Source organism: Anabrus simplex, chromosome 7, assembly GCF_040414725.1.
Source record: "Anabrus simplex isolate iqAnaSimp1 chromosome 7, ASM4041472v1, whole genome shotgun sequence".
In the NCBI taxonomy this organism is placed as follows: Eukaryota; Metazoa; Arthropoda; class Insecta; order Orthoptera; family Tettigoniidae; genus Anabrus; species Anabrus simplex.
The window spans coordinates 102,741,593-102,813,681 of record NC_090271.1 but is presented as its reverse complement, the minus strand read 5'-3'; positions in this window follow the sequence as shown (position 1 = coordinate 102,813,681).

The window sequence follows — 72,089 nt, the reverse complement described above, 5'->3', positions numbered from 1 at the left end:
GGGGAGAAAGCAAGAGAGGCGTCAATCGGCCATTCTGCGAGATATTGGCGGAATATCATTGGAGGCTAAAACCGTCCTCAAATAGCTTAAGTAATAACACAATTATTCATCTTCTTATCTGTTTACCTAAGATTACCTGTCCCTAAATTTCTCCTGTTTCCGCTTTCTTGTATACATAACTCACACCAGCATAATTTATTGAGGAGCATTTGATTTTCCAATACACTTTTATTTACATATATGTCGTCATCCGGCTATCCTCAGTTATAATCCATTTTCTATTAATTTCAACATTCTAAACTGTATTATTTCCTTCCTTAATTACTCTGTATGTATGCGAGTACTAATCCTGAAAGCTGGATACTCTTTCTTTGAGTAAATATTCTAAGCTATACAAATGTATAACTTTTGGCCCCGGAAAATATCGAAATATTGATGCAATTTTAATGACGGTGCAAACCTTTGTTTCTGGGTAATTGGTGGCTAATCGATAAGTCGTAACACAAATCAGAAAGCACAATCGCCTTTCATTTTGGATAGATCTACAAGTTTGGTCCTATGACTTTTTGTCGTATTCCTATCTGTATTTCTTGATTTCAAGTTAAATTTTTACTTTTACACGTATACTGTATGTTATCATTTGGCACACTTATAGGAAAGATAGAATCATGACATTCGGCATGCACATTGACATGACCACTGGCCATGTGATAGCCAAATTTATGATTCTAGCTGTCACTTTGGTATCATAAAGTAGTATGTGAAAACTGTACAAAATTTCACTCCATTCAATGACCCTAACTCAATCTAAACCCATAAATATAGGAGATACGAGAAGATGGCATTGGAACAACCATGTATAACACTCAAAGAGGCATCTGATAGTGAAGTCCGTTTGTAGATATTTCGTAGAGTTTCAAATCAGTAACTCTCGAAATAAAGGTCTGCACTTTTAGAGTGTGTCTGTACATTGACTATTTTGGCGAAAATTCCGTACAGTTATCCGTTTCAGGTATGATAATGACCATCTGCATGTTTTTAGTTTTGGTGTCTGTCTGTTTGTCTGTTTGTCAATAACTTGGAAACTACTGCATATATTTCCACCAAACTTCATATTTAGAATCCACCTGTCGTTGGGTAGGTTTTCGGGCAAGAATTGTTTCTAAATCCCTGAACTGACTAGGGGTTTATACGAAACCGAAACCGTGATTTTGCATTCCCATAAAATACACACAACCAAATTTAATGTAAATTTACCTGCCTTAATGGAAATTAATTCCTAAACCTCTTTCCTCATATGCATCATTTCGATACGAGGATTGATAAGGGATATATTATTAACGGACCGTTTTTCGGTACAAGTCCCACCGGTCTTAACTCAAGAGCGTATGCAATTAAAGCGTATTTCTTATAAATTGAAAACTACTGAAGATATTTGAATCAAACTTTATATTTAGCATCCACCTGTCCGATGGTAGGTTTTAATGGTCAATAACATTTCATGTTCCCGGGATGGACTAGTGGTTTATAAGGAACCGAGATGGTGATTTTACACTTCAACAATATATATACAGTACAAGACCAACCTGACTGGAAATCGATCAAACTTGACGGAAATCAATTTCTAAAACTAAGTTTTTTCATGTGCATTTTTTCGACAGGAGGATCAATAAGGTAGATATCATGAACGGTCCGTTTTGCAGGTTAAGTCCAGCGAATATAGACTAAAAGGTGTTTTACGTGGAGCAGATTCCTTATCTATCTACATAAATAAAATTTTAACGACTGTGTGCCTGTAGATTGACTATTTTGGCGAAAGTTTCGTACAGCTACCAGTTTGAGGCGTACTAATGACCCTCTGCATATTTTTTGGTTTAGTTTCCTGAAAGTCCTAATTTATACCCTCCTCGCCGAAAATCCAGATTGCGGCATAATCTGCCAGTTGAAGAAGGAAACTGAAACATCGAAATATGGAGGCAATTGTAATGATGGTGCAGACATTCGGGAAGTCTTATTACATAACGGATGGCACAATCTCCGTTCAATTTGGAGTGATCTACAACCTTGGTCTAATGACTTTTTGTAGTATCTGTACCCCTTTTACGTTTGATTTTTCTCTGTTTGTCGATGTTAGGTAAATTTGGACTTTTCACATGCATAATTCATACTTTCAGTCACTTATAAGAAAGATAGGATCATCAAACCCTACACGAAAATTGGCCCACCCTGTAGCCATAAATGTGAGTCAGATACTATGTATGTAGCTGTCAGATAATTATCCGAAAAGCAATGCAATGTGGGATAACCTTACACATATTTTACCCTATTCAACGTTTCTGACTCAATATGATCCATGAATAGATGAGATATCATAGGACCAGCCATTTAGCCCGCTAAATGCGGCGCCTTATGATACAATCCTTTCTCGATATGACATACGTTTAGCAGCAGTTAATCTGTAAATGAAGATCTGCAATATTGTAAACAAGCATATACTTTCGTATGTCGATCTAATATATATTCACTGATGTCGATTTGTAGCGATCGAGAAAGGGTGTGTCTGATATTGCAATCACTATTCCCTACACTGGCAGTAGGAATGGGGTCCTTCTCCAACTCCTGTGTAACTGGCATTAGTAAGGAAGGCCTACCATTGTAATGAATAATTCACTTCTCGATTTGACTTTCAGAAGGCAAGGGAGCATACAGTTTTGTTTAGAACTCCCCTACCTGATTGTGTTTGGTTGTAGAAAAGCGTGCCCGCCATTATAAACCAATGTACCCATCTAAAATGTGACTGGCTTTAGGCATAGTGGCCTGCTTTAATGGAAACTCACCAACTTGGTGTGACCGGCAGTAAGCTAGCTGGAAGTAGGAAAAGGGGCTTGTCATTATAATGATAACTACACAACTCAATTTCGACTGGTAGTTGGGAATTTTCCTGCCATTATAATCAAAACTCCTCAACTGTAATGTGTCTTAAGTAGGAAGGGGGGCCTGGCATTGTAACGTAAACTACCCAAATCGATTTTGACCGCGCAGTAAGCAATGGAGCCTGCAGTTATAATGCAAACTTCCCAACTCGATTGAGAATGGCAGTAGGTAAGTGAGCCTGCCATTATAATCATAAATCCGTAACAAACACTTTACATTGGAAACAACGTATGGGGACCTCTCCATGCTGTTTCTTAGATAACGCTAAGAGGCGTGCAATCTTAAAACAATCTTATTTACTGCATGTACAGTATTTACTTCAATATCCGTATACAATGCAGAATACCGTAGCGAAGCACGGGTACATTTGCTAGTTATTAAATATTACTTGTCACTACGCGTTGTTGCTAAGGAGTTAACAGTGCTTGTATTCTGTGAATATTTTAGAAAGTGTCACTGGCTTGCTTGCGAAATGACAAGACTTCGTGCTGACGGTGTTCTTTATAAAAAGTAACCCGATAGCGAAATAATGATAGGACTGAGATTTACATACTCAATTATTAAATCTGTCGAAATGGAACGGATATCAGAAAAGAAGCATAACATGTCACAGATCCCAATCGTCCCTCAGAAAGATAAGGGGATTATTAGTTTTAAGTAATACACCCAAGTTAATAAGTGAAAAATACCAAGCACTCGCTACCAGCGGATGGCATGATGTCTTGAGGATGGCTGACAGCCTAGCAGCAGAACGAGTTATAGCAGGTAGTACCTATGTCAATAACCACTGTCGACATCGTCAGAGCGAGATCGAATTCATCCGTCATGTCTTAGGTCGCTCTGCACGTTCAATGTAACTCAAATTATTATTCCAGACATGACAGCATTCATTCGATCCGTGCCAAGAACTTGAAAAGTCTCAGCATGCTTGTCTATGAAGACGTTTGCACCATCTCCACTACTGGCAGAAATCGTCGAATAGGCATGTAAAAACAGAAAATACGGGTATATAATCCATCCAGCTGCCATACACGAGAATGGAGTGACAGAACCAGTAGATGTTGACGAAGATAAAAGAACTATACAGTCCATGTATCACCCATTAGCTTAACATCACCTTCAGACCCTTGACATTTTTAATTTATGGTACGAACCAGACGCTCAATTGCGTCTTTCTTTTGAGGACTTCTGCCTGAGATTCACAATCAGCAAGAGATGGCATCCATGTTGTTGCCCTTAGAGCATTTAAGGAGCCATCAGTATCTTGAGACATTGTTCACATTCGTTCTCGTGTCCACGCACTAATTGAGCCAAAAATGACAAATATTTTATTTAATATACTTACATTTAATTTTCTTTGTTCATCAGTACACTAGGCATACAATTGTGGAGTTATTGTAGTGTTCTGCAACCGCGTGGGCACCTGTAATTCTGCGTGAATTAATACGACTTATTAAAGGGAACTATCGAAATCTCTGAACATCAATGTCAAAAACTACAATTTTTAAATGTAGTCAGGATACGTTCCTGAAAGTCATAAATTTTAACCGTTTGATCAAAAACCTGGAGATCCATTGTTTCGTGTGAAAAGCAAATAATGTTTTCATTCTAAAACAGACGCAACATCTAATTATATCGCTTGCTACTATTTTAATTAATTACTATTTGGAATCATGGTTTGAGCGATTTAACGTCAATGTTCCAGATTATTACTCATGCTTGTGTGGATCCGTTCAAAATATGCACCATCTGCTTTTCGAATGTTTTAAATTTGGATAAGGAGCACATACTCTAGAGCAGGGCCTCTAAGGGTGCATGCGTGTTGTTGCCCTTAGAGCATTTAAGGAGCCATCAGTATATTGAGACATTGTTCACATTCGTTCTCGTGTCCACGCACTAATTGAGCCAAAAATGATTTGGAACAATAGCGCTGTCTCTCTCTTTCTCCACGCCTCTCTCGCTCGATCCACCTGTCTCCCTCTTCCTCACATTCTTCGTAGCGCTCCAAATCCGAGCCGAGTTGAACCGAGCTTATCCTAGTAACCCAGAGACGAAGCGTTGGTCCGAGCCTAGCCGAGTGGGACCGATGCACTGTGCACAGGAACTCTGCGCCTCAGTTTGCACGCGTGAGATTTTGGTCGACTGAGAGGCCTTGCTCTAGAGTATAGACTGTCACCTGAACTATTTTAGGAATTAATTGGTAAAACATTGCATCATATATTCAAAACCAATATAATTAGTCTTATGAGCTTACATTCACTCACCACATTTTTTTATTTCATTACAATGTTTTATCTATTGTATTTGAGGCATAACTATTAGCTATAACTCTAATATGCTGCGTAAAATAGAGTTGCTTTTCTCTTTTGATTTTTGAATCATAATAGTGAGTGTTGCGCCTATGAGCACTTCAATGGCAAAATATAATTCAACATTGAACACAGATTACAAGCAGCTTCGTACCTCTGGTGCTTGGTGTTCAGTTTAAGGAGCTTCTAGAAAGTGACACCACAATTAGCTGATGAATGACTAAATAAAACTGATAATTTCATACGCAAACACTTTACTGAACAGTTTGCGCTTCTACGGTGGTCAGCGCGTCAATTATAACGTGCAGTTGTTTTAGGAGATTAAATAATTTAACAAATGTTTTTATGAAAAACAAACACATGAAAACAGCAGAAGCACTTACGTAAGTAAATAATTAAAAATGGCGTTATGACTGATGGAGACGACAAAGAGATGGCATAATAACAGACTGTTCGCTAAGTTCTGTACGTTTCTGACTGGTATATCTTCAGTGAGCCTAGAAAAACTGCTATATGATGATATTTCAGCTTTGATGATGATGCTTGCTGTTTAAAGAGGCCAAACATCCATGTCATCGTCCCTTTCAGCTTAGAACTCTGACCAGAAAGGTTCTGTCATTTAGAATGCACTATTTCATTAACTATATCACAGCATTTCCGTTCTAAGTGATACATGTGCTGCGGGTCAGTGTTTCTCCCTTCAACATTGTCACATAGTGGTATTTCGAGGCGCAACGACATATATTTTATTGTTTTGAAAGCAGTCGTACGGAATGAAGGGACGTTGTTTTTATGCTGTAATTACTTGAAAAGTACATAGTCACAGAGAATTATTTAATTGTAAACGAGAAATCCAAAGCCAGCTTCCCCTCAAAGAGCGTACTTATTTACATTTCTTTTTTTTTTTTTTTGCTACGGGCTTTACGTCGCACCGACACAGATAAGTCTTATGGCGACGATGGGATAGGAAAGGCCTAGGAGTTGGAAGGAAGCAGCCGTGGCCTTAATTAAGGTACAGCCCCAGCATTTTCCTGGTGTGAAAATGGGAAACCACGGAAAACCATCTTCAGGGCTGCCGATAGTGGGATTCGAACCTACTATCTCCCGGATGCAAGCTCACAGCCGCGCGCCTTTACACGCACGGCCAACTCGCCCGGTTATTTACATTTTCAATGAAACCGAATTGGTGATGGTGTACAATAAGCAGATAGTCTGCTAACAAAGGGCTATTTCTTTTCGTTTTTTTTCTTTCTTCTTGCAAGCTGCTTTACGTCGTACCGACACAGATAGATCTTCTGGCGACGATGGGAGGGGCAAAGTCTAGGCGTGGGAAGGAAGCGTCCGTGGCCTTAATTAAGGCACAGCCCCAGCAATTGCCAGGTGTGAAAATGGGAAACCACAAAAAACCATCTTCAGGGCTGCCGACAGTGGGGTTCGAACTCACTACCTCCCGAATACTGGATACTGGCCACACTTAAGCAACTGCAGCTATCGATCTCGGTGCTATTTCTTTTATTGTGGACGACTTAATCATGATCATAATCATCATCATTGCCGTCGTCGTCGTCATCATATTCTAAAGGCTAAGCCTGTCGACGCAGCCATAGCCATAGATGTCTATCTTAAGACGGACTTTTCAACTCGGCGTGGGCCTTGCACCCTCCGAAGCAAGTTCTTGAAATAAGATACTCTGCGTCATCCTCTTCTTCCTTCAGTGATATTAAAATGCTGATGCCGCAGAATATAACCAATACATTTTATGTTCCGTTTTTTTGCAATTTCAGTTACCAGACTCCGTTTCCCTTCTATCTCTCCAAGGACTTCGGTATCGCTCTTCATTTCAGTCTAACTCATCTTCTGCATTCTACTCCAGATCCACATTTCAATTGCCTCTAGTCTTTTCTTTTCCTGTTCTCCTAATGTCCAGTTTTCGCAACCATACAGAACCATGGCCCGTGCAAAGGTTTTTTGCTTAGGTATTCCGAGTTTGAATATCTATATGTTTGCTGCCAGCAGATTCTCTTTATCTTGGAAGTCTCTCATTGCCATTGTTATTCTTTTTGTGACTTCTGATATGCTCCGATGATCGCCCCTTCCTGAATTAATCTTCATGCACTTAAAAGAAATTATTGTTAAATATGGAACTGTCCCGCGAACACAATGCAACAAATCTATTACTTAACAACTTCTTACTTTGTCTTTCAGAAATTTGAAACAATCAGTTCCGAATCCTTTTGTTGCGTCGATTGTCAAGCGAATGCTTTGCTGGCTTTTGATAACTATTTACCCGCACATTTGCTAGAGCACTCTTATGACAAACTGGGTACTTCATACACTTCAAATCTGCGACATTTCTTCAGAGAACCACCAATAGGACTCCTGATTCTCTGATTCCTATTGCTCGTAATGTGATGCTACTTCGTAGAAACAGGTAAGATGATTGAAACATAAAAGTATATGCATAGCATTGTACATACATCGTGTGTCCAATACAGATCTGCATTCCCCGTTTATGGTCGGTTTTATGAAGACAGTCGTGTAGTTAACTCCTGTTCCGCTTGTGAGCTTGACCTTTCCGAGCGCTTGTGAACGCACCACATTCGGTCCGACTAATTCACATTTGTAGTCACTGCGACATTCGTTGCGAACACGGAACGGGAGTCCAAAGACAGGGTGAAAGCAAAACCTGAGAGGAATTAATATGGATTTCTTAACAAAGAAAGGATGAAGAAAGAAGTATGAGAAACTTCTTGCTAGTAACAACTGCGAATGGTCAAGATGCAGGATATGTGCTTTGTAAATGACGTGCTTCCTTATTGACGTTTGCTAACTAAATAACGTATGAAAGGACACGTGTGTAGAGTGGCACCGAATACAGTGCGCCCATCAAACACAGTACCACATTATATCATACAAAACATTACAAGAAGCGCGTCAAAATGTGTGAAACAGATCTCCGTCCCTAATGGTTGTTTCGGGAAGAGGTTCCTAGATTTTTGTTAAAAATGAGTTAATGTTGGCACAGATTACCATGGATAAATAAATTTTGCCGATATTCTAACTGCAACAATGTATGTATTACGTAACTTTTACGTCACTTATGGAATGGAACTCATTTGAGACTATCTTAGCAAACAGGACTTAAGTGAGTTGGAGAAGGTAAAAGCGACCTACCTAAAATATTTCTATGTGTATCAAAATTCACGCCATCTCCTTTAGTACATGAAATGACAAGATGAAACTTCTTTACTGAAGATCTTCGGATTCAGAAGCATCTGCCTTACACTCCTCTTGGAGGAACTGAAGTGGAAGAAAGAAGAAATGTGGGAAGAATTCTACTCTACTGATGCGACTTTTTTTTTCGGGTGGCTATTCCTAGCCGAGTGCAGCTCTTGTAAGGCAGACCCTCCGATGAGGGTGGGCGGCATCTGCCATCTGTAAGTAACTGCGTGTTATTGTGGTTGGGGACAACACAAACATCCAGCCCCCGGGTCACGGGAATTAACCAATGAAGGTTAAAATCCCCGACCCGGTCTGGAATCGAACCCGGGACCCTCTGAACCGAAGGCCAGTACGCTGACCATGCAGCCAACGAGTCGGACTACTGATGCGATGAGAACGGCAAAGTGGACAGATAGCGGTTACGAATTGAGACAATCAGTGACCCGCTTTGCTATTCATGGGTTTCATCATACGCGTAAGACGTATCATTTCTTTGTACGGGGTGAGGAGTAAGGAGGGAGCACTCTCGATTCCGATAATACTGCCAACTGAACGGAAATGAAATCTGAATTGAATCGATAATATGATCGATCGATATGAATTTTCCAAACCTTTATTAACTTACGCCAACAACTGTGTCATACATACATTATATAACATTTTTCGATGCGAATCTTCTTCCCAGTATGAATTCTATACTTTGGCTTTGCTGTGTAAACAACAACAGTACTAGTACGTAAAGTGTATGCCAGATGTCGCACAGCGATGCACAAGCGATTTATAGTTTGTGTTTCAAAGGTTACCAATACGAATCTCGAAGATACCAGAAGTCGACCTATTCAGCACTAGGGTGTCCATGTATCGCTAAAAGATGCGCGTACGGTACCAGATCTGGAATGTGTGTGCTTGTGGTGTGGCAAGCGATGTGATACATATCATGTCATAAAAGACGTATGTCTTTGACTGAATTAAGTAAGGAATAATATTTTTGTATACAAGTTGTAACTACTTTTGACCACTCGCCGCATTAAACAATATTATTTATTTATGTATTAAATGATCACCTCTCTGACCCTTACATAGTGGAGAAATAACAGTACATAATTTCTAAGACTTGTCTACAAACGATGAAAATCCTCAGTTGATGTAAGTGAAAGAAATTTCAGTTCAGGTGATAACTTTCTTGGTGACAAAACGTGTTCGCTTAACCAAGATGGAGTATATGACGCTCTCTTGATTAATTCTGTATTAAAACAGACAATACAATACTGATGAAAATGCTTGCGACGATGTGAAAGACAGTACAAGTTAATGTCCCGTGTCTACTATCGTGACAAGTTGATCCCAAGTGCTTATTGTAAGGTTGTAGTAATAACATTACTTCATTGCCTATTTCGTTAAAATATTTGCGTGGTGTCCGACACTTTATGTGTAGTCAGCTTTCCTCGCTCATTTTAAACTTGTTCTCGTAATTTCCTTGATACTGTCAGAAAGCGCAACAGCCGCCTTACCTCAGTCTACATGCTGCTAGTCAATCTGCTCAAAGTCGACCCAGGTATGGTCGATCGTATGAGGTTCGAGTGAGCGTGAGCGAACGAACTGGGACGTTATCAGAACTCTGATATCCAGCACTTGTCGGGTATGAAGTGAGATAAATCTTCGTAGTGTGTTTGTACGCTGGAATGCCCTTGCCGACGGCAACCTCATCAGAGGAGTTATTGAGATTAAGTGAATGATGTGATTACCTGGCAGTAGGAGGGGAGAGGGTGAAACCCGGTGCCATCATATAGCCTACTCCTGTTTCTTCAGCTTATTCCATTTATTTCTGGGGTCGCTGGAGCCAACCAGGTTCATTTTGGTTTTAGCTGAGGGTTTAAGGTCGCATGCCGTTCCTAATACCACTGAGAGCGATTCGTAAGCTAACAACCAATCTACTGAAATAATCACGCCCCCAAAAAGCATTTGTATAGACATATTTTTGATGGTGTATGATAATATGAATTGTGAAATATGCATTCAACGAATGATGTTTCTCTCAAAGCCATTGAATGAGACGATCAATTTAGAAGATATTTGAAGCCAGTTATTATTATTATTATTATTATTATTATTATTATTATTATTATTATTATTATTATTATTATTATTATTCTTGTTTTCGAATAGGTCTACTATGGACCACGTTAAGCATCATTCATTTACGGTTCTTCCTCTTTCGATCGGCCCAGTACTTCTTCATCCTTTCGGAGTGGGCTTCTTTACGTTCTCGTGACCAGTTGTTGCCGGTCCGTTTTTTGCTACTTTGATCTTTGAATCCCTTAATTTTGTTGATGATTTTTCTGTATTCCTGTCTGTTGTACACTGCCTGCTGTGATATATTATTTTCCTCCATATCCTCCTTGACCCCTTTAAGCCAGCTAGTTTGTGTCTTCCTGTTCTCCATGTATTCCAGAATTCGCTTGGCTGTTCTCTCTGGTGGCATTCTTTTAATGTGTCCGTAGAAGCAGAGTCTTCTCTTCTTGAAGGATGTTGTGATTTTTTCGGTCCTTTTGTATAGTTCCTCATTTGGTCGCAGTCTAAATTCTTGACCCACTTTCCTGGGCCCTAGTATCTTCCTCAAGATCTTCCTTTCTGTCTTTTCAATGTTTTCTAGTAAGCCCTTCCTGTTCAGTGGAATACATTCGATCGCATATAGACTTTCTGGTTTGATGACAGTGTTGTAATGTCTGATTTTTACAGTGAATGAAACTGATTTTTTATTGTAGACATTTCGACATAACTGGTATGCTGCTTCCATCTTTCTTGCCCTTTCCTGTAATGCTATTCCTGGTAGTCCTGTTGGGGTTATCCATTCCCCTAGATATTTAAACTTCTGTACTCTTTTAATTGTTCCATATTTGGTGACAATATTTTGTGTCGGATCCTTTTTGTCCTGAATCATTAGTTCCGTCTTTTCGAAGGATATCTGAAGTCCCGTCTTTACAGCAGTCTCTTGAAGTGTTTCAATTTGTACCTTGGCTGTTTCAGTGTCTTCTGCCAGTATTGCCATATCATCTGCGAATGCTAGACAGTCAATTTTGACTCCAGATCTTCCCAGTGATATTCCATTTTTCACCCTTAATTCCATCAGTCTCTTCCTCCACTCTCTGACCACTTTTTCAAGTATAACATTAAACAGAAGTGGTGACATCCCGTCCCCTTGTCGGACACCTGTTTCGATCTTGAATGGTTTTGACAACATACCCATAAACGTAACCTGTGATGTAGTGTCAGTGATGGTTTCTTTGATTAAATTTCTAGTTTTTTTATCTATCCCAAACTCTTCTAACGTGCTTATCAAGGTTGCTCTGTCGACTGAATCATAGGCTTTCTTAAAATCCACAAATATAATCACTAGATTTTTGGCTGTGAGTGCACGTAGTTGTATTATGGAGATTAGGTTGAAAATTTGCTCGCTGCATGATCTCCCTTTCCGGAATCCTGCCTGGTATTCACCAAGTTCTTTTTCTATTATCCCTTCAGTCCTGTTTTGTAGTGCCTTGGACAGAATTTTAGAGGCAACTGGTGGCAATGATATTCCTCTGTAATTGTTAACGTTTGTTCTGTCTCCTTTTTTGTGCAGCGGGTGTATTAATGATGTCTTCCATTCCTTTGGGATGCTCTCCGTTTGCCAAATCTCCTCAAACAGTGCTTCTAGCTGAGTCACTAAGTGTTCTCCGGCATATTTCAATAACTCTGCAACTATTGAATCTTCACCTGACGTCTTATTGTTCTTCAGTCCTGTTATTATTCCCCTGATTTCTTCTTTATTTGGTGGTTCTGAGTCCGGTGTCTGGTTCTTGGGTTTCTCAAACATTAGAGGCAATGACAAAGTGTTAACAGTCCTCCAGGGTGGATTTTTATCACAGTTGGAGAGCTTTAGTATGGCGTATATCCTCCACGAGCATTTATCACATCCTGGCACCTACGTGGCATGCTCCGTATAAGTCGACGGAGGTCAGGTTGCGGTATCAGGTCCCATTCTCCAATGAGAGCCTGTTCGATGTCTTGGAGAGTCTGTGATGGAACAGTACACCCACGAACACATTTGTCAAGCCTATCCCACACATGTTCGATGGGATTAAGGTCGGGATTCACTGCTGGCCATTCAATCTCTTGAATGTCCAGTTCTCGCAAGACAGCGCGCTACGTGAGTGCTGGCATTGCCCTGCATGAGTACGAATTCAGGGCCAGCACCGTATGCAGCAACCAACACATGCTGTAGCAGTATCTGTTCGATGTAACCCGCAGCGGTAAGATTACCACGGACGACGACAAGATCCGTACGGCCATCAATTCTGATGCCACCCCACACCATCATAGAACCTTGTTCGAACAACATTTGGCATGTACTGCTCAAAACGGCGTCTCCAAACACGTTGACGTCCATTACGCTGGGTCAGGAGAAATCTGGACTCGTCTGTGAACAACACAAGTCTCCATTGGAGAAGTTGCCAGTTAACGTGGGCACGGCCAAGCATAAGGCGAGCTGCGCGATGTTGCTGCGTTAAACGGGGCACTCGAACAAGACGTCTGGCTCATAAGGACACTTTTCTTAACCTGTTCCTTACTGGCTGGTCAGAAACCGTGATTCCAGTGACCTTCCTGAGGTCTTGTTGCAGTTCTCTTGCAGTTGCTGAATGACGCCGCAACGCACAGATAGTGAAATATCGGTCATACTGTGGGATTGTCACGCGTTCACGACCTTCTTCAACCCTCTTTGTGAATTGGCCTCTCTCCGATTCCACAAGCGGTGAATAATTGACGGAGAGACATTGAGATCCACAGCAACACGACGAAACGTCCATCCTTACTGGATCAAAGTGACGGTCCTTGTGACTTGAACGTCGTTAAGATGTCTCATGGGATGTGCTGCTTGACGTACAACGTGCTCAAATGACTGCACTAGTCTGTGTACCTTACAACGACACACGGACGCACCGCTATTTACTTTGTTCTGAGGGGTCATCTGACAGCTTAATACATGGCTGCGCCTACAGATGGAGTGAAGCTTCGAATTAACATACCCTGAATAGCTAAGGTCTCAAGGTATGCTGTACGATCATCGCAACTCCATCTACCAAATTAACGCTCACAGACCAGACGTTACAAAACATGTTCCCCTAATTTGTTTGAACTGTGTATTACATTGTTTTTTTTTTGTTATTTCTGTTCCTTCCATTCTCGATTTAATAATCTGAGACAAGTGTATACTTCATATTGAGTGTCAGTTTTACACATTTTTCCACTATAAATATTTATCTGTATATTATTGCTTGTATGCAATCTATTAGTTTTGCCACTTCTAGAATTGCACAAAAATGATTTTCCTCATTTTTACTGTGTTTTTAATCTTGTATTCTCCTATCAACAGAATGATTTCATTTCAATTTTTATTGTCCTTTAATTCGTTTTGAATTGTATAGACTTGTACTAGGATTTCCATGCTATTGCAATCTGAATTGTATGACTTTCTATGTATTCCACTATTTATACTACTTTCTTACACAATCTCCCATCACATGAAATGCTTTATAGTGTTGTACATACTTCTGTCACATTAATATTGCAAGAACCAAAGTAGGAAAGGGACAGTATGAATAGAAGTGAGCCAGTTCTCAGGAACACTAAACAGTGAAGAAGTGGCTCATTCGAATGAGCAATTACTTCATTTCTTATTTTCCGGTGACTTCAGATACTTTGCTCAGTGATGTAAGGCAATCGCCTGGCAAGCAAAGAGTAATTATTCAGTTATATTCTTATTAGCCGATGAATGTAACTTGTTCCAGCCCACACCGGAAGTTACAGTACAATCTAACTAACACACTCTATTTCATCAGTGATGAATCCGAGCTGGCTCATCACTTACTACGGAAGATATTCTAAAAATTCGAAACTCAGTTCACTCTTACCTACTTTTTACCCTTATCAAGGAAGACCATTAAATTGATAGACCGGTAACATGCGGGCCGACATGGATGACGTTGGATTAAAACCTGAATATGTCAGCAACAGACCAAAATGGAGGAAATTTAGTAAAACAGCGGACACCGCACGTCGGAATAAACTCTAGGACAGAGATAGACTCCTACCAACGAGGGCAATTCAGTAACTTCGTTATAATTAGAGTCAATCACATTTTTAAAAATAAATATTTAACAACATGTGTATAATATATCATTCGAACAAACTTACAAACATTCATTTCTTCACTAATGATTCTGTTGTCGTGCTCAAAACAATAATTTTTAATTTAATCTGGTCCATTCTTCCACAGCGGCATATAAAGTCTAATAGTAAATAATAGACAAATAACAACCAAGTGATTTAACCATTTGGATTTCAAATTTTTCGAGTCGCTAGGGAATCGAACCCGGTGCCCCGAGAACTGAAGTCAATGACACTGGCCACTCATTCATGGAATTGGACTTCTTGATGATGTTAACATCTTTACTGAAAAATCCGGCATGTTTCAACTGACGTCTCTTCATCAAATTTATAAGATCTTCACAAAATAATATAAAATGAGAATAACGTTTTAATTATCACTGGGTAATTGTTTTACGTCCCAAAGAAACTTAACGGCTCTGCAGATCTCATGGCCTTGGCTTACCAAGTGACCTCTGGTCATCCCGAAGTTCTGTAGATTACAAGGTGAAATGTGGACCGCACGATTTCTGTCTTTCTAGACCGGGACCACTATCTCACCATCAGTTATCTCCTCCTGAGCTTTTTTTCACGTAGGCTCAGTAGATCTAGAGACAACTCTCAAATCCAAGTAAAAATCTCTGAACTGGTCGAAATAAGAAACCGCGTTCTCCGGTTATGAAGTGTGCTCGTTAACCCTAGATCCACGGCCATTAAACGTACCAATAACTATTTTTACGGTTTTCGGAGACTCCGTTAATTGTTTTGATTCTCTTGATATTTACATTGAGATGTCATGATTCTATCAGAATATTCACTGACATTCACCCGAATGACAGCAAGACACATTACACATCTTCTGACCAAGTGTGTGGTATTTTTCTCCTGTTTTCCACAACTCCTTCAACAAAGTGTATCTCCTGAGTTGGATTTGAAACAGTAGACACCAGTATACAACGCAGGAAGCAATGGCACGTATTTATCGGTCGAGTGCACATTTTTAAAGTATTGATAAATAATCAGTCAGAGGGAACTTGATGAGTATAACTGGATTACATATAATTCCATAACGAGCAGATTATATCGCAAATTATAGAAAACACATGTGAATGTGATTTATTTCACGATGTATTTATTTGAATAAACAGAAAACAGTGGTAATTACCCACATTATTCATGGGTTTCAGCAATCAGCGCTTTCTGCAATATGTTTAAAATATTGTTAATTTATGAGTGCTCATAGCTGTCAATTTAATTACTAATGATAATGTATTAAAGTTTAGGGTCATGTTACAACTATTATGGTTAATATACAGCTGGAAAAGTGCTTGAGAATGATGTCATATTTATATCAGAATATTCACTGTCATTCAGAGGAATGACAGCAAGAATATTACATTTGGACAGGTGATATCTACTGACCAAGTGTGCGATATTTTTCTCCTGTTTTTCCACAATTCAGCAAAGTGTATCTCCTCAGATAGAGTTGAAGCAGTCTGGAATGGTATGAGTTCAAGTGAAAAAAGACTACATTCCTGTATCTTTTTTGATGTATGGAAATCTTCTCCAGCAATGAACAGTGTTTCCTCAGACTGTAACGTGAGACATGGCATGTCAGAGAAATCACATGAGGTTCAATCATCTTGAAAGACAATAAAATACTGATGTTTCATTGCTCAGGCCAAAACTGAAATACGCCAGCGTGTTGTGGAGCCCTAGGTGCAAAATGCTTGTGCAACAACTTGAAAGGGTGCAAAAGAAATACTTGAAATATTTAAATTTTTAAAGAACATCTCAATATCCACGAATTGTTTTGTACAACGAGCTTTTGTTAAATTTACAAATGGAGAGTTTAGAAGATCAAAGAGAAAGATGCAGTAAAGTTCATATACAGAGTGAAGTGAAATTCGCGCACTCGGGCGTCGCGACACGACTCCTCACATGCCAGCAATAAAAAGTCCCTCACAAAAGTTCGTCCTGCGAGTATATCCGGCAGAAAAGGAACGTTGAAGAGTGGCAATCTGGTAACACTGTAACCACATGTTGGGTAACTACGTCTGTCACCACAATTTAGGTGTGATGTTCAGTTAATGCAGTGGATAGAGCTTTGGGTTAGCAATCAGGAGGTCGAGGCGCACTTTTTTATTTGCTAATTTCCATCGGACATTACATACTGTAATACAGTAAGACACCGTTTCTTAGGTCATATGTATCCTACATTTACAAAACTTAGTAACGCTGAACACGTTGTAACGCATCTAGTAGATGAAGTGGTGCAATAAATTCATGCTCACGAGGTGGAAAGGCCGTCTTTCAAAGCTAACCAATGAAAGCGAATGTTCGTACATTTCTAGGATCGTAGTATGTAAGTGCAAATGCTTTCAAGAGGACCCGCTGCAATCGCTGTTGACGATTAAGATGCCAGATACCATGCCACCCGGACTACATTTACTAAATAAAAAACATACGCCTCAAACCAGGATCGACCCCTCGACCTCCTGCACGCTAACCCAAAACTCTATCCCCTGTACTACCTATACAACGACTAGTATGTGCTGACGGAGGTAGTTACCCTACATGTGGTTACAGTGTTACCAGATTGCCACTCTTCAACGTCCTTTTTCTCCCGGATATATTCGCAGGACGAACATTTACGAGAGACTTTTTTTATTGCTGGCATGTGAGGAGTCGCGCTGCGACGCCCGAGTGCGCGAATTTCGCTTCACCCTGTATAAAACAATAAATTCGCAAGGTGACAATCTTGAGATACTTTCCTTCCTGTATTTCCATGTCCGGTCCACAAATTCAAGATTTCATTTAACACTTTCAAATAAAAAAGCTAGAACATATGTCCATAAAAATTCACCACTTTTGAGACTATGCAGTATCTATGAGAGTAGGGCCTACATCTCGGAAAAATAATGCTCTTGTTTTTAGTGAAAATAAGACATTTTTTAAAAGAATTCACGGCCAGCTTTAAAAGATAACTAGTTATAATAAAACGCTCTATTCTCAGTATATTAAACCATATTAGAACAAAGAATTGTAAGCCCAATCCTACAGTAACAGGAGGGATAGGATTAGATTAATTAGATTAATTTAGATTAGATTTGATTAGTTTCGGCTAGGTACTATTAAGTAATAATAACATATAATGTCACTTTGTATCACACAGAATACTTTGTAATTGGGATGAAAATACTATAGCAAGAAATAAATTACTTAAACAACAATGTCCAGAAATTTTAACAAATATAGAATATGTACGAGTTGGTGGAGATATGATAACTGGAAGGTATATAACCTTCAGTGAATAAAGCTTCCTTTTTTGACGATAAATAGTCAATTACTTTTGAAATCAAAACTGCCCCATATTCTTCTGAAAGCCAATAGTTTTAAGACTGGATACCCTTTATAGTGAAGCCTCCGTGGCTCAGGCGGCAGCGCGTCGGCCTCTCACTTCTGAGTTCCGTAGTTCAAATCCCGGTGAGATTTGTGCTGGACAAAGGGGAGGCGGGATAGGTTTTTCTACGGGTACTCCACGTTTCCCTGTCATCTTTCATTCCAGCAACACTCTGCAATAACATTTCATTTCATCTGTCACTCATTAATCATTGCCCCAGAGGAGTGCGACAGGTCTCGGCAGCCGGCACAATTCCTATCCTCGCCGCAAGATGGGGGATTCATTCATTCCATCCCTGACCCGGTCAATGACTGGAAAACAGGTCGTAGGCTTTGTACTGCTGCGCAATGATCGTAGTGAAAAATCCCACCTAATCTCACCGAGATTCGAACCCAGATCACTCAGTTTAGGAGTTGTATGATTAGGTTATATAAGCAACGCTACTATTTGTATTATCCCCTGTGGGTGGGGGCAGTAGAATAACATTCACGGTATCCCCTGCCTGTCGTAAGAGACGACTAAAAGAGGCTCCAGGGCCTCTGAACTTGGCAGCGTGGCTTGTCGACCACGGGTCCCTTAGTTGAGTCCTGCAATTGCTTCCACTTGCTTGTGCCAGGCTCCTCACTTTCATCTATCCTACCCGTACTCCCTTTGTCAACTCACGTTCTTTTCCGACCCCGACGGTATTAAAGCACACGCAGACCAGGGAGACTTTCATTTTAACGACCTCCATGGACTTTGTCTTCCCTTGGCCGATACCTTCATTTTTCGAAGTGTTGGATCCCTTCATTTTTTCTCTCTGATTAGTGTTATATAGAGGATGGTTGCCTAGCTGTACTTCCTCTTTAAACAGTAATCCCCAACACCACCATTTGTATTATTATCTCTTTATTATTACGACTGGGCAACTATAGTCCACGTCATTTCAACTATTTTCTTCCACGGACTTCAACTTTTGTCTAGTGTCCCCACATTCTTCACCGTTCAGCTTTCTTTCCCTTCTTTTCCTGGAAACCACTGTGTGCTCCAAGTTCTCTTCAAAAAGAATTGTGTTTCACGTTGTAATCAAGTGTGATCTCCACATCATGTACATCTCGGTGAACTAGGCTAGTTTGGTCCTTTTGACTAGGAAGTAGGCGAAGATCAGATTGGACTACCTGTCTGAACTACTTCACGTCAGGTGATCATAGAAAGGAATCCTCCGTTTTTGAAAAATGTCTGTTACCTTTCCTAAGTGTGAATATCGCTCATGTTTACGCCTCCTTCTGTCCTCAGTATTTACTTTTCCCAGCCCTAAGGCTCTTTTCCAGATCTTCTTTTCCTTGGATTTCAGTTTCTCAACTAATTCTTTTCTCTTCATCGCGAGGCGTTCTTCTGCGTGCAGGACCTCTGGCTGAATGACTGTAGAGCAGTCCCTAGGTGTGGTATGGAAGGACACTGACTGGAGGACAGTACAACTGGGCAATCATCCTCTGTTAACACTAATCAGAGAGCAAAGGTGGAAGGGGTCCGAAACTTCGAAAAATTAAGGTATTGGTAAGAAGGATCACAAAGGGCGTGAAAATGAATTCCCTAGGGATCGACACCTAATTACCGTCAGGGTCGGAACAGAGCAAGAGTTGTCCAAGGGAGGACAGATAGGATAGGTAAAACGTGAAGAGCCTGACACAAATAAGTGGAACTAATGCCAGGACTCACCTAATTGCCCCGTGGTCGCCAACCCATGCTCCCAAGATAAGAGCACTTGAAACCCTTTTAGTCACCTTTTAAGACATGCATGGGTACCGTGGATATATTCTAACATCCCACTTTTTCCATATCTTGCTGATAACAGAGGATGCTTACTCAGTTTTATTTCCTTTATTAACAATAATTATAACCACCACTCTCCTCTTTGAAGCGTGGACTGGTGACCACTACTCCTCTAGCATTGGCGAAGTCTGTCGATTAAAATATGTTCACAAATACAGATTATTAAACAAGGAAGTTTGAAAACTCGTTGACATGATATTTGTGAACACATGATGCACGAAATATTATTTGATAACAAAGAGAGTATTTCTCCAGATATTGTCTTCATAATGTATGTGTGTATGTATGTATGTATGTATGTATGTATGTATGTATGTATGTATGTATGTATGTATGTATGTATGTATGTGGTATACTCAGATGGCCAAGGCGTCACTATGGTAACGTACTGTGGAAATGAGGAATGATAGTATCTCGTTGCTTTCTTCTACCTCAATAAAATGCCACTGCACGTCACTGATAAACATAAAATCCCTATAGAACTTAACGTAGAATGTATTGACGTTGGTGTTACAGAAGCAGTTGGAACTTTAGAAATATCGACCCATGGCACTCATTAGAGAAACGTCGCACGTAAGAGTCAATTAAAAGGGATCACAGGGGCGCCCATCTTGGAGGCGGGTAGCAATAACTGGGCCCAAGTTGAGTATGCACTTTTCCATTTATGCCAGTCTCCTCATTTTTATCCTTCCTAAACGACCTCCCTTGGTCCATTCTTGTTCTCTTCCACACCCGACGATATTAGGTTTACGAGTCCTAGGAAGCCTTCCATTTTCACGTTCTTCGTTGCCCTTCCATGTTTGCCAATATCTACATTCTTTTAACGATTGGACCTCTTCCTTTTACCTCTATGATTAGTGTTTGTTGCCCGGTGGTACTTGCTCTTGAAACAGTTATCACCACCACCACCACCACCGCCACAACCACCTCTAACGCCACACTAAAATGTCGATGATTTTCGACGGCGCGAGAATTGGAGTGGGCTGCAGTAAGGTTCAGTCCTATCCTTTGCTTGCAGTAAAAATAGGAAACCATCGAAAAGCATCTTCGGAGCTGCTGACAGTAAGATTCGAAACTGCTACAGGACCGGAACAACGTAGCCAACACACACGATGGTGCAAATCACTAAAATTACAAAAAATATTGGAGTATCCTGTGCGTTAAAAGTCATCTTACAGCCGGACAGACTTGAAAAATTTCGTCAGAGCTTTGAAAATAGAACCGCTTTATTGTCTGTCAACAATCCGTTGCAACTAAATCCACTCCAGCTAATCTACTTTGCTATTTGTTTTACGTCGCACCGACACAGATAGGTCTTTTGGCGAGGATGGGATAGGAAAGGCCTAGGAAGTGGAAGGAAGCGGCCGTGGCCTTAATTAAGGTACAGCCCCGACATTTGCCTGGTGTGAAAATGGGAAACCACGGAAAACCATCTTCAGGGCTGCCGACAGTGGGGCTCGAACCCACTATCTCCCGATTACTGGATACTGACCGCACTTAAGCGACTGCAGCTATCGAGCTTGGTCCAGCTAATATAATAAATTCCATTATGTTATATACAGTAATTATTAGAGAAATATTTTTTCATAACAATGTCTACAACGCTAAGAGCTGAATTATGAATTCATTGTGTAGCGCATTTCAGCAGAGGATAGATGTTCACTGGGACGATATATCTCATTACACACCCAGAAGAGCCTTTGTGGAAGCAGTAACAAACAATAGTACGGGGATTACACTAGAATAATGAATTATTTCTGTTTCTATAAAGACTTTATATCCAATGAAAATATATTTAATGCCCACCAGAAAGCTTAATTACCATGTAGAATACCGTGCATAATATAAGAGGGTGAACCTGCAGTATTTGAGGAGATTGGTGAAAGAAACCTCCCATCGTTATTGCATTTCTTTTCCATGCCCATCACTGATGTCCTCTCATCCTCTACAACAGGCATGTCAAGGTCGTGAGTTGACTGACAGCTCTGCGTACACGAGAAACAGCTGTTACGAACGCTAGCCCAGGACGTTACCAGATAGGGCAAGCCTCGAGGGGTGAACACTACATGTTCATGACTATGGTACTCCGTACAATACATGTACACTGACTGAGCAAATGTCATGGGATAGCGGAGCACTGATGCGCAAGTGTGTTGTCTGCGCATCACACGGTACCAGTGCCAGCGGCGGTTGTATAGGGGACCTTGTGAGCAGTGGCTGTGCATGTGACAGGTGTAATATGGAACGTCATCGTGAGCTGACACCGTTCGAACGGGGTATGGTGGTCTGTGCCCGACGGATGTGATGTGCGATTTCGGAAGTGGTGCGGGAATTCGACTTCTCACGATCAACCGTGTCCAGGGTGTATCGTGAATGGTTGAATGCGGGTGTCACCGTCCACAACAGACGAACGACCGGCCGTCCAGCTACCCTCGATGACCGTGACCGGCGACATGAGAGACGGATTGTCAATAGTGACAGACGGGCAGCCGTGCAACAGATCACGGCTCAATTCAACACAGGCCATGATTGACATGTCTCCCAGTGGACAATCCGTAGGAACATGGGTTCTATGGGGTATGGGAGCCGGCGCCGCACACGAGTGCCACTGTTAACCCAACGTCATCGGGCACAACGACGCACATTTGTCGCCAGTCACCAGGGATGGACACTGGAACGATGGCGTAACGTGATATGGCCGGACGAATCACGATTTCAACTGCACCATGCCGATGGAAGGCACCGTGTATGGCGCAGACCATATGAAGCGATGGATCCCGCCTGCCTCGAAGGTGTAGTCCAGGGCGCTGGTGTCTCTGTCATGGTCTGGGGTGCATTTTCCTGGTATGAAATGGGCCCCCTTGTTGTTCAGGAAGAGACTTTGAATGGTACGCGGTATGTTGAGCTGCTCGGAGACCATCTCCACCCATTTTTGGCCTTCCAGCGCCCAGACGGTTCTGCGGTGTTTCAAGATGATAACGCGCCGCCACATTGCTCCCACGTCGCCCGGGAATGATTTCAGAAACATGCAGCGGAGGTCCAAAGACTGCCATGGCCACCCATGAACCCTATCGAGCATATCTGTGATGTCCTTGATCGCAGGCTCCGTGCCATAGATCATGCACCCACGAACAGACCAGCATTGACGGCCAGTCTGCAAACGATTTGGTGTCAGCTGTGTCCAGAGGACTACCAGGGACTTGCCGACTCACTTCCACGGCGGCTCACTGCAGTTCGCAGGGCCAGAGGAGGCCCCACACGCTATTAGGTGACTATCCCATGATATTTGCTAAGTCAGTGTATATATTCTTTCATATAAGGACATGCATGTGTTCAACATGGCGTTTGCATAAAATGTGCGGAACACCGTGTTGTGTAATCACCATGACCCGACTCATCCATTCCCTAACCCACCCCCCACAGCGCGTGGCAAGCCATCCAAATCTTGACCACGCCCAATGTTGCTTAACTTCGGAGATCTCATGGGATCCGGTGTTTCAACACGGCTATGGCCGTTACCATGACCTAATAAAATAAATAATTATTTCTAACGATTGCCTGTATGAAGTACAAATTACAAGGCATTTGTTTCAGGTCCATAACATGCTCAACTCTCCCGTGAACAATTATGAAACAGAATAATGCCGAATACTATGCCGCTTCTATATCACTTCTGTAGCAAAACGTTGTGTTTTTATGAAATAAAATAGGCTTCGATAAAAGTAGCATCTCCCCAGGCAAACGTACTGATACAAAAGTACACAAATACAAACACACACTAACAAATTTGTTCAATCCTTATGCCATAGCCTGTGTAGCAGTATGTTTCAACTAGCACTTGCAGATCAAAACAGGTAACTGGGGTCTGTCATCGCTAGGCGTTCTCAGCGCTGAGTCAACTACGTGGTGAAGTACAAGGCGACTGAGTGGAAGCGACTTGCGTCCTATGCACACGTATTTCCAGCTCGGGGACTGCGCTTAAGAGGAGCGAAGTTTTTACACCCGTGCTCTACAAGCATCATCATCTACTACAGGAATAAGTATAATTACCAAAGGCTAAGCCTTGTCGCTGCAGACAGCTTTCTTTATCCATAGCCAGCATCTTCATCACCTTACAGGAGCTGCTGCTCATTTTCATCACAAGTTCATGTTATTTGCTTTCCGTCTCACTAACTACTTCTAGGGTTTTCGGAGACTCCGATGTGCCGGTATTTAGTCACACAAGAGTTAATTTACGTGTCAATACATCTACCGGCATGAGGCTGACGTATTTGAGCACCTTCAAGTACTACCGGATAGAGCCAGGATCGAACCTGCCAAAGTTGGGTCCAGAAGGCCAGTGCCTCGACCGTCTGAGCCACTCAGCCCGGCATTTGCATCACAAGATTCTTTATGTATGCAGGTCTTGGTTACCATCCTCCCTTTTCCGTGATATTGCAGATGATAGTTATGTCTCTTTAGCTGCCTAAACAATTCGTCTTTTCTCTTCTTTTTGTATTCTCCTTCATCTATATATATAAAAGCAAGTCGGGCTGGAGCGATGTATATATAAATATTTAAAAATGAAAAAAGACGTGAATTAATGAGGCACTTCCAGAAATCTCAGAAATTTGAAACTTGGTACGAGGGAAACTGATGACCCCAGGATCCCTAGAAAAATCGGAAATTCTCAAAATTCCCTGAAGGGGGCACGCTGGGGGGGCTCAAATTTTGGGCTCAGTATAAGAACACAGTCGTATAGTATATCCAAAACGATAACCTATAGGTTTCGTGGGCTTAAAAATTTTCGGGAATTTCCTCATTTTTATCCCCCATCCCCCCAAATCAAGATGGCGGCACAACCTGCGAGACGAGGTAGACAATTGAAATTTGGTGAAATTATAGCTTTTGGTCTCTAACCGACGGGAAAATTCCAAGATGTTCAATTTTTTCACTTTTTACCCCCTAGGATATCGAAATATGGAGGCAATTTTAATGACTGTGCAGACATTCCTTTTGAGCTATTTTTTTGGCTAAACGGTAAGTCGTATCACAAAACGGATGGCACAATGTCTCTTCAATTCGGAGTGATCTACAACTTTGGTCCTGTGACATTTTGTCGTATCTCTCTCCCTTATACGTTAAATTTGGCCGTATTTCTGGATTGTTCGTAAATTTGGTGATTTTTACAAGTATATTTTATTGTTTGACACACTTATAAGAATGATAGGATCATCACGTTGTGTGCGCACATTGGCACGATTAAGGGACATATATGTACCAAATTACATGATTCTAGCTTATACATAAGTAGGCAAAATGTAATGTAAAATGTTAAAAATGCACCCAAATTTCACCCTATTCAAAATTTGAACTCAATTTACCCCCTTAATATGGGAGATACGAGGAAGTGGTTTAGATACAAACATGTAGAGCGATAAATGAGGCGTCTGATGGCGCAAACCGTTTCTTAATATCATAAACCGTTTAGGAGATATGAATCTCGAAGTGGAAGTCTGCACTTTTCAACGTGCTCATGCTTATCCGTCATCTATCTATATATATAAAAGCAAGTCGGGCTGGAGCGATGTATATATAAATATTTAAAAATGAAAAAAGACGTGAATTAATGAGGCACTTCCAGAAATCTCAGAAATTTGAAACTTTGTACGGAGGAAACTGATGACCCCAGGATCCCTAGAAAAATCGGAAATTCTCAAAATTCCCTGAAGGGGGCACGCTGGGGGGGCTCAAATTTTGGGCTCAGCATAAGAACACAGTCGTATAGTATATCCAAAACGATAACCTATAGGTTTCGTGGGCTTAAAAATTTTCGAGAATTTCCTCATTTTTATCCCCTATCCCCCCAAATCAAAATGGCGGCACAACCTGCCAGACGAAGTAGACAATTGAAATTTGGTGAAATTATAGCTTTTGGTCCCTAACCGACGGAAAAATTCCAAGATGTTCAAATTTTTCACTTTTCACCCCCCAAAGATATCGAAATATGGAGGCAATTTTAATGACTGTGCAGACATTCCTTTTGAGCTATTTTTTGGCTAAACGGTAAGTCGTATCACAAAACGGATGGCACAATGTCTCTTCAATTCGGAGTGATCTACAACTATGGTCCTGTGACATTTTGTCGTATCTCTCTCCCTTATACGTTAAATTTGGCCGTATTTCTGGATTGTTCGTAAATTTGGTGATTTTTACAAGTATATTTCATTGTTTGACACACTTATAAGAATGATAGGATCATCACGTTGTGTGCGCACGTTGGCACGATTAAGGGACATGTGTGTACCAAATTTTATGATTCTAGCTTATACATAACTAGGCAAAACGTAATGTAAAATGTTAAAAATTCACCCAAATTTCGCCCTATTCAAAATTTGATCTCAATTTACCCCCTTAATATGGGAGATACGAGGAAATGGTTTAGAAATAAATATGTAGAGCGATAAATGAGACGTCTGATGGCGCAATCCGTTTCTTAATATCATAAACCGTTTAGGAGATATGAATCTCGAAGTGGAAGTCTGCACTTTTCAACGTGCTCATGCTTATCCGTCATCTATATATATAAAAGCAAGTCGGGCTGGAGCGATGTATATATAAATATTTAAAAATGAAAAAAGACGTGAATTAATGAGGCACTTCCAGAAATCTCAGAAATTTGAAACTTGGTACGAGGGAAACTGATGACCCCAGGATCCCTAGAAAAATCGGAAATTCTCAAAATTCCCTGAAGGGGGCACGCTGGGGAGGCTCAAATTTTGGGCTCAGTATAAGAACACAGTCGTATAGTATATCCAAAACGATAACCTATAGGTTTCGTGGGCTTAAAAATTTTCGGGAATTTCCTCATTTTTATCCCCCATCCCCCCAAATCAAGATGGCGGCACAACCTGCGAGACGAGGTAGACAATTGAAATTTGGTGAAATTATAGCTTTTGGTCTCTAACCGACGGGAAAATTCCAAGATGTTCAATTTTTTCACTTTTTACCCCCAAGGATATCGAAATATGGAGGCAATTCTAATGACTGTGCAGACATTCCTTTGAGCTATTTTTTGGCTAAACGGTAAGTCGTATCACAAAACGGATGGCACAATGTCTCTTCAATTCGGAGTGATCTACAACTTTGGTCCTGTGACATTTTGTCGTATCTCTCTCCCTTATACGTTAAATTTGGCCGTATTTCTGGATTGTTCGTAAATTTGGTGATTTTTACAAGTATATTTTATTGTTTGACACACTTATAAGAATGATAGGATCATCACGTTGTGTGCGCACATTGGCACGATTAAGGGACATATGTGTACCAAATTTCATGATTCTAGCTTATACATAAGTAGGCAAAATGTAATGTAAAATGTTAAAAATGCACCCAAATTTCACCCTATTCAAAATTTGAACTCAATTTACCCCCTTAATATGGGAGATACGAGGAAGTGGTTTAGATACAAACATGTAGAGCGATAAATGAGGCGTCTGATGGCGCAAACCGTTTCTTAATATCATAAACCGTTTAGGAGATATGAATCTCGAAGTGGAAGTCTGCACTTTTCAACGTGCTCATGCTTATCCGTCATCTATCTATATATATAAAAGCAAGTCGGGCTGGAGCGATGTATATATAAATATTTAAAAATGAAAAAAGACGTGAATTAATGAGGCACTTCCAGAAATCTCAGAAATTTGAAACTTGGTACGAGGGAAACTGATGACCCCAGGATCCCTAGAAAAATCGGAAATTCTCAAAATTCCCTGAAGGGGGCACGCTGGGGGGGCTCAAATTTTGGGCTCAGTATAAGAACACAGTCGTATAGTATATCCAAAACGATAACCTATAGGTTTCGTGGGCTTAAAAATTTTCGGGAATCTCCTCATTTTTATCCCCCATCCCCCCAAATCAAGATGGCGGCACAACCTGCGAGACGAGGTAGACAATTGAAATTTGGTGAAATTATAGCTTTTGGTCTCTAACCGACGGGAAAATTCCAAGATGTTCAATTTTTTCACTTTTTACCCCCTAGGATATCGAAATATGGAGGCAATTTTAATGACTGTGCAGACATTCCTTTTGAGCTATTTTTTGGCTAAACGGTAAGTCGTATCACAAAACGGATGGCACAATGTCTCTTCAATTCGGAGTGATCTACAACTTTGGTCCTGTGACATTTTGTCGTATCTCTCTCCCTTATACGTTAAATTTGGCCGTATTTCTGGATTGTTCGTAAATTTGGTGATTTTTACAAGTATATTTTATTGTTTGACACACTTATAAGAATGATAGGATCATCACGTTGTGTGCGCACATTGGCACGATTAAGGGACATATGTGTACCAAATTTCATGATTCTAGCTTATACATAAGTAGGCAAAATGTAATGTAAAATGTTAAAAATGCACCCAAATTTCACCCTATTCAAAATTTGAACTCAATTTACCCCCTTAATATGGGAGATACGAGGAAGTGGTTTAGATACAAACATGTAGAGCGATAAATGAGGCGTCTGATGGCGCAAACCGTTTCTTAATATCATAAACCGTTTAGGAGATATGAATCTCGAAGTGGAAGTCTGCACTTTTCAACGTGCTCATGCTTATCCGTCATCTATATATATAAAAGCAAGTCGGGCTGGAGCGATGTATATATAAATATTTAAAAATGAAAAAAGACGTGAATTAATGAGGCACTTCCAGAAATCTCAGAAATTTGAAACTTCGTACGAGGGAAACTGATGACCCCAGGATCCCTAGAAAAATCGGAAATTCTCAAAATTCCCTGAAGGGGGCACGCTGGGGAGGCTCAAATTTTGGGCTCAGTATAAGAACACAGTCGTATAGTATATCCAAAACGATAACCTATAGGTTTCGTGGGTATATAAAAGCAAGTCGGGCTGGAGCGATGTATATATAAATATTTAAAAATGAAAAAAGTCGTGAATTAATGAGGCACTTCCAGAAATCTCAGAAATTTGAAACTTGGTACGAGGGAAACTGATGACCCCAGGATCCCTAGAAAAATCGGAAATTCTCAAAATTCCCTGAAGGGGGCACGCTGGGGGGGCTCAAATTTTGGGCTCAGTATAAGAACACAGTCGTATAGTATATCCAAAACGATAACCTATAGGTTTCGTGGGCTTAAAAATTTTCGGGAATTTCCTCATTTTTATCCCCCATCCCCCCAAATCAAGATGGCGGCACAACCTGCGAGACGAGGTAGACAATTGAAATTTGGTGAAATTATAGCTTTTGGTCTCTAACCGACGGGAAAATTCCAAGATGTTCAATTTTTTCACTTTTTACCCCCTAGGATATCGAAATATGGAGGCAATTTTAATGACTGTGCAGACATTCCTTTTGAGCTATTTTTTGGCTAAACGGTAAGTCGTATCACAAAACGGATGGCACAATGTCTCTTCAATTCGGAGTGATCTACAACTTTGGTCCTGTGACATTTTGTCGTATCTCTCTCCCTTATACGTTAAATTTGGCCGTATTTCTGGATTGTTCGTAAATTTGGTGATTTTTACAAGTATATTTTATTGTTTGACACACTTATAAGAATGATAGGATCATCACGTTGTGTGCGCACATTGGCACGATTAAGGGACATATGTGTACCAAATTTCATGATTCTAGCTTATACATAAGTAGGCAAAATGTAATGTAAAATGTTAAAAATGCACCCAAATTTCACCCTATTCAAAATTTGAACTCAATTTACCCCCTTAATATGGGAGATACGAGGAAGTGGTTTAGATACAAACATGTAGAGCGATAAATGAGGCGTCTGATGGCGCAAACCGTTTCTTAATATCATAAACCGTTTAGGAGATATGAATCTCGAAGTGGAAGTCTGCACTTTTCAACGTGCTCATGCTTATCCGTCATCTATATATATAAAAGCAAGTCGGGCTGGAGCGATGTATATATAAATATTTAAAAATGAAAAAAGACGTGAATTAATGAGGCACTTCCAGAAATCTCAGAAATTTGAAACTTGGTACGAGGGAAACTGATGACCCCAGGATCCCTAGAAAAATCGGAAATTCTCAAAATAACCTGAAGGGGGCACGCTGGGGAGGCTCAAATTTTGGGCTCAGTATAAGAACACAGTCGTATAGTATATCCAAAACGATAACCTATAGGTTTCGTGGGTATATAAAAGCAAGTCGGGCTGGAGCGATGTATATATAAATATTTAAAAATGAAAAAAGACGTGAATTAATGAGGCACTTCCAGAAATCTCAGAAATTTGAAACTTGGTACAAGGAAACTGATGACCCCAGGATCCCTAGAAAAATCGGAAATTCTCAAAATTCCCTGAAGGGGGCACGCTGGGGGGGCTCAAATTTTGGGCTCAGTATAAGAACACAGTCGTATAGTATATCCAAAACGATAACCTATAGGTTTCGTGGGCTTAAAAATTTTCGGGAATCTCCTCATTTTTATCCCCCATCCCCCCAAATCAAGATGGCGGCACAACCTGCGAGACGAGGTAGACAATTGAAATTTGGTGAAATTATAGCTTTTGGTCTCTAACCGACGGGAAAATTCCAAGATGTTCAATTTTTTCACTTTTTACCCCCTAGGATATCGAAATATGGAGGCAATTTTAATGACTGTGCAGACATTCCTTTTGAGCTATTTTTTGGCTAAACGGTAAGTCGTATCACAAAACGGATGGCACAATGTCTCTTCAATTCGGAGTGATCTACAACTTTGGTCCTGTGACATTTTGTCGTATCTCTCTCCCTTATACGTTAAATTTGGCCGTATTTCTGGATTGTTCGTAAATTTGGTGATTTTTACAAGTATATTTTATTGTTTGACACACTTATAAGAATGATAGGATCATCACGTTGTGTGCGCACATTGGCACGATTAAGGGACATATGTGTACCAAATTTCATGATTCTAGCTTATACATAAGTAGGCAAAATGTAATGTAAAATGTTAAAAATGCACCCAAATTTCACCCTATTCAAAATTTGAACTCAATTTACCCCCTTAATATGGGAGATACGAGGAAGTGGTTTAGATACAAACATGTAGAGCGATAAATGAGGCGTCTGATGGCGCAAACCGTTTCTTAATATCATAAACCGTTTAGGAGATATGAATCTCGAAGTGGAAGTCTGCACTTTTCAACGTGCTCATGCTTATCCGTCATCTATATATATAAAAGCAAGTCGGGCTGGAGCGATGTATATATAAATATTTAAAAATGAAAAAAGACGTGAATTAATGAGGCACTTCCAGAAATCTCAGAAATTTGAAACTTGGTACGAGGGAAACTGATGACCCCAGGATCCCTAGAAAAATCGGAAATTCTCAAAATTCCCTGAAGGGGGCACGCTGGGGAGGCTCAAATTTTGGGCTCAGTATAAGAACACAGTCGTATAGTATATCCAAAACGATAACCTATAGGTTTCGTGGGTATATAAAAGCAAGTCGGGCTGGAGCGATGTATATATAAATATTTAAAAATGAAAAAAGTCGTGAATTAATGAGGCACTTCCAGAAATCTCAGAAATTTGAAACTTGGTACGAGGGAAACTGATGACCCCAGGATCCCTAGAAAAATCGGAAATTCTCAAAATTCCCTGAAGGGGGCACGCTGGGGGGGCTCAAATTTTGGGCTCAGTATAAGAACACAGTCGTATAGTATATCCAAAACGATAACCTATAGGTTTCGTGGGCTTAAAAATTTTCGGGAATTTCCTCATTTTTATCCCCCATCCCCCCAAATCAAGATGGCGGCACAACCTGCGAGACGAGGTAGACAATTGAAATTTGGTGAAATTATAGCTTTTGGTCTCTAACCGACGGGAAAATTCCAAGATGTTCAATTTTTTCACTTTTTACCCCCTAGGATATCGAAAAATGGAGGCAATTTTAATGACTGTGCAGACATTCCTTTTGAGCTATTTTTTGGCTAAACGGTAAGTCGTATCACAAAACGGATGGCACAATGTCTCTTCAATTCGGAGTGATCTACAACTTTGGTCCTGTGACATTTTGTCGTATCTCTCTCCCTTATACGTTAAATTTGGCCGTATTTCTGGATTGTTCGTAAATTTGGTGATTTTTACAAGTATATTTTATTGTTTGACACACTTATAAGAATGATAGGATCATCACGTTGTGTGCGCACATTGGCACGATTAAGGGACATATGTGTACCAAATTTCATGATTCTAGCTTATACATAAGTAGGCAAAATGTAATGTAAAATGTTAAAAATGCACCCAAATTTCACCCTATTCAAAATTTGAACTCAATTTACCCCCTTAATATGGGAGATACGAGGAAGTGGTTTAGATACAAACATGTAGAGCGATAAATGAGGCGTCTGATGGCGCAAACCGTTTCTTAATATCATAAACCGTTTAGGAGATATGAATCTCGAAGTGGAAGTCTGCACTTTTCAACGTGCTCATGCTTATCCGTCATCTATATATATAAAAGCAAGTCGGGCTGGAGCGATGTATATATAAATATTTAAAAATGAAAAAAGACGTGAATTAATGAGGCACTTCCAGAAATCTCAGAAATTTGAAACTTGGTACGAGGGAAACTGATGACCCCAGGATCCCTAGAAAAATCGGAAATTCTCAAAATTCCCTGAAGGGGGCACGCTGGGGGGGCTCAAATTTTGGGCTCAGTATAAGAACACAGTCGTATAGTATATCCAAAACGATAACCTATAGGTTTCGTGGGCTTAAAAATTTTCGGGAATTTCCTCATTTTTATCCCCCATCCCCCCAAATCAAGATGGCGGCACAACCTGCGAGACGAGGTAGACAATTGAAATTTGGTGAAATTATAGCTTTTGGTCTCTAACCGACGGGAAAATTCCAAGATGTTCAATTTTTTCACTTTTTACCCCCTAGGATATCGAAATATGGAGGCAATTTTAATGACTGTGCAGACATTCCTTTTGAGCTATTTTTTGGCTAAACGGTAAGTCGTATCACAAAACGGATGGCACAATGTCTCTTCAATTCGGAGTGATCTACAACTTTGGTCCTGTGACATTTTGTCGTATCTCTCTCCCTTATACGTTAAATTTGGCCGTATTTCTGGATTGTTCGTAAATTTGGTGATTTTTACAAGTATATTTTATTGTTTGACACACTTATAAGAATGATAGGATCATCACGTTGTGTGCGCACATTGGCACGATTAAGGGACATATGTGTACCAAATTTCATGATTCTAGCTTATACATAAGTAGGCAAAATGTAATGTAAAATGTTAAAAATGCACCCAAATTTCACCCTATTCAAAATTTGAACTCAATTTACCCCCTTAATATGGGAGATACGAGGAAGTGGTTTAGATACAAACATGTAGAGCGATAAATGAGGCGTCTGATGGCGCAAACCGTTTCTTAATATCATAAACCGTTTAGGAGATATGAATCTCGAAGTGGAAGTCTGCACTTTTCAACGTGCTCATGCTTATCCGTCATCTATATCTATATATATAAAAGCAAGTCGGGCTGGAGCGATGTATATATAAATATTTAAAAATGAAAAAAGACGTGAATTAATGAGGCACTTCCAGAAATCTCAGAAATTTGAAACTTGGTACGAGGGAAACTGATGACCCCAGGATCCCTAGAAAAATCGGAAATTCTCAAAATTCCCTGAAGGGGGCACGCTGGGGGGGCTCAAATTTTGGGCTCAGTATAAGAACACAGTCGTATAGTATATCCAAAACGATAACCTATAGGTTTCGTGGGCTTAAAAATTTTCGGGAATCTCCTCATTTTTATCCCCCATCCCCCCAAATCAAGATGGCGGCACAACCTGCGAGACGAGGTAGACAATTGAAATTTGGTGAAATTATAGCTTTTGGTCTCTAACCGACGGGAAAATTCCAAGATGTTCAATTTTTTCACTTTTTACCCCCTAGGATATCGAAATATGGAGGCAATTTTAATGACTGTGCAGACATTCCTTTTGAGCTATTTTTTGGCTAAACGGTAAGTCGTATCACAAAACGGATGGCACAATGTCTCTTCAATTCGGAGTGATCTACAACTTTGGTCCTGTGACATTTTGTCGTATCTCTCTCCCTTATACGTTAAATTTGGCCGTATTTCTGGATTGTTCGTAAATTTGGTGATTTTTACAAGTATATTTTATTGTTTGACACACTTATAAGAATGATAGGATCATCACGTTGTGTGCGCACATTGGCACGATTAAGAGACATATGTGTACCAAATTTCATGATTCTAGCTTATACATAAGTAGGCAAAATGTAATGTAAAATGTTAAAAATGCACCCAAATTTCACCCTATTCAAAATTTGAACTCAATTTACCCCCTTAATATGGGAGATACGAGGAAGTGGTTTAGATACAAACATGTAGAGCGATAAATGAGGCGTCTGATGGCGCAAACCGTTTCTTAATATCATAAACCGTTTAGGAGATATGAATCTCGAAGTGGAAGTCTGCACTTTTCAACGTGCTCATGCTTATCCGTCATCTATATATATAAAAGCAAGTCGGGCTGGAGCGATGTATATATAAATATTTAAAAATGAAAAAAGACGTGAATTAATGAGGCACTTCCAGAAATCTCAGAAATTTGAAACTTGGTACGAGGGAAACTGATGACCCCAGGATCCCTAGAAAAATCGGAAATTCTCAAAATTCCCTGAAGGGGGCACGCTGGGGGGGCTCAAATTTTGGGCTCAGTATAAGAACACAGTCGTATAGTATATCCAAAACGATAACCTATAGGTTTCGTGGGTATATAAAAGCAAGTCGGGCTGGAGCGATGTATATATAAATATTTAAAAATGAAAAAAGTCGTGAATTAATGAGGCACTTCCAGAAATCTCAGAAATTTGAAACTTGGTACGAGGGAAACTGATGACCCCAGGATCCCTAGAAAAATCGGAAATTCTCAAAATTCCCTGAAGGGGGCACGCTGGGGGGGCTCAAATTTTGGGCTCAGTATAAGAACACAGTCGTATAGTATATCCAAAACGATAACCTATAGGTTTCGTGGGCTTAAAAATTTTCGGGAATCTCCTCATTTTTATCCCCCATCCCCCCAAATCAAGATGGCGGCACAACCTGCGAGACGAGGTAGACAATTGAAATTTGGTGAAATTATAGCTTTTGGTCTCTAACCGACGGGAAAATTCCAAGATGTTCAATTTTTTCACTTTTTACCCCCTAGGATATCGAAATATGGAGGCAATTTTAATGACTGTGCAGACATTCCTTTTGAGCTATTTTTTGGCTAAACGGTAAGTCGTATCACAAAACGGATGGCACAATGTCTCTTCAATTCGGAGTGATCTACAACTTTGGTCCTGTGACATTTTGTCGTATCTCTCTCCCTTATACGTTAAATTTGGCCGTATTTCAGGATTGTTCGTAAATTTGGTGATTTTTACAAGTATATTTTATTGTTTGACACACTTATAAGAATGATAGGATCATCACGTTGTGTGCGCACATTGGCACGATTAAGGGACATATGTGTACCAAATTTCATGATTCTAGCTTATACATAAGTAGGCAAAATGTAATGTAAAATGTTAAAAATGCACCCAAATTTCACCCTATTCAAAATTTGAACTCAATTTACCCCCTTAATATGGGAGATACGAGGAAGTGGTTTAGATACAAACATGTAGAGCGATAAATGAGGCGTCTGATGGCGCAAACCGTTTCTTAATATCATAAACCGTTTAGGAGATATGAATCTCGAAGTGGAAGTCTGCACTTTTCAACGTGCTCATGCTTATCCGTCATCTATATATATAAAAGCAAGTCGGGCTGGAGCGATGTATATATAAATATTTAAAAATGAAAAAAGACGTGAATTAATGAGGCACTTCCAGAAATCTCAGAAATTTGAAACTTGGTACGAGGGAAACTGATGACCCCAGGATCCCTAGAAAAATCGGAAATTCTCAAAATTCCCTGAAGGGGGCACGCTGGGGAGGCTCAAATTTTGGGCTCAGTATAAGAACACAGTCGTATAGTATATCCAAAACGATAACCTATAGGTTTCGTGGGTATATAAAAGCAAGTCGGGCTGGAGCGATGTATATATAAATATTTAAAAATGAAAAAAGTCGTGAATTAATGAGGCACTTCCAGAAATCTCAGAAATTTGAAACTTGGTACGAGGGAAACTGATGACCCCAGGATCCCTAGAAAAATCGGAAATTCTCAAAATTCCCTGAAGGGGGCACGCTGGGGGGGCTCAAATTTTGGGCTCAGTATAAGAACACAGTCGTATAGTATATCCAAAACGATAACCTATAGGTTTCGTGGGCTTAAAAATTTTCGGGAATTTCCTCATTTTTATCCCCCATCCCCCCAAATCAAGATGGCGGCACAACCTGCGAGACGAGGTAGACAATTGAAATTTGGTGAAATTATAGCTTTTGGTCTCTAACCGACGGGAAAATTCCAAGATGTTCAATTTTTTCACTTTTTACCCCCTAGGATATCGAAAAATGGAGGCAATTTTAATGACTGTGCAGACATTCCTTTTGAGCTATTTTTTGGCTAAACGGTAAGTCGTATCACAAAACGGATGGCACAATGTCTCTTCAATTCGGAGTGATCTACAACTTTGGTCCTGTGACATTTTGTCGTATCTCTCTCCCTTATACGTTAAATTTGGCCGTATTTCTGGATTGTTCGTAAATTTGGTGATTTTTACAAGTATATTTTATTGTTTGACACACTTATAAGAATGATAGGATCATCACGTTGTGTGCGCACATTGGCACGATTAAGGGACATATGTGTACCAAATTTCATGATTCTAGCTTATACATAAGTAGGCAAAATGTAATGTAAAATGTTAAAAATGCACCCAAATTTCACCCTATTCAAAATTTGAACTCAATTTACCCCCTTAATATGGGAGATACGAGGAAGTGGTTTAGATACAAACATGTAGAGCGATAAATGAGGCGTCTGATGGCGCAAACCGTTTCTTAATATCATAAACCGTTTAGGAGATATGAATCTCGAAGTGGAAGTCTGCACTTTTCAACGTGCTCATGCTTATCCGTCATCTATATATATAAAAGCAAGTCGGGCTGGAGCGATGTATATATAAATATTTAAAAATGAAAAAAGACGTGAATTAATGAGGCACTTCCAGAAATCTCAGAAATTTGAAACTTGGTACGAGGGAAACTGATGACCCCAGGATCCCTAGAAAAATCGGAAATTCTCAAAATTCCCTGAAGGGGGCACGCTGGGGGGGCTCAAATTTTGGGCTCAGTATAAGAACACAGTCGTATAGTATATCCAAAACGATAACCTATAGGTTTCGTGGGCTTAAAAATTTTCGGGAATTTCCTCATTTTTATCCCCCATCCCCCCAAATCAAGATGGCGGCACAACCTGCGAGACGAGGTAGACAATTGAAATTTGGTGAAATTATAGCTTTTGGTCTCTAACCGACGGGAAAATTCCAAGATGTTCAATTTTTTCACTTTTTACCCCCTAGGATATCGAAATATGGAGGCAATTTTAATGACTGTGCAGACATTCCTTTTGAGCTATTTTTTGGCTAAACGGTAAGTCGTATCACAAAACGGATGGCACAATGTCTCTTCAATTCGGAGTGATCTACAACTTTGGTCCTGTGACATTTTGTCGTATCTCTCTCCCTTATACGTTAAATTTGGCCGTATTTCTGGATTGTTCGTAAATTTGGTGATTTTTACAAGTATATTTTATTGTTTGACACACTTATAAGAATGATAGGATCATCACGTTGTGTGCGCACATTGGCACGATTAAGGGACATATGTGTACCAAATTTCATGATTCTAGCTTATACATAAGTAGGCAAAATGTAATGTAAAATGTTAAAAATGCACCCAAATTTCACCCTATTCAAAATTTGAACTCAATTTACCCCCTTAATATGGGAGATACGAGGAAGTGGTTTAGATACAAACATGTAGAGCGATAAATGAGGCGTCTGATGGCGCAAACCGTTTCTTAATATCATAAACCGTTTAGGAGATATGAATCTCGAAGTGGAAGTCTGCACTTTTCAACGTGCTCATGCTTATCCGTCATCTATATCTATATATATAAAAGCAAGTCGGGCTGGAGCGATGTATATATAAATATTTAAAAATGAAAAAAGACGTGAATTAATGAGGCACTTCCAGAAATCTCAGAAATTTGAAACTTGGTACGAGGGAAACTGATGACCCCAGGATCCCTAGAAAAATCGGAAATTCTCAAAATTCCCTGAAGGGGGCACGCTGGGGGGGCTCAAATTTTGGGCTCAGTATAAGAACACAGTCGTATAGTATATCCAAAACGATAACCTATAGGTTTCGTGGGCTTAAAAATTTTCGGGAATCTCCTCATTTTTATCCCCCATCCCCCCAAATCAAGATGGCGGCACAACCTGCGAGACGAGGTAGACAATTGAAATTTGGTGAAATTATAGCTTTTGGTCTCTAACCGACGGGAAAATTCCAAGATGTTCAATTTTTTCACTTTTTACCCCCTAGGATATCGAAATATGGAGGCAATTTTAATGACTGTGCAGACATTCCTTTTGAGCTATTTTTTGGCTAAACGGTAAGTCGTATCACAAAACGGATGGCACAATGTCTCTTCAATTCGGAGTGATCTACAACTTTGGTCCTGTGACATTTTGTCGTATCTCTCTCCCTTATACGTTAAATTTGGCCGTATTTCTGGATTGTTCGTAAATTTGGTGATTTTTACAAGTATATTTTATTGTTTGACACACTTATAAGAATGATAGGATCATCACGTTGTGTGCGCACATTGGCACGATTAAGAGACATATGTGTACCAAATTTCATGATTCTAGCTTATACATAAGTAGGCAAAATGTAATGTAAAATGTTAAAAATGCACCCAAATTTCACCCTATTCAAAATTTGAACTCAATTTACCCCCTTAATATGGGAGATACGAGGAAGTGGTTTAGATACAAACATGTAGAGCGATAAATGAGGCGTCTGATGGCGCAAACCGTTTCTTAATATCATAAACCGTTTAGGAGATATGAATCTCGAAGTGGAAGTCTGCACTTTTCAACGTGCTCATGCTTATCCGTCATCTATATATATAAAAGCAAGTCGGGCTGGAGCGATGTATATATAAATATTTAAAAATGAAAAAAGACGTGAATTAATGAGGCACTTCCAGAAATCTCAGAAATTTGAAACTTGGTACGAGGGAAACTGATGACCCCAGGATCCCTAGAAAAATCGGAAATTCTCAAAATTCCCTGAAGGGGGCACGCTGGGGGGGCTCAAATTTTGGGCTCAGTATAAGAACACAGTCGTATAGTATATCCAAAACGATAACCTATAGGTTTCGTGGGTATATAAAAGCAAGTCGGGCTGGAGCGATGTATATATAAATATTTAAAAATGAAAAAAGTCGTGAATTAATGAGGCACTTCCAGAAATCTCAGAAATTTGAAACTTGGTACGAGGGAAACTGATGACCCCAGGATCCCTAGAAAAATCGGAAATTCTCAAAATTCCCTGAAGGGGGCACGCTGGGGGGGCTCAAATTTTGGGCTCAGTATAAGAACACAGTCGTATAGTATATCCAAAACGATAACCTATAGGTTTCGTGGGCTTAAAAATTTTCGGGAATTTCCTCATTTTTATCCCCCATCCCCCCAAATCAAGATGGCGGCACAACCTGCGAGACGAGGTAGACAATTGAAATTTGGTGAAATTATAGCTTTTGGTCTCTAACCGACGGGAAAATTCCAAGATGTTCAATTTTTTCACTTTTTACCCCCTAGGATATCGAAATATGGAGGCAATTTTAATGACTGTGCAGACATTCCTTTTGAGCTATTTTTTGGCTAAACGGTAAGTCGTATCACAAAACGGATGGCACAATGTCTCTTCAATTCGGAGTGATCTACAACTTTGGTCCTGTGACATTTTGTCGTATCTCTCTCCCTTATACGTTAAATTTGGCCGTATTTCTGGATTGTTCGTAAATTTGGTGATTTTTACAAGTATATTTTATTGTTTGACACACTTATAAGAATGATAGGATCATCACGTTGTGTGCGCACATTGGCACGATTAAGGGACATATGTGTACCAAATTTCATGATTCTAGCTTATACATAAGTAGGCAAAATGTAATGTAAAATGTTAAAAATGCACCCAAATTTCACCCTATTCAAAATTTGAACTCAATTTACCCCCTTAATATGGGAGATACGAGGAAGTGGTTTAGATACAAACATGTAGAGCGATAAATGAGGCGTCTGATGGCGCAAACCGTTTCTTAATATCATAAACCGTTTAGGAGATATGAATCTCGAAGTGGAAGTCTGCACTTTTCAACGTGCTCATGCTTATCCGTCATCTATATATATAAAAGCAAGTCGGGCTGGAGCGATGTATATATAAATATTTAAAAATGAAAAAAGACGTGAATTAATGAGGCACTTCCAGAAATCTCAGAAATTTGAAACTTGGTACGAGGGAAACTGATGACCCCAGGATCCCTAGAAAAATCGGAAATTCTCAAAATAACCTGAAGGGGGCACGCTGGGGAGGCTCAAATTTTGGGCTCAGTATAAGAACACAGTCGTATAGTATATCCAAAACGATAACCTATAGGTTTCGTGGGTATATAAAAGCAAGTCGGGCTGGAGCGATGTATATATAAATATTTAAAAATGAAAAAAGACGTGAATTAATGAGGCACTTCCAGAAATCTCAGAAATTTGAAACTTGGTACAAGGAAACTGATGACCCCAGGATCCCTAGAAAAATCGGAAATTCTCAAAATTCCCTGAAGGGGGCACGCTGGGGGGGCTCAAATTTTGGGCTCAGTATAAGAACACAGTCGTATAGTATATCCAAAACGATAACCTATAGGTTTCGTGGGCTTAAAAATTTTCGGGAATCTCCTCATTTTTATCCCCCATCCCCCCAAATCAAGATGGCGGCACAACCTGCGAGACGAGGTAGACAATTGAAATTTGGTGAAATTATAGCTTTTGGTCTCTAACCGACGGGAAAATTCCAAGATGTTCAATTTTTTCACTTTTTACCCCCTAGGATATCGAAATATGGAGGCAATTTTAATGACTGTGCAGACATTCCTTTTGAGCTATTTTTTGGCTAAACGGTAAGTCGTATCACAAAACGGATGGCACAATGTCTCTTCAATTCGGAGTGATCTACAACTTTGGTCCTGTGACATTTTGTCGTATCTCTCTCCCTTATACGTTAAATTTGGCCGTATTTCTGGATTGTTCGTAAATTTGGTGATTTTTACAAGTATATTTTATTGTTTGACACACTTATAAGAATGATAGGATCATCACGTTGTGTGCGCACATTGGCACGATTAAGGGACATATGTGTACCAAATTTCATGATTCTAGCTTATACATAAGTAGGCAAAATGTAATGTAAAATGTTAAAAATGCACCCAAATTTCACCCTATTCAAAATTTGAACTCAATTTACCCCCTTAATATGGGAGATACGAGGAAGTGGTTTAGATACAAACATGTAGAGCGATAAATGAGGCGTCTGATGGCGCAAACCGTTTCTTAATATCATAAACCGTTTAGGAGATATGAATCTCGAAGTGGAAGTCTGCACTTTTCAACGTGCTCATGCTTATCCGTCATCTATATATATAAAAGCAAGTCGGGCTGGAGCGATGTATATATAAATATTTAAAAATGAAAAAAGACGTGAATTAATGAGGCACTTCCAGAAATCTCAGAAATTTGAAACTTGGTACGAGGGAAACTGATGACCCCAGGATCCCTAGAAAAATCGGAAATTCTCAAAATTCCCTGAAGGGGGCACGCTGGGGAGGCTCAAATTTTGGGCTCAGTATAAGAACACAGTCGTATAGTATATCCAAAACGATAACCTATAGGTTTCGTGGGTATATAAAAGCAAGTCGGGCTGGAGCGATGTATATATAAATATTTAAAAATGAAAAAAGTCGTGAATTAATGAGGCACTTCCAGAAATCTCAGAAATTTGAAACTTGGTACGAGGGAAACTGATGACCCCAGGATCCCTAGAAAAATCGGAAATTCTCAAAATTCCCTGAAGGGGGCACGCTGGGGGGGCTCAAATTTTGGGCTCAGTATAAGAACACAGTCGTATAGTATATCCAAAACGATAACCTATAGGTTTCGTGGGCTTAAAAATTTTCGGGAATTTCCTCATTTTTATCCCCCATCCCCCCAAATCAAGATGGCGGCACAACCTGCGAGACGAGGTAGACAATTGAAATTTGGTGAAATTATAGCTTTTGGTCTCTAACCGACGGGAAAATTCCAAGATGTTCAATTTTTTCACTTTTTACCCCCTAGGATATCGAAAAATGGAGGCAATTTTAATGACTGTGCAGACATTCCTTTTGAGCTATTTTTTGGCTAAACGGTAAGTCGTATCACAAAACGGATGGCACAATGTCTCTTCAATTCGGAGTGATCTACAACTTTGGTCCTGTGACATTTTGTCGTATCTCTCTCCCTTATACGTTAAATTTGGCCGTATTTCTGGATTGTTCGTAAATTTGGTGATTTTTACAAGTATATTTTATTGTTTGACACACTTATAAGAATGATAGGATCATCACGTTGTGTGCGCACATTGGCACGATTAAGGGACATATGTGTACCAAATTTCATGATTCTAGCTTATACATAAGTAGGCAAAATGTAATGTAAAATGTTAAAAATGCACCCAAATTTCACCCTATTCAAAATTTGAACTCAATTTACCCCCTTAATATGGGAGATACGAGGAAGTGGTTTAGATACAAACATGTAGAGCGATAAATGAGGCGTCTGATGGCGCAAACCGTTTCTTAATATCATAAACCGTTTAGGAGATATGAATCTCGAAGTGGAAGTCTGCACTTTTCAACGTGCTCATGCTTATCCGTCATCTATATATATAAAAGCAAGTCGGGCTGGAGCGATGTATATATAAATATTTAAAAATGAAAAAAGACGTGAATTAATGAGGCACTTCCAGAAATCTCAGAAATTTGAAACTTGGTACGAGGGAAACTGATGACCCCAGGATCCCTAGAAAAATCGGAAATTCTCAAAATTCCCTGAAGGGGGCACGCTGGGGGGGCTCAAATTTTGGGCTCAGTATAAGAACACAGTCGTATAGTATATCCAAAACGATAACCTATAGGTTTCGTGGGCTTAAAAATTTTCGGGAATTTCCTCATTTTTATCCCCCATCCCCCCAAATCAAGATGGCGGCACAACCTGCGAGACGAGGTAGACAATTGAAATTTGGTGAAATTATAGCTTTTGGTCTCTAACCGACGGGAAAATTCCAAGATGTTCAATTTTTTCACTTTTTACCCCCTAGGATATCGAAATATGGAGGCAATTTTAATGACTGTGCAGACATTCCTTTTGAGCTATTTTTTGGCTAAACGGTAAGTCGTATCACAAAACGGATGGCACAATGTCTCTTCAATTCGGAGTGATCTACAACTTTGGTCCTGTGACATTTTGTCGTATCTCTCTCCCTTATACGTTAAATTTGGCCGTATTTCTGGATTGTTCGTAAATTTGGTGATTTTTACAAGTATATTTTATTGTTTGACACACTTATAAGAATGATAGGATCATCACGTTGTGTGCGCACATTGGCACGATTAAGGGACATATGTGTACCAAATTTCATGATTCTAGCTTATACATAAGTAGGCAAAATGTAATGTAAAATGTTAAAAATGCACCCAAATTTCACCCTATTCAAAATTTGAACTCAATTTACCCCCTTAATATGGGAGATACGAGGAAGTGGTTTAGATACAAACATGTAGAGCGATAAATGAGGCGTCTGATGGCGCAAACCGTTTCTTAATATCATAAACCGTTTAGGAGATATGAATCTCGAAGTGGAAGTCTGCACTTTTCAACGTGCTCATGCTTATCCGTCATCTATATCTATATATATAAAAGCAAGTCGGGCTGGAGCGATGTATATATAAATATTTAAAAATGAAAAAAGACGTGAATTAATGAGGCACTTCCAGAAATCTCAGAAATTTGAAACTTGGTACGAGGGAAACTGATGACCCCAGGATCCCTAGAAAAATCGGAAATTCTCAAAATTCCCTGAAGGGGGCACGCTGGGGGGGCTCAAATTTTGGGCTCAGTATAAGAACACAGTCGTATAGTATATCCAAAACGATAACCTATAGGTTTCGTGGGCTTAAAAATTTTCGGGAATCTCCTCATTTTTATCCCCCATCCCCCCAAATCAAGATGGCGGCACAACCTGCGAGACGAGGTAGACAATTGAAATTTGGTGAAATTATAGCTTTTGGTCTCTAACCGACGGGAAAATTCCAAGATGTTCAATTTTTTCACTTTTTACCCCCTAGGATATCGAAATATGGAGGCAATTTTAATGACTGTGCAGACATTCCTTTTGAGCTATTTTTTGGCTAAACGGTAAGTCGTATCACAAAACGGATGGCACAATGTCTCTTCAATTCGGAGTGATCTACAACTTTGGTCCTGTGACATTTTGTCGTATCTCTCTCCCTTATACGTTAAATTTGGCCGTATTTCTGGATTGTTCGTAAATTTGGTGATTTTTACAAGTATATTTTATTGTTTGACACACTTATAAGAATGATAGGATCATCACGTTGTGTGCGCACATTGGCACGATTAAGAGACATATGTGTACCAAATTTCATGATTCTAGCTTATACATAAGTAGGCAAAATGTAATGTAAAATGTTAAAAATGCACCCAAATTTCACCCTATTCAAAATTTGAACTCAATTTACCCCCTTAATATGGGAGATACGAGGAAGTGGTTTAGATACAAACATGTAGAGCGATAAATGAGGCGTCTGATGGCGCAAACCGTTTCTTAATATCATAAACCGTTTAGGAGATATGAATCTCGAAGTGGAAGTCTGCACTTTTCAACGTGCTCATGCTTATCCGTCATCTATATATATAAAAGCAAGTCGGGCTGGAGCGATGTATATATAAATATTTAAAAATGAAAAAAGACGTGAATTAATGAGGCACTTCCAGAAATCTCAGAAATTTGAAACTTGGTACGAGGGAAACTGATGACCCCAGGATCCCTAGAAAAATCGGAAATTCTCAAAATTCCCTGAAGGGGGCACGCTGGGGAGGCTCAAATTTTGGGCTCAGTATAAGAACACAGTCGTATAGTATATCCAAAACGATAACCTATAGGTTTCGTGGGTATATAAAAGCAAGTCGGGCTGGAGCGATGTATATATAAATATTTAAAAATGAAAAAAGTCGTGAATTAATGAGGCACTTCCAGAAATCTCAGAAATTTGAAACTTGGTACGAGGGAAACTGATGACCCCAGGATCCCTAGAAAAATCGGAAATTCTCAAAATTCCCTGAAGGGGGCACGCTGGGGGGGCTCAAATTTTGGGCTCAGTATAAGAACACAGTCGTATAGTATATCCAAAACGATAACCTATAGGTTTCGTGGGCTTAAAAATTTTCGGGAATTTCCTCATTTTTATCCCCCATCCCCCCAAATCAAGATGGCGGCACAACCTGCGAGACGAGGTAGACAATTGAAATTTGGTGAAATTATAGCTTTTGGTCTCTAACCGACGGGAAAATTCCAAGATGTTCAATTTTTTCACTTTTTACCCCCTAGGATATCGAAATATGGAGGCAATTTTAATGACTGTGCAGACATTCCTTTTGAGCTATTTTTTGGCTAAACGGTAAGTCGTATCACAAAACGGATGGCACAATGTCTCTTCAATTCGGAGTGATCTACAACTTTGGTCCTGTGACATTTTGTCGTATCTCTCTCCCTTATACGTTAAATTTGGCCGTATTTCTGGATTGTTCGTAAATTTGGTGATTTTTACAAGTATATTTTATTGTTTGACACACTTATAAGAATGATAGGATCATCACGTTGTGTGCGCACATTGGCACGATTAAGGGACATATGTGTACCAAATTTCATGATTCTAGCTTATACATAAGTAGGCAAAATGTAATGTAAAATGTTAAAAATGCACCCAAATTTCACCCTATTCAAAATTTGAACTCAATTTACCCCCTTAATATGGGAGATACGAGGAAGTGGTTTAGATACAAACATGTAGAGCGATAAATGAGGCGTCTGATGGCGCAAACCGTTTCTTAATATCATAAACCGTTTAGGAGATATGAATCTCGAAGTGGAAGTCTGCACTTTTCAACGTGCTCATGCTTATCCGTCATCTATATATATAAAAGCAAGTCGGGCTGGAGCGATGTATATATAAATATTTAAAAATGAAAAAAGACGTGAATTAATGAGGCACTTCCAGAAATCTCAGAAATTTGAAACTTGGTACGAGGGAAACTGATGACCCCAGGATCCCTAGAAAAATCGGAAATTCTCAAAATTCCCTGAAGGGGGCACGCTGGGGGGGCTCAAATTTTGGGCTCAGTATAAGAACACAGTCGTATAGTATATCCAAAACGATAACCTATAGGTTTCGTGGGCTTAAAAATTTTCGGGAATTTCCTCATTTTTATCCCCCATCCCCCCAAATCAAGATGGCGGCACAACCTGCGAGACGAGGTAGACAATTGAAATTTGGTGAAATTATAGCTTTTGGTCTCTAACCGACGGGAAAATTCCAAGATGTTCAATTTTTTCACTTTTTACCCCCTAGGATATCGAAATATGGAGGCAATTTTAATGACTGTGCAGACATTCCTTTTGAGCTATTTTTTGGCTAAACGGTAAGTCGTATCACAAAACGGATGGCACAATGTCTCTTCAATTCGGAGTGATCTACAACTTTGGTCCTGTGACATTTTGTCGTATCTCTCTCCCTTATACGTTAAATTTGGCCGTATTTCTGGATTGTTCGTAAATTTGGTGATTTTTACAAGTATATTTTATTGTTTGACACACTTATAAGAATGATAGGATCATCACGTTGTGTGCGCACATTGGCACGATTAAGGGACATATGTGTACCAAATTTCATGATTCTAGCTTATACATAAGTAGGCAAAATGTAATGTAAAATGTTAAAAATGCACCCAAATTTCACCCTATTCAAAATTTGAACTCAATTTACCCCCTTAATATGGGAGATACGAGGAAGTGGTTTAGATACAAACATGTAGAGCGATAAATGAGGCGTCTGATGGCGCAAACCGTTTCTTAATATCATAAACCGTTTAGGAGATATGAATCTCGAAGTGGAAGTCTGCACTTTTCAACGTGCTCATGCTTATCCGTCATCTATATCTATATATATAAAAGCAAGTCGGGCTGGAGCGATGTATATATAAATATTTAAAAATGAAAAAAGACGTGAATTAATGAGGCACTTCCAGAAATCTCAGAAATTTGAAACTTGGTACGAGGGAAACTGATGACCCCAGGATCCCTAGAAAAATCGGAAATTCTCAAAATTCCCTGAAGGGGGCACGCTGGGGGGGCTCAAATTTTGGGCTCAGTATAAGAACACAGTCGTATAGTATATCCAAAACGATAACCTATAGGTTTCGTGGGCTTAAAAATTTTCGGGAATCTCCTCATTTTTATCCCCCATCCCCCCAAATCAAGATGGCGGCACAACCTGCGAGACGAGGTAGACAATTGAAATTTGGTGAAATTATAGCTTTTGGTCTCTAACCGACGGGAAAATTCCAAGATGTTCAATTTTTTCACTTTTTACCCCCTAGGATATCGAAATATGGAGGCAATTTTAATGACTGTGCAGACATTCCTTTTGAGCTATTTTTTGGCTAAACGGTAAGTCGTATCACAAAACGGATGGCACAATGTCTCTTCAATTCGGAGTGATCTACAACTTTGGTCCTGTGACATTTTGTCGTATCTCTCTCCCTTATACGTTAAATTTGGCCGTATTTCTGGATTGTTCGTAAATTTGGTGATTTTTACAAGTATATTTTATTGTTTGACACACTTATAAGAATGATAGGATCATCACGTTGTGTGCGCACATTGGCACGATTAAGGGACATATGTGTACCAAATTTCATGATTCTAGCTTATACATAAGTAGGCAAAATGTAATGTAAAATGTTAAAAATGCACCCAAATTTCACCCTATTCAAAATTTGAACTCAATTTACCCCCTTAATATGGGAGATACGAGGAAGTGGTTTAGATACAAACATGTAGAGCGATAAATGAGGCGTCTGATGGCGCAAACCGTTTCTTAATATCATAAACCGTTTAGGAGATATGAATCTCGAAGTGGAAGTCTGCACTTTTCAACGTGCTCATGCTTATCCGTCATCTATATATATAAAAGCAAGTCGGGCTGGAGCGATGTATATATAAATATTTAAAAATGAAAAAAGACGTGAATTAATGAGGCACTTCCAGAAATCTCAGAAATTTGAAACTTGGTACGAGGGAAACTGATGACCCCAGGATCCCTAGAAAAATCGGAAATTCTCAAAATTCCCTGAAGGGGGCACGCTGGGGAGGCTCAAATTTTGGGCTCAGTATAAGAACACAGTCGTATAGTATATCCAAAACGATAACCTATAGGTTTCGTGGGTATATAAAAGCAAGTCGGGCTGGAGCGATGTATATATAAATATTTAAAAATGAAAAAAGTCGTGAATTAATGAGGCACTTCCAGAAATCTCAGAAATTTGAAACTTGGTACGAGGAAAACTGATGACCCCAGGATCCCTAGAAAAATCGGAAATTCTCAAAATTCCCTGAAGGGGGCACGCTGGGGGGGCTCAAATTTTGGGCTCAGTATAAGAACACAGTCGTATAGTATATTCAAAACGATAACCTATAGGTTTCGTGGGCTTAAAAATTTTCGGGAATCTCCTCATTTTTATCCCCCATCCCCCCAAATCAAGATGGCGGCACAACCTGCGAGACGAGGTAGACAATTGAAATTTGGTGAAATTATAGCTTTTGGTCTCTAACCGACGGGAAAATTCCAAGATGTTCAATTTTTTCACTTTTTACCCCCTAGGATATCGAAATATGGAGGCAATTTTAATGACTGTGCAGTCATTCCTTTTGAGCTATTTTTTGGCTAAACGGTAAGTCGTATCACAAAACGGATGGCACAATGTCTCTTCAATTCGGAGTGATCTACAACTTTGGTCCTGTGACATTTTGTCGTATCTCTCTCCCTTATACGTTAAATTTGGCCGTATTTCTGGATTGTTCGTAAATTTGGTGATTTTTACAAGTATATTTTATTGTTTGACACACTTATAAGAATGATAGGATCATCACGTTGTGTGCGCACATTGGCACGATTAAGGGACATATGTGTACCAAATTTCATGATTCTAGCTTATACATAAGTAGGCAAAATGTAATGTAAAATGTTAAAAATGCACCCAAATTTCACCCTATTCAAAATTTGAACTCAATTTACCCCCTTAATATGGGAGATACGAGGAAGTGGTTTAGATACAAACATGTAGAGCGATAAATGAGGCGTCTGATGGCGCAAACCGTTTCTTAATATCATAAACCGTTTAGGAGATATGAATCTCGAAGTGGAAGTCTGCACTTTTCAACGTGCTCATGCTTATCCGTCATCTATATATATAAAAGCAAGTCGGGCTGGAGCGATGTATATATAAATATTTAAAAATGAAAAAAGACGTGAATTAATGAGGCACTTCCAGAAATCTCAGAAATTTGAAACTTGGTACGAGGGAAACTGATGACCCCAGGATCCCTAGAAAAATCGGAAATTCTCAAAATTCCCTGAAGGGGGCACGCTGGGGAGGCTCAAATTTTGGGCTCAGTATAAGAACACAGTCGTATAGTATATCCAAAACGATAACCTATAGGTTTCGTGGGTATATAAAAGCAAGTCGGGCTGGAGCGATGTATATATAAATATTTAAAAATGAAAAAAGACGTGAATTAATGAGGCACTTCCAGAAATCTCAGAAATTTGAAACTTGGTACGAGGGAAACTGATGACCCCAGGATCCCTAGAAAAATCGGAAATTCTCAAAATTCCCTGAAGGGGGCACGCTGGGGGGGCTCAAATTTTGGGCTCAGTATAAGAACACAGTCGTATAGTATATCCAAAACGATAACCTATAGGTTTCGTGGGCTTAAAAATTTTCGGGAATCTCCTCATTTTTATCCCCCATCCCCCCAAATCAAGATGGCGGCACAACCTGCGAGACGAGGTAGACAATTGAAATTTGGTGAAATTATAGCTTTTGGTCTCTAACCGACGGGAAAATTCCAAGATGTTCAATTTTTTCACTTTTTACCCCCTAGGATATCGAAATATGGAGGCAATTTTAATGACTGTGCAGACATTCCTTTTGAGCTATTTTTTGGCTAAACGGTAAGTCGTATCACAAAACGGATGGCACAATGTCTCTTCAATTCGGAGTGATCTACAACTTTGGTCCTGTGACATTTTGTCGTATCTCTCTCCCTTATACGTTAAATTTGGCCGTATTTCTGGATTGTTCGTAAATTTGGTGATTTTTACAAGTATATTTTATTGTTTGACACACTTATAAGAATGATAGGATCATCACGTTGTGTGCGCACATTGGCACGATTAAGGGACATATGTGTACCAAATTTCATGATTCTAGCTTATACATAAGTAGGCAAAATGTAATGTAAAATGTTAAAAATGCACCCAAATTTCACCCTATTCAAAATTTGAACTCAATTTACCCCCTTAATATGGGAGATACGAGGAAGTGGTTTAGATACAAACATGTAGAGCGATAAATGAGGCGTCTGATGGCGCAAACCGTTTCTTAATATCATAAACCGTTTAGGAGATATGAATCTCGAAGTGGAAGTCTGCACTTTTCAACGTGCTCATGCTTATCCGTCATCTATATATATAAAAGCAAGTCGGGCTGGAGCGATGTATATATAAATATTTAAAAATGAAAAAAGACGTGAATTAATGAGGCACTTCCAGAAATCTCAGAAATTTGAAACTTGGTACGAGGGAAACTGATGACCCCAGGATCCCTAGAAAAATCGGAAATTCTCAAAATTCCCTGAAGGGGGCACGCTGGGGAGGCTCAAATTTTGGGCTCAGTATAAGAACACAGTCGTATAGTATATCCAAAACGATAACCTATAGGTTTCGTGGGTATATAAAAGCAAGTCGGGCTGGAGCGATGTATATATAAATATTTAAAAATGAAAAAAGACGTGAATTAATGAGGCACTGCCAGAAATCTCAGAAATTTGAAACTTGGTACGAGGGAAACTGATGACCCCAGGATCCCTAGAAAAATCGGAAATTCTCAAAATTCCCTGAAGGGGGCACGCTGGGGGGGCTCAAATTTTGGGCTCAGTATAAGAACACAGTCGTATAGTATATCCAAAACGATAACCTATAGGTTTCGTGGGCTTAAAAATTTTCGGGAATTTCCTCATTTTTATCCCCCATCCCCCCAAATCAAGATGGCGGCACAACCTGCGAGACGAGGTAGACAATTGAAATTTGGTGAAATTATAGCTTTTGGTCTCTAACCGACGGGAAAATTCCAAGATGTTCAATTTTTTCACTTTTTACCCCCTAGGATATCGAAATATGGAGGCAATTTTAATGACTGTGCAGACATTCCTTTTGAGCTATTTTTTGGCTAAACGGTAAGTCGTATCACAAAACGGATGGCACAATGTCGCTTCAATTCGGAGTGATCTACAACTTTGGTCCTGTGACATTTTGTCGTATCTCTCTCCCTTATACGTTAAATTTGGCCGTATTTCTGGATTGTTCGTAAATTTGGTGATTTTTACAAGTATATTTTATTGTTTGACACACTTATAAGAATGATAGGATCATCACGTTGTGTGCGCACATTGGCACGATTAAGGGACATATGTGTACCAAATTTCATGATTCTAGCTTATACATAAGTAGGCAAAATGTAATGTAAAATGTTAAAAATGCACCCAAATTTCACCCTATTCAAAACTTGAACTCAATTTACCCCCTTAATATGGGAGATACGAGGAAGTGGTTTAGATACAAACATGTAGAGCGATAAATGAGGCGTCTGATGGCGCAAACCGTTTCTTAATATCATAAACCGTTTAGGAGATATGAATCTCGAAGTGGAAGTCTGCACTTTTCAACGTGCTCATGCTTATCCGTCATCTATATATATAAAAGCAAGTCGGGCTGGAGCGATGTATATATAAATATTTAAAAATGAAAAAAGACGTGAATTAATGAGGCACTTCCAGAAATCTCAGAAATTTGAAACTTGGTACGAGGGAAACTGATGACCCCAGGATCCCTAGAAAAATCGGAAATTCTCAAAATTCCCTGAAGGGGGCACGCTGGGGAGGCTCAAATTTTGGGCTCAGTATAAGAACACAGTCGTATAGTATATCCAAAACGATAACCTATAGGTTTCGTGGGTATATAAAAGCAAGTCGGGCTGGAGCGATGTATATATAAATATTTAAAAATGAAAAAAGTCGTGAATTAATGAGGCACTTCCAGAAATCTCAGAAATTTGAAACTTGGTACGAGGGAAACTGATGACCCCAGGATCCCTAGAAAAATCGGAAATTCTCAAAATTCCCTGAAGGGGGCACGCTGGGGGGGCTCAAATTTTGGGCTCAGTATAAGAACACAGTCGTATAGTATATCCAAAACGATAACCTATAGGTTTCGTGGGCTTAAAAATTTTCGGGAATTTCCTCATTTTTATCCCCCATCCCCCCAAATCAAGATGGCGGCACAACCTGCGAGACGAGGTAGACAATTGAAATTTGGTGAAATTATAGCTTTTGGTCTCTAACCGACGGGAAAATTCCAAGATGTTCAATTTTTTCACTTTTTACCCCCTAGGATATCGAAATATGGAGGCAATTTTAATGACTGTGCAGACATTCCTTTTGAGCTATTTTTTGGCTAAACGGTAAGTCGTATCACAAAACGGATGGCACAATGTCTCTTCAATTCGGAGTGATCTACAACTTTGGTCCTGTGACATTTTGTCGTATCTCTCTCCCTTATACGTTAAATTTGGCCGTATTTCTGGATTGTTCGTAAATTTGGTGATTTTTACAAGTATATTTTATTGTTTGACACACTTATAAGAATGATAGGATCATCACGTTGTGTGCGCACATTGGCACGATTAAGGGACATATGTGTACCAAATTTCATGATTCTAGCTTATACATAAGTAGGCAAAATGTAATGTAAAATGTTAAAAATGCACCCAAATTTCACCCTATTCAAAATTTGAACTCAATTTACCCCCTTAATATGGGAGATACGAGGAAGTGGTTTAGATACAAACATGTAGAGCGATAAATGAGGCGTCTGATGGCGCAAACCGTTTCTTAATATCATAAACCGTTTAGGAGATATGAATCTCGAAGTGGAAGTCTGCACTTTTCAACGTGCTCATGCTTATCCGTCATCTATATATATAAAAGCAAGTCGGGCTGGAGCGATGTATATATAAATATTTAAAAATGAAAAAAGACGTGAATTAATGAGGCACTTCCAGAAATCTCAGAAATTTGAAACTTGGTACGAGGGAAACTGATGACCCCAGGATCCCTAGAAAAATCGGAAATTCTCAAAATTCCCTGAAGGGGGCACGCTGGGGGGGCTCAAATTTTGGGCTCAGTATAAGAACACAGTCGTATAGTATATCCAAAACGATAACCTATAGGTTTCGTGGGCTTAAAAATTTTCGGGAATTTCCTCATTTTTATCCCCCATCCCCCCAAATCAAGATGGCGGCACAACCTGCGAGACGAGGTAGACAATTGAAATTTGGTGAAATTATAGCTTTTGGTCTCTAACCGACGGGAAAATTCCAAGATGTTCAATTTTTTCACTTTTTACCCCCTAGGATATCGAAATATGGAGGCAATTTTAATGACTGTGCAGACATTCCTTTTGAGCTATTTTTTGGCTAAACGGTAAGTCGTATCACAAAACGGATGGCACAATGTCTCTTCAATTCGGAGTGATCTACAACTTTGGTCCTGTGACATTTTGTCGTATCTCTCTCCCTTATACGTTAAATTTGGCCGTATTTCTGGATTGTTCGTAAATTTGGTGATTTTTACAAGTATATTTTATTGTTTGACACACTTATAAGAATGATAGGATCATCACTTTGTGTGCGCACATTGGCACGATTAAGGGACATATGTGTACCAAATTTCATGATTCTAGCTTATACATAAGTAGGCAAAATGTAATGTAAAATGTTAAAAATGCACCCAAATTTCACCCTATTCAAAATTTGAACTCAATTTACCCCCTTAATATGGGAGATACGAGGAAGTGGTTTAGATACAAACATGTAGAGCGATAAATGAGGCGTCTGATGGCGCAAACCGTTTCTTAATATCATAAACCGTTTAGGAGATATGAATCTCGAAGTGGAAGTCTGCACTTTTCAACGTGCTCATGCTTATCCGTCATCTATATCTATATATATAAAAGCAAGTCGGGCTGGAGCGATGTATATATAAATATTTAAAAATGAAAAAAGACGTGAATTAATGAGGCACTTCCAGAAATCTCAGAAATTTGAAACTTGGTACGAGGGAAACTGATGACCCCAGGATCCCTAGAAAAATCGGAAATTCTCAAAATTCCCTGAAGGGGGCACGCTGGGGGGGCTCAAATTTTGGGCTCAGTATAAGAACACAGTCGTATAGTATATCCAAAACGATAACCTATAGGTTTCGTGGGCTTAAAAATTTTCGGGAATCTCCTCATTTTTATCCCCCATCCCCCCAAATCAAGATGGCGGCACAACCTGCGAGACGAGGTAGACAATTGAAATTTGGTGAAATTATAGCTTTTGGTCTCTAACCGACGGGAAAATTCCAAGATGTTCAATTTTTTCACTTTTTACCCCCTAGGATATCGAAATATGGAGGCAATTTTAATGACTGTGCAGACATTCCTTTTGAGCTATTTTTTGGCTAAACGGTAAGTCGTATCACAAAACGGATGGCACAATGTCTCTTCAATTCGGAGTGATCTACAACTTTGGTCCTGTGACATTTTGTCGTATCTCTCTCCCTTATACGTTAAATTTGGCCGTATTTCTGGATTGTTCGTAAATTTGGTGATTTTTACAAGTATATTTTATTGTTTGACACACTTATAAGAATGATAGGATCATCACGTTGTGTGCGCACATTGGCACGATTAAGGGACATATGTGTACCAAATTTCATGATTCTAGCTTATACATAAGTAGGCAAAATGTAATGTAAAATGTTAAAAATGCACCCAAATTTCACCCTATTCAAAATTTGAACTCAATTTACCCCCTTAATATGGGAGATACGAGGAAGTGGTTTAGATACAAACATGTAGAGCGATAAATGAGGCGTCTGATGGCGCAAACCGTTTCTTAATATCATAAACCGTTTAGGAGATATGAATCTCGAAGTGGAAGTCTGCACTTTTCAACGTGCTCATGCTTATCCGTCATCTATATATATAAAAGCAAGTCGGGCTGGAGCGATGTATATATAAATATTTAAAAATGAAAAAAGACGTGAATTAATGAGGCACTTCCAGAAATCTCAGAAATTTGAAACTTGGTACGAGGGAAACTGATGACCCCAGGATCCCTAGAAAAATCGGAAATTCTCAAAATTCCCTGAAGGGGGCACGCTGGGGAGGCTCAAATTTTGGGCTCAGTATAAGAACACAGTCGTATAGTATATCCAAAACGATAACCTATAGGTTTCGTGGGTATATAAAAGCAAGTCGGGCTGGAGCGATGTATATATAAATATTTAAAAATGAAAAAAGTCGTGAATTAATGAGGCACTTCCAGAAATCTCAGAAATTTGAAACTTGGTACGAGGGAAACTGATGACCCCAGGATCCCTAGAAAAATCGGAAATTCTCAAAATTCCCTGAAGGGGGCACGCTGGGGGGGCTCAAATTTTGGGCTCAGTATAAGAACACAGTCGTATAGTATATCCAAAACGATAACCTATAGGTTTCGTGGGCTTAAAAATTTTCGGGAATTTCCTCATTTTTATCCCCCATCCCCCCAAATCAAGATGGCGGCACAACCTGCGAGACGAGGTAGACAATTGAAATTTGGTGAAATTATAGCTTTTGGTCTCTAACCGACGGGAAAATTCCAAGATGTTCAATTTTTTCACTTTTTACCCCCTAGGATATCGAAATATGGAGGCAATTTTAATGACTGTGCAGACATTCCTTTTGAGCTATTTTTTGGCTAAACGGTAAGTCGTATCACAAAACGGATGGCACAATGTCTCTTCAATTCGGAGTGATCTACAACTTTGGTCCTGTGACATTTTGTCGTATCTCTCTCCCTTATACGTTAAATTTGGCCGTATTTCTGGATTGTTCGTAAATTTGGTGATTTTTACAAGTATATTTTATTGTTTGACACACTTATAAGAATGATAGGATCATCACGTTGTGTGCGCACATTGGCACGATTAAGGGACATATGTGTACCAAATTTCATGATTCTAGCTTATACATAAGTAGGCAAAATGTAATGTAAAATGTTAAAAATGCACCCAAATTTCACCCTATTCAAAATTTGAACTCAATTTACCCCCTTAATATGGGAGATACGAGGAAGTGGTTTAGATACAAACATGTAGAGCGATAAATGAGGCGTCTGATGGCGCAAACCGTTTCTTAATATCATAAACCGTTTAGGAGATATGAATCTCGAAGTGGAAGTCTGCACTTTTCAACGTGCTCATGCTTATCCGTCATCTATATATATAAAAGCAAGTCGGGCTGGAGCGATGTATATATAAATATTTAAAAATGAAAAAAGACGTGAATTAATGAGGCACTTCCAGAAATCTCAGAAATTTGAAACTTGGTACGAGGGAAACTGATGACCCCAGGATCCCTAGAAAAATCGGAAATTCTCAAAATTCCCTGAAGGGGGCACGCTGGGGGGGCTCAAATTTTGGGCTCAGTATAAGAACACAGTCGTATAGTATATCCAAAACGATAACCTATAGGTTTCGTGGGCTTAAAAATTTTCGGGAATTTCCTCATTTTTATCCCCCATCCCCCCAAATCAAGATGGCGGCACAACCTGCGAGACGAGGTAGACAATTGAAATTTGGTGAAATTATAGCTTTTGGTCTCTAACCGACGGGAAAATTCCAAGATGTTCAATTTTTTCACTTTTTACCCCCTAGGATATCGAAATATGGAGGCAATTTTAATGACTGTGCAGACATTCCTTTTGAGCTATTTTTTGGCTAAACGGTAAGTCGTATCACAAAACGGATGGCACAATGTCTCTTCAATTCGGAGTGATCTACAACTTTGGTCCTGTGACATTTTGTCGTATCTCTCTCCCTTATACGTTAAATTTGGCCGTATTTCTGGATTGTTCGTAAATTTGGTGATTTTTACAAGTATATTTTATTGTTTGACACACTTATAAGAATGATAGGATCATCACGTTGTGTGCGCACATTGGCACGATTAAGGGACATATGTGTACCAAATTTCATGATTCTAGCTTATACATAAGTAGGCAAAATGTAATGTAAAATGTTAAAAATGCACCCAAATTTCACCCTATTCAAAATTTGAACTCAATTTACCCCCTTAATATGGGAGATACGAGGAAGTGGTTTAGATACAAACATGTAGAGCGATAAATGAGGCGTCTGATGGCGCAAACCGTTTCTTAATATCATAAACCGTTTAGGAGATATGAATCTCGAAGTGGAAGTCTGCACTTTTCAACGTGCTCATGCTTATCCGTCATCTATATATATAAAAGCAAGTCGGGCTGGAGCGATGTATATATAAATATTTAAAAATGAAAAAAGACGTGAATTAATGAGGCACTTCCAGAAATCTCAGAAATTTGAAACTTGGTACGAGGGAAACTGATGACCCCAGGATCCCTAGAAAAATCGGAAATTCTCAAAATTCCCTGAAGGGGGCACGCTGGGGAGGCTCAAATTTTGGGCTCAGTATAAGAACACAGTCGTATAGTATATCCAAAACGATAACCTATAGGTTTCGTGGGTATATAAAAGCAAGTCGGGCTGGAGCGATGTATATATAAATATTTAAAAATGAAAAAAGTCGTGAATTAATGAGGCACTTCCAGAAATCTCAGAAATTTGAAACTTGGTACGAGGGAAACTGATGACCCCAGGATCCCTAGAAAAATCGGAAATTCTCAAAATTCCCTGAAGGGGGCACGCTGGGGGGGCTCAAATTTTGGGCTCAGTATAAGAACACAGTCGTATAGTATATCCAAAACGATAACCTATAGGTTTCGTGGGCTTAAAAATTTTCGGGAATTTCCTCATTTTTATCCCCCATCCCCCCAAATCAAGATGGCGGCACAACCTGCGAGACGAGGTAGACAATTGAAATTTGGTGAAATTATAGCTTTTGGTCTCTAACCGACGGGAAAATTCCAAGATGTTCAATTTTTTCACTTTTTACCCCCTAGGATATCGAAATATGGAGGCAATTTTAATGACTGTGCAGACATTCCTTTTGAGCTATTTTTTGGCTAAACGGTAAGTCGTATCACAAAACGGATGGCACAATGTCTCTTCAATTCGGAGTGATCTACAACTTTGGTCCTGTGACATTTTGTCGTATCTCTCTCCCTTATACGTTAAATTTGGCCGTATTTCTGGATTGTTCGTAAATTTGGTGATTTTTACAAGTATATTTTATTGTTTGACACACTTATAAGAATGATAGGATCATCACGTTGTGTGCGCACATTGGCACGATTAAGGGACATATGTGTACCAAATTTCATGATTCTAGCTTATACATAAGTAGGCAAAATGTAATGTAAAATGTTAAAAATGCACCCAAATTTCACCCTATTCAAAATTTGAACTCAATTTACCCCCTTAATATGGGAGATACGAGGAAGTGGTTTAGATACAAACATGTAGAGCGATAAATGAGGCGTCTGATGGCGCAAACCGTTTCTTAATATCATAAACCGTTTAGGAGATATGAATCTCGAAGTGGAAGTCTGCACTTTTCAACGTGCTCATGCTTATCCGTCATCTATATATATAAAAGCAAGTCGGGCTGGAGCGATGTATATATAAATATTTAAAAATGAAAAAAGACGTGAATTAATGAGGCACTTCCAGAAATCTCAGAAATTTGAAACTTGGTACGAGGGAAACTGATGACCCCAGGATCCCTAGAAAAATCGGAAATTCTCAAAATTCCCTGAAGGGGGCACGCTGGGGGGGCTCAAATTTTGGGCTCAGTATAAGAACACAGTCGTATAGTATATCCAAAACGATAACCTATAGGTTTCGTGGGTATATAAAAGCAAGTCGGGCTGGAGCGATGTATATATAAATATTTAAAAATGAAAAAAGACGTGAATTAATGAGGCACTTCCAGAAATCTCAGAAATTTGAAACTTGGTACGAGGGAAACTGATGACCCCAGGATCCCTAGAAAAATCGGAAATTCTCAAAATTCCCTGAAGGGGGCACGCTGGGGGGGCTCAAATTTTGGGCTCAGTATAAGAACACAGTCGTATAGTATATCCAAAACGATAACCTATAGGTTTCGTGGGCTTAAAAATTTTCGGGAATTTCCTCATTTTTATCCCCCATCCCCCCAAATCAAGATGGCGGCACAACCTGCGAGACGAGGTAGACAATTGAAATTTGGTGAAATTATAGCTTTTGGTCTCTAACCGACGGGAAAATTCCAAGATGTTCAATTTTTTCACTTTTTACCCCCTAGGATATCGAAATATGGAGGCAATTTTAATGACTGTGCAGACATTCCTTTTGAGCTATTTTTTGGCTAAACGGTAAGTCGTATCACAAAACGGATGGCACAATGTCGCTTCAATTCGGAGTGATCTACAACTTTGGTCCTGTGACATTTTGTCGTATCTCTCTCCCTTATACGTTAAATTTGGCCGTATTTCAGGATTGTTCGTAAATTTGGTGATTTTTACAAGTATATTTTATTGTTTGACACACTTATAAGAATGATAGGATCATCACGTTGTGTGCGCACATTGGCACGATTAAGGGACATATGTGTACCAAATTTCATGATTCTAGCTTATACATAAGTAGGCAAAATGTAATGTAAAATGTTAAAAATGCACCCAAATTTCACCCTATTCAAAATTTGAACTCAATTTACCCCCTTAATATGGGAGATACGAGGAAGTGGTTTAGATACAAACATGTAGAGCGATAAATGAGGCGTCTGATGGCGCAAACCGTTTCTTAATATCATAAACCGTTTAGGAGATATGAATCTCGAAGTGGAAGTCTGCACTTTTCAACGTGCTCATGCTTATCCGTCATCTATATATATAAAAGCAAGTCGGGCTGGAGCGATGTATATATAAATATTTAAAAATGAAAAAAGACGTGAATTAATGAGGCACTTCCAGAAATCTCAGAAATTTGAAACTTGGTACGAGGGAAACTGATGACCCCAGGATCCCTAGAAAAATCGGAAATTCTCAAAATTCCCTGAAGGGGGCACGCTGGGGAGGCTCAAATTTTGGGCTCAGTATAAGAACACAGTCGTATAGTATATCCAAAACGATAACCTATAGGTTTCGTGGGTATATAAAAGCAAGTCGGGCTGGAGCGATGTATATATAAATATTTAAAAATGAAAAAAGTCGTGAATTAATGAGGCACTTCCAGAAATCTCAGAAATTTGAAACTTGGTACGAGGGAAACTGATGACCCCAGGATCCCTAGAAAAATCGGAAATTCTCAAAATTCCCTGAAGGGGGCACGCTGGGGGGGCTCAAATTTTGGGCTCAGTATAAGAACACAGTCGTATAGTATATCCAAAACGATAACCTATAGGTTTCGTGGGCTTAAAAATTTTCGGGAATTTCCTCATTTTTATCCCCCATCCCCCCAAATCAAGATGGCGGCACAACCTGCGAGACGAGGTAGACAATTGAAATTTGGTGAAATTATAGCTTTTGGTCTCTAACCGACGGGAAAATTCCAAGATGTTCAATTTTTTCACTTTTTACCCCCTAGGATATCGAAATATGGAGGCAATTTTAATGACTGTGCAGACATTCCTTTTGAGCTATTTTTTGGCTAAACGGTAAGTCGTATCACAAAACGGATGGCACAATGTCTCTTCAATTCGGAGTGATCTACAACTTTGGTCCTGTGACATTTTGTCGTATCTCTCTCCCTTATACGTTAAATTTGGCCGTATTTCTGGATTGTTCGTAAATTTGGTGATTTTTACAAGTATATTTTATTGTTTGACACACTTATAAGAATGATAGGATCATCACGTTGTGTGCGCACATTGGCACGATTAAGGGACATATGTGTACCAAATTTCATGATTCTAGCTTATACATAAGTAGGCAAAATGTAATGTAAAATGTTAAAAATGCACCCAAATTTCACCCTATTCAAAATTTGAACTCAATTTACCCCCTTAATATGGGAGATACGAGGAAGTGGTTTAGATACAAACATGTAGAGCGATAAATGAGGCGTCTGATGGCGCAAACCGTTTCTTAATATCATAAACCGTTTAGGAGATATGAATCTCGAAGTGGAAGTCTGCACTTTTCAACGTGCTCATGCTTATCCGTCATCTATATATATAAAAGCAAGTCGGGCTGGAGCGATGTATATATAAATATTTAAAAATGAAAAAAGACGTGAATTAATGAGGCACTTCCAGAAATCTCAGAAATTTGAAACTTGGTACGAGGGAAACTGATGACCCCAGGATCCCTAGAAAAATCGGAAATTCTCAAAATTCCCTGAAGGGGGCACGCTGGGGGGGCTCAAATTTTGGGCTCAGTATAAGAACACAGTCGTATAGTATATCCAAAACGATAACCTATAGGTTTCGTGGGCTTAAAAATTTTCGGGAATTTCCTCATTTTTATCCCCCATCCCCCCAAATCAAGATGGCGGCACAACCTGCGAGACGAGGTAGACAATTGAAATTTGGTGAAATTATAGCTTTTGGTCTCTAACCGACGGGAAAATTCCAAGATGTTCAATTTTTTCACTTTTTACCCCCTAGGATATCGAAATATGGAGGCAATTTTAATGACTGTGCAGACATTCCTTTTGAGCTATTTTTTGGCTAAACGGTAAGTCGTATCACAAAACGGATGGCACAATGTCTCTTCAATTCGGAGTGATCTACAACTTTGGTCCTGTGACATTTTGTCGTATCTCTCTCCCTTATACGTTAAATTTGGCCGTATTTCTGGATTGTTCGTAAATTTGGTGATTTTTACAAGTATATTTTATTGTTTGACACACTTATAAGAATGATAGGATCATCACGTTGTGTGCGCACATTGGCACGATTAAGGGACATATGTGTACCAAATTTCATGATTCTAGCTTATACATAAGTAGGCAAAATGTAATGTAAAATGTTAAAAATGCACCCAAATTTCACCCTATTCAAAATTTGAACTCAATTTACCCCCTTAATATGGGAGATACGAGGAAGTGGTTTAGATACAAACATGTAGAGCGATAAATGAGGCGTCTGATGGCGCAAACCGTTTCTTAATATCATAAACCGTTTAGGAGATATGAATCTCGAAGTGGAAGTCTGCACTTTTCAACGTGCTCATGCTTATCCGTCATCTATATCTATATATATAAAAGCAAGTCGGGCTGGAGCGATGTATATATAAATATTTAAAAATGAAAAAAGACGTGAATTAATGAGGCACTTCCAGAAATCTCAGAAATTTGAAACTTGGTACGAGGGAAACTGATGACCCCAGGATCCCTAGAAAAATCGGAAATTCTCAAAATTCCCTGAAGGGGGCACGCTGGGGGGGCTCAAATTTTGGGCTCAGTATAAGAACACAGTCGTATAGTATATCCAAAACGATAACCTATAGGTTTCGTGGGCTTAAAAATTTTCGGGAATCTCCTCATTTTTATCCCCCATCCCCCCAAATCAAGATGGCGGCACAACCTGCGAGACGAGGTAGACAATTGAAATTTGGTGAAATTATAGCTTTTGGTCTCTAACCGACGGGAAAATTCCAAGATGTTCAATTTTTTCACTTTTTACCCCCTAGGATATCGAAATATGGAGGCAATTTTAATGACTGTGCAGACATTCCTTTTGAGCTATTTTTTGGCTAAACGGTAAGTCGTATCACAAAACGGATGGCACAATGTCTCTTCAATTCGGAGTGATCTACAACTTTGGTCCTGTGACATTTTGTCGTATCTCTCTCCCTTATACGTTAAATTTGGCCGTATTTCTGGATTGTTCGTAAATTTGGTGATTTTTACAAGTATATTTTATTGTTTGACACACTTATAAGAATGATAGGATCATCACGTTGTGTGCGCACATTGGCACGATTAAGGGACATATGTGTACCAAATTTCATGATTCTAGCTTATACATAAGTAGGCAAAATGTAATGTAAAATGTTAAAAATGCACCCAAATTTCACCCTATTCAAAATGTGAACTCAATTTACCCCCTTAATATGGGAGATACGAGGAAGTGGTTTAGATACAAACATGTAGAGCGATAAATGAGGCGTCTGATGGCGCAAACCGTTTCTTAATATCATAAACCGTTTAGGAGATATGAATCTCGAAGTGGAAGTCTGCACTTTTCAACGTGCTCATGCTTATCCGTCATCTATATATATAAAAGCAAGTCGGGCTGGAGCGATGTATATATAAATATTTAAAAATGAAAAAAGACGTGAATTAATGAGGCACTTCCAGAAATCTCAGAAATTTGAAACTTGGTACGAGGGAAACTGATGACCCCAGGATCCCTAGAAAAATCGGAAATTCTCAAAATTCCCTGAAGGGGGCACGCTGGGGAGGCTCAAATTTTGGGCTCAGTATAAGAACACAGTCGTATAGTATATCCAAAACGATAACCTATAGGTTTCGTGGGTATATAAAAGCAAGTCGGGCTGGAGCGATGTATATATAAATATTTAAAAATGAAAAAAGTCGTGAATTAATGAGGCACTTCCAGAAATCTCAGAAATTTGAAACTTGGTACGAGGGAAACTGATGACCCCAGGATCCCTAGAAAAATCGGAAATTCTCAAAATTCCCTGAAGGGGGCACGCTGGGGGGGCTCAAATTTTGGGCTCAGTATAAGAACACAGTCGTATAGTATATCCAAAACGATAACCTATAGGTTTCGTGGGCTTAAAAATTTTCGGGAATTTCCTCATTTTTATCCCCCATCCCCCCAAATCAAGATGGCGGCACAACCTGCGAGACGAGGTAGACAATTGAAATTTGGTGAAATTATAGCTTTTGGTCTCTAACCGACGGGAAAATTCCAAGATGTTCAATTTTTTCACTTTTTACCCCCTAGGATATCGAAATATGGAGGCAATTTTAATGACTGTGCAGACATTCCTTTTGAGCTATTTTTTGGCTAAACGGTAAGTCGTATCACAAAACGGATGGCACAATGTCTCTTCAATTCGGAGTGATCTACAACTTTGGTCCTGTGACATTTTGTCGTATCTCTCTCCCTTATACGTTAAATTTGGCCGTATTTCTGGATTGTTCGTAAATTTGGTGATTTTTACAAGTATATTTTATTGTTTGACACACTTATAAGAATGATAGGATCATCACGTTGTGTGCGCACATTGGCACGATTAAGGGACATATGTGTACCAAATTTCATGATTCTAGCTTATACATAAGTAGGCAAAATGTAATGTAAAATGTTAAAAATGCACCCAAATTTCACCCTATTCAAAATTTGAACTCAATTTACCCCCTTAATATGGGAGATACGAGGAAGTGGTTTAGATACAAACATGTAGAGCGATAAATGAGGCGTCTGATGGCGCAAACCGTTTCTTAATATCATAAACCGTTTAGGAGATATGAATCTCGAAGTGGAAGTCTGCACTTTTCAACGTGCTCATGCTTATCCGTCATCTATATATATAAAAGCAAGTCGGGCTGGAGCGATGTATATATAAATATTTAAAAATGAAAAAAGACGTGAATTAATGAGGCACTTCCAGAAATCTCAGAAATTTGAAACTTGGTACGAGGGAAACTGATGACCCCAGGATCCCTAGAAAAATCGGAAATTCTCAAAATTCCCTGAAGGGGGCACGCTGGGGGGGCTCAAATTTTGGGCTCAGTATAAGAACACAGTCGTATAGTATATCCAAAACGATAACCTATAGGTTTCGTGGGCTTAAAAATTTTCGGGAATTTCCTCATTTTTATCCCCCATCCCCCCAAATCAAGATGGCGGCACAACCTGCGAGACGAGGTAGACAATTGAAATTTGGTGAAATTATAGCTTTTGGTCTCTAACCGACGGGAAAATTCCAAGATGTTCAATTTTTTCACTTTTTACCCCCTAGGATATCGAAATATGGAGGCAATTTTAATGACTGTGCAGACATTCCTTTTGAGCTATTTTTTGGCTAAACGGTAAGTCGTATCACAAAACGGATGGCACAATGTCTCTTCAATTCGGAGTGATCTACAACTTTGGTCCTGTGACATTTTGTCGTATCTCTCTCCCTTATACGTTAAATTTGGCCGTATTTCTGGATTGTTCGTAAATTTGGTGATTTTTACAAGTATATTTTATTGTTTGACACACTTATAAGAATGATAGGATCATCACGTTGTGTGCGCACATTGGCACGATTAAGGGACATATGTGTACCAAATTTCATGATTCTAGCTTATACATAAGTAGGCAAAATGTAATGTAAAATGTTAAAAATGCACCCAAATTTCACCCTATTCAAAATTTGAACTCAATTTACCCCCTTAATATGGGAGATACGAGGAAGTGGTTTAGATACAAACATGTAGAGCGATAAATGAGGCGTCTGATGGCGCAAACCGTTTCTTAATATCATAAACCGTTTAGGAGATATGAATCTCGAAGTGGAAGTCTGCACTTTTCAACGTGCTCATGCTTATCCGTCATCTATATATATAAAAGCAAGTCGGGCTGGAGCGATGTATATATAAATATTTAAAAATGAAAAAAGACGTGAATTAATGAGGCACTTCCAGAAATCTCAGAAATTTGAAACTTGGTACGAGGGAAACTGATGACCCCAGGATCCCTAGAAAAATCGGAAATTCTCAAAATTCCCTGAAGGGGGCACGCTGGGGAGGCTCAAATTTTGGGCTCAGTATAAGAACACAGTCGTATAGTATATCCAAAACGATAACCTATAGGTTTCGTGGGTATATAAAAGCAAGTCGGGCTGGAGCGATGTATATATAAATATTTAAAAATGAAAAAAGTCGTGAATTAATGAGGCACTTCCAGAAATCTCAGAAATTTGAAACTTGGTACGAGGGAAACTGATGACCCCAGGATCCCTAGAAAAATCGGAAATTCTCAAAATTCCCTGAAGGGGGCACGCTGGGGGGGCTCAAATTTTGGGCTCAGTATAAGAACACAGTCGTATAGTATATCCAAAACGATAACCTATAGGTTTCGTGGGCTTAAAAATTTTCGGGAATTTCCTCATTTTTATCCCCCATCCCCCCAAATCAAGATGGCGGCACAACCTGCGAGACGAGGTAGACAATTGAAATTTGGTGAAATTATAGCTTTTGGTCTCTAACCGACGGGAAAATTCCAAGATGTTCAATTTTTTCACTTTTTACCCCCTAGGATATCGAAATATGGAGGCAATTTTAATGACTGTGCAGACATTCCTTTTGAGCTATTTTTTGGCTAAACGGTAAGTCGTATCACAAAACGGATGGCACAATGTCTCTTCAATTCGGAGTGATCTACAACTTTGGTCCTGTGACATTTTGTCGTATCTCTCTCCCTTATACGTTAAATTTGGCCGTATTTCTGGATTGTTCGTAAATTTGGTGATTTTTACAAGTATATTTTATTGTTTGACACACTTATAAGAATGATAGGATCATCACGTTGTGTGCGCACATTGGCACGATTAAGGGACATATGTGTACCAAATTTCATGATTCTAGCTTATACATAAGTAGGCAAAATGTAATGTAAAATGTTAAAAATGCACCCAAATTTCACCCTATTCAAAATTTGAACTCAATTTACCCCCTTAATATGGGAGATACGAGGAAGTGGTTTAGATACAAACATGTAGAGCGATAAATGAGGCGTCTGATGGCGCAAACCGTTTCTTAATATCATAAACCGTTTAGGAGATATGAATCTCGAAGTGGAAGTCTGCACTTTTCAACGTGCTCATGCTTATCCGTCATCTATATATATAAAAGCAAGTCGGGCTGGAGCGATGTATATATAAATATTTAAAAATGAAAAAAGACGTGAATTAATGAGGCACTTCCAGAAATCTCAGAAATTTGAAACTTGGTACGAGGGAAACTGATGACCCCAGGATCCCTAGAAAAATCGGAAATTCTCAAAATTCCCTGAAGGGGGCACGCTGGGGGGGCTCAAATTTTGGGCTCAGTATAAGAACACAGTCGTATAGTATATCCAAAACGATAACCTATAGGTTTCGTGGGCTTAAAAATTTTCGGGAATTTCCTCATTTTTATCCCCCATCCCCCCAAATCAAGATGGCGGCACAACCTGCGAGACGAGGTAGACAATTGAAATTTGGTGAAATTATAGCTTTTGGTCTCTAACCGACGGGAAAATTCCAAGATGTTCAATTTTTTCACTTTTTACCCCCTAGGATATCGAAATATGGAGGCAATTTTAATGACTGTGCAGACATTCCTTTTGAGCTATTTTTTGGCTAAACGGTAAGTCGTATCACAAAACGGATGGCACAATGTCTCTTCAATTCGGAGTGATCTACAACTTTGGTCCTGTGACATTTTGTCGTATCTCTCTCCCTTATACGTTAAATTTGGCCGTATTTCTGGATTGTTCGTAAATTTGGTGATTTTTACAAGTATATTTTATTGTTTGACACACTTATAAGAATGATAGGATCATCACGTTGTGTGCGCACATTGGCACGATTAAGGGACATATGTGTACCAAATTTCATGATTCTAGCTTATACATAAGTAGGCAAAATGTAATGTAAAATGTTAAAAATGCACCCAAATTTCACCCTATTCAAAATTTGAACTCAATTTACCCCCTTAATATGGGAGATACGAGGAAGTGGTTTAGATACAAACATGTAGAGCGATAAATGAGGCGTCTGATGGCGCAAACCGTTTCTTAATATCATAAACCGTTTAGGAGATATGAATCTCGAAGTGGAAGTCTGCACTTTTCAACGTGCTCATGCTTATCCGTCATCTATATATATAAAAGCAAGTCGGGCTGGAGCGATGTATATATAAATATTTAAAAATGAAAAAAGACGTGAATTAATGAGGCACTTCCAGAAATCTCAGAAATTTGAAACTTGGTACGAGGGAAACTGATGACCCCAGGATCCCTAGAAAAATCGGAAATTCTCAAAATTCCCTGAAGGGGGCACGCTGGGGAGGCTCAAATTTTGGGCTCAGTATAAGAACACAGTCGTATAGTATATCCAAAACGATAACCTATAGGTTTCGTGGGTATATAAAAGCAAGTCGGGCTGGAGCGATGTATATATAAATATTTAAAAATGAAAAAAGTCGTGAATTAATGAGGCACTTCCAGAAATCTCAGAAATTTGAAACTTGGTACGAGGGAAACTGATGACCCCAGGATCCCTAGAAAAATCGGAAATTCTCAAAATTCCCTGAAGGGGGCACGCTGGGGGGGCTCAAATTTTGGGCTCAGTATAAGAACACAGTCGTATAGTATATCCAAAACGATAACCTATAGGTTTCGTGGGCTTAAAAATTTTCGGGAATTTCCTCATTTTTATCCCCCATCCCCCCAAATCAAGATGGCGGCACAACCTGCGAGACGAGGTAGACAATTGAAATTTGGTGAAATTATAGCTTTTGGTCTCTAACCGACGGGAAAATTCCAAGATGTTCAATTTTTTCACTTTTTACCCCCTAGGATATCGAAATATGGAGGCAATTTTAATGACTGTGCAGACATTCCTTTTGAGCTATTTTTTGGCTAAACGGTAAGTCGTATCACAAAACGGATGGCACAATGTCGCTTCAATTCGGAGTGATCTACAACTTTGGTCCTGTGACATTTTGTCGTATCTCTCTCCCTTATACGTTAAATTTGGCCGTATTTCTGGATTGTTCGTAAATTTGGTGATTTTTACAAGTATATTTTATTGTTTGACACACTTATAAGAATGATAGGATCATCACGTTGTGTGCGCACATTGGCACGATTAAGGGACATATGTGTACCAAATTTCATGATTCTAGCTTATACATAAGTAGGCAAAATGTAATGTAAAATGTTAAAAATGCACCCAAATTTCACCCTATTCAAAATTTGAACTCAATTTACCCCCTTAATATGGGAGATACGAGGAAGTGGTTTAGATATAAACATGTAGAGCGATAAATGAGGCGTCTGATGGCGCAAACCGTTTCTTAATATCATAAACCGTTTAGGAGATATGAATCTCGAAGTGGAAGTCTGCACTTTTCAACGTGCTCATGCTTATCCGTCATCTATATATATAAAAGCAAGTCGGGCTGGAGCGATGTATATATAAATATTTAAAAATGAAAAAAGACGTGAATTAATGAGGCACTTCCAGAAATCTCAGAAATTTGAAACTTGGTACGAGGGAAACTGATGACCCCAGGATCCCTAGAAAAATCGGAAATTCTCAAAATTCCCTGAAGGGGGCACGCTGGGGGGGGCTCAAATTTTGGGCTCAGTATAAGAACACAGTCGTATAGTATATCCAAAACGATAACCTATAGGTTTCGTGGGCTTAAAAATTTTCGGGAATCTCCTCATTTTTATCCCCCATCCCCCCAAATCAAGATGGCGGCACAACCTGCGAGACGAGGTAGACAATTGAAATTTGGTGAAATTATAGCTTTTGGTCTCTAACCGACGGGAAAATTCCAAGATGTTCAATTTTTTCACTTTTTACCCCCTAGGATATCGAAATATGGAGGCAATTTTAATGACTGTGCAGACATTCCTTTTGAGCTATTTTTTGGCTAAACGGTAAGTCGTATCACAAAACGGATGGCACAATGTCTCTTCAATTCGGAGTGATCTACAACTTTGGTCCTGTGACATTTTGTCGTATCTCTCTCCCTTATACGTTAAATTTGGCCGTATTTCTGGATTGTTCGTAAATTTGGTGATTTTTACAAGTATATTTTATTGTTTGACACACTTATAAGAATGATAGGATCATCACGTTGTGTGCGCACATTGGCACGATTAAGGGACATATGTGTACCAAATTTCATGATTCTAGCTTATACATAAGTAGGCAAAATGTAATGTAAAATGTTAAAAATGCACCCAAATTTCACCCTATTCAAAATTTGAACTCAATTTACCCCCTTAATATGGGAGATACGAGGAAGTGGTTTAGATACAAACATGTAGAGCGATAAATGAGGCGTCTGATGGCGCAAACCGTTTCTTAATATCATAAACCGTTTAGGAGATATGAATCTCGAAGTGGAAGTCTGCACTTTTCAACGTGCTCATGCTTATCCGTCATCTATATATATAAAAGCAAGTCGGGCTGGAGCGATGTATATATAAATATTTAAAAATGAAAAAAGACGTGAATTAATGAGGCACTTCCAGAAATCTCAGAAATTTGAAACTTGGTACGAGGGAAACTGATGACCCCAGGATCCCTAGAAAAATCGGAAATTCTCAAAATTCCCTGAAGGGGGCACGCTGGGGAGGCTCAAATTTTGGGCTCAGTATAAGAACACAGTCGTATAGTATATCCAAAACGATAACCTATAGGTTTCGTGGGTATATAAAAGCAAGTCGGGCTGGAGCGATGTATATATAAATATTTAAAAATGAAAAAAGTCGTGAATTAATGAGGCACTTCCAGAAATCTCAGAAATTTGAAACTTGGTACGAGGGAAACTGATGACCCCAGGATCCCTAGAAAAATCGGAAATTCTCAAAATTCCCTGAAGGGGGCACGCTGGGGGGGCTCAAATTTTGGGCTCAGTATAAGAACACAGTCGTATAGTATATCCAAAACGATAACCTATAGGTTTCGTGGGCTTAAAAATTTTCGGGAATTTCCTCATTTTTATCCCCCATCCCCCCAAATCAAGATGGCGGCACAACCTGCGAGACGAGGTAGACAATTGAAATTTGGTGAAATTATAGCTTTTGGTCTCTAACCGACGGGAAAATTCCAAGATGTTCAATTTTTTCACTTTTTACCCCCTAGGATATCGAAATATGGAGGCAATTTTAATGACTGTGCAGACATTCCTTTTGAGCTATTTTTTGGCTAAACGGTAAGTCGTATCACAAAACGGATGGCACAACGTCTCTTCAATTCGGAGTGATCTACAACTTTGGTCCTGTGACATTTTGTCGTATCTCTCTCCCTTATACGTTAAATTTGGCCGTATTTCTGGATTGTTCGTAAATTTGGTGATTTTTACAAGTATATTTTATTGTTTGACACACTTATAAGAATGATAGGATCATCACGTTGTGTGCGCACATTGGCACGATTAAGGGACATATGTGTACCAAATTTCATGATTCTAGCTTATACATAAGTAGGCAAAATGTAATGTAAAATGTTAAAAATGCACCCAAATTTCACCCTATTCAAAATTTGAACTCAATTTACCCCCTTAATATGGGAGATACGAGGAAGTGGTTTAGATACAAACATGTAGAGCGATAAATGAGGCGTCTGATGGCGCAAACCGTTTCTTAATATCATAAACCGTTTAGGAGATATGAATCTCGAAGTGGAAGTCTGCACTTTTCAACGTGCTCATGCTTATCCGTCATCTATATATATAAAAGCAAGTCGGGCTGGAGCGATGTATATATAAATATTTAAAAATGAAAAAAGACGTGAATTAATGAGGCACTTCCAGAAATCTCAGAAATTTGAAACTTGGTACGAGGGAAACTGATGACCCCAGGATCCCTAGAAAAATCGGAAATTCTCAAAATTCCCTGAAGGGGGCACGCTGGGGGGGCTCAAATTTTGGGCTCAGTATAAGAACACAGTCGTATAGTATATCCAAAACGATAACCTATAGGTTTCGTGGGCTTAAAAATTTTCGGGAATTTCCTCATTTTTATCCCCCATC